Raw genomic sequence first — 63,513 nt, 5'->3', positions numbered from 1 at the left:
AGTTTAGCATGGGGTGGCAGGCGACACCACATTGCCACTCCCTTTTGAGTGACTGGTGTAACAGGAAGATGTCAGAGGCTGAAGTGGCAGCTGGGCAACACACATGCCCACTAGGCTGAGGGGCTTCACGCCATAGCCAAAGAGGGAGACACAACCTAAAATCATTCATGGCAGTCAGCAAAATATCCAAGAGGGTGCTGATTTATTGGGAGACAGGGGAAATAAGCTCATAGAAAGTGTTTTTGGGGGCTCCCTGTTGGCGCAAGGGGTTAAAACAAAGTACTATGAAGCTATCTGCAGCCTCTGCAGCATGAGTTCCATCCCCAGCCAGGGAGCTACCCACATGGCACAGCAGACCTCTCCTGTCTTACCCACTGTTCCCCTCGGCAGTGTATTTCAGACAGTTCTCCTGTTCTGCTCCCCACTCTGTCTATGGTAAATCCTCTTACCCCCTACCTCTGGCCTGTACCCCAGTTCTTATATGCATAAATAAATAAATCTTAAAAAAGAAAACATTTTCCTTCCCCTTAATTCTAATTTGATTAATTCTCTTCTTTGGAGGCAAGATTTCCCATCACCCATTGGTTCATTCATTCATTCACTCACTCACTCTAGTCAACATATTTATGTATCTGGCTCTAATGGGGATACAGGGTGAATAAAGCAACTAGTTCTCATTTTTTTTTTTAAATGTGATTTTTTTTTTTAAGATTTATTTATTTATTTATACAAGCACTGGATACAGTCAGAAGTGCGGGAGGGTGAGAGAATTCACCAGAGCCAGAGCAGGGAGCAGAGCAGGCAGAAGGACTGAAGTACACTGCTGAGGGGAGCAGTGGGCAGCAGGAGAGGTCTGCAGGCCATGCAGGACCCTCCTCTGGTGGCCGGGGAGCAGCCGGGGATCGAACCGGTGCTGCAGAGGCTGCGGGCAGCTTTGCAACCCAGCGCTCAACTGCTGCGCCACTGGGGAGGCCTGAGTCCTCATTTTTAAAGGAAAATTGAAGAATACTTATTTTCATAGACCATGGTTTTATTTATTTATTTATTTATTTATTTATTTAGGTGGGACCCTCACTGGTGGCTGGGGATTGAACTGGCGCTGCAGAGGCTGCGGGCAGCCTCGCAATCCAGTGTTCAACCACTGCGCCACCAGGGGAGGCCCCATAGACCATGGTTTTTAAGGTGTTGAATCAGTCCTCAAAAGGGGAGGTGTGATAGAAAATTAGAAAATTAGATCCAGTTGATGAAGGATAAGAATAGAAAAACTGGAAAGAAGATAAAAGGTCAAGAAACTAACTCACACAAGGAAACAGGGGTAGAGAGGATTAGTGTAAGCCATTAACCCAGTTATAGAAACCAAGACCCTTAAGCATCAATGCCTAGATCAGGAGGTGCAGCACCCAGAAACTATCAGACAGCTATAGGGAGTGTGAGGAGCACAAACCGTCCACTCACAAAGATGAGGCCCTCCCTGAAGATGATAAAACCTAATGCTGCCCCCACAAAGCGGTGACACTCCCACTGCCCATCTGTGACTATGCAGGTGCCGCTTTTCACCAACTCTGTCCCTCTGCAGGGCAGCAGCCTCCTGCCTGCTGGTGACCTGTACCATGTCGGGACTTCTCTTCACTGACCTCCCTCAGCAGAGGCAGCTCTCCTCAAGGCCGCCCGCCTGCAACCATGTAGGCCTCTCACAGCAAACCTGTCCCTTCTGGGGCAGCTTTTCCTGCCCACTTGTGTCTAAGCAAGTGTCTTTTACTCTTCTGACCCTTTCCCTGATAAACCTGCCCTTTAAATATAATTACTGTCTCTGTCTCATGGAGAAACTTGCCTGGGAAACTCACTGTCTATTGCTGAAACGGGAGCTCTGGTGAAACCTTTCCCAGAGTGAACCCAAGGAAACTGCACTCCAAACCCACTGATTCAAAAAAAAAAAAAAAAAAAAAAAAAAAAACCACAACAAAAACTACATCATAGTCACATTTTGTGGACATAAAATCAGAGAATGAAGCCCAGAAGAGTAAGGGACATGCTGAGGAATTAAATGTCTTCACTGCACTCTGTAGAGTAGCAACATCACTTACACACCGCCTGGGGACAGCCACCTTTCCAGCCCTGGCAGCCTGCAGCTCAGAACTGCCTCTGGGGAAGGGAGGGGCACAACTTAGCAGACCCTTCACCACCACTGGCACAGGGGAGGTGACCCTGGAGTGCTTTTTGAATGAATATTTAGCAAACCCCCAATTCACAGGGCCAAGAAGGGGTCAAGAGTAATCAAGAGATTGGTCCAAGTCACTGGTTGTGCATGGCAGAATCCTGACTGGAATCCAGAGGCCTTGAATACGCACATTAAGCCCCATCATTACTTCCACGATTTCTGGAAATGTCGCCAAACCACTGCCTTCCTTTACTAGCAGGAAAATGAGTCTGGAGCCAACTTTCTTGAAGGTTTCAGCGAGTCTTTGGGGAATAATGTCAATGGGTGAGAACAAGCTGACCTCAGATATGGACAGAAAACCTCATGAGGAGAGCCTGCTTCCTTAGAAGATTCTTCCAGGGTTATGTTCATTGGGCTAAGAAACCTGGGCATCAGGTACTGTTCTTTGGGAAAGAATTTCTATGCTGTTCAAAATTGAGTCAGAAATACCTTTCTGAAAATCGATGCACCTCCCAGCTCATTCTGCCTCTGTCAATTTCTATGGATCAGTAAAAACTGGATTCAGTTTTTTCTCATTTGTGTCTCATGAGCCTTATCCTTATGGAAGGGTGTTGTGGGGTGGGGGAAATCCCTGGTGGATTAGAGGCTTCATTGAAGTTATAGGGCCAGCAGCTAAGCTAATCACAGCTGCAGTGTCACTGGGCTTGAAGGGACCTAGAAGGTCATGGAGTCTCTTCCCCTGCCCCCAGGGAAAGAGGATTGAACACATGCCCAGGGGCTGGCACAGATTGTGTTTCTGCCTGGGAAATGCATTGTGGGCTGGGCTGGGTGGAAACTGCAGGAAGCAGGAGTCTGCCTGGATGAGAAGAAAGGGATGGGAAACCCCAGCTTTTTGTCTACTTTCCATTAAGAACATGAGGTGGTACAGAGTGCTGGTGTGCAGGTGAGAGAAGGACCTTCATTCTACTCCTGCTTCTGCTGTAGATGCCTCATGTCCATGTCCCTGAAGATGGGATTTTCGAAGCCTCAGTTTCCACACCTACTGGTTCTCAAGCAATGCCTGGGGAGGAGTTTCCTCCCAGGGAGTGCAGGCTGAGAGCCAGAGGCAGTGCTGAGCAGCACAAGCCCTCCTGTCTTTCTACAGAACCATCTGGCTTTTGCCTGGACACCTTTTGCCTGTCCTCATAAGATTTTGTTCAAAGAAAGCTTTCCATTGACTTTTGTATTTCAGTTTGAAAAGCACCAACTAATATGCTCTCAAAAATCCTCCCAGTTATAAAATCTGGCTCTGGGACTCTGTCTCCTCTGACCGGCGGCACATTGTTCTTTAACCACTTTTATGCCCTGACAGCGGCACATTGTTCTTTAACCACTTTTATGCCTTTGTTCTTCTCTTCCCAAAGGCTCCTTGCAACTCACTTCTGCAAATAATTATAAGCATGTGGGGCCTACTGCAAAGGCTGCATGGGACAAGATATCTGACCCTCAAACAGCTCACACTTCAGTGAGTGGGACGGGGGAAGGCAGAGGCTGGAGACTACTGAACAATGAATTACAAAACTATAGTGCTTATTCCTAATATTCCTTATGCATAATTGGAATTTTGTCTTATCTCTCTTGCTGCCAATGTATATAGTACCGTGGGTGGGTGCTTAGGAAATATTTGCTAAACTGATGAATGAATGGCCTGTTCCCTTCTTTGTGAGGAATCATAGGTGTATCTGTGGTTAAGAGCCTTCCCAGGACCTATGGAGTCATGCAAATATGTGGGCTCTGTGCTTTCCTTTTACCAGCCTCGCTGACTAAGCTGCAGGGGGCTGCCACCTGTTATGGGTTGAAAAACTGTTGGAGTCCTAAACACCCCACACCTACCCCCCAGACCTCTGGATCCAACCTTATTTGGAAATGGGATTGTTGCAGATGTAATTAGTTAAGATGAGGTCACACTGGAGTAGGTTGACCCCCTACTCCAATATGACTGGGATCCATTATAAGAAGAGACACATAGATAGAGAAGTACAGGGAGAAAATGGTCTTGTGAAGAGAGACTGGGGTAGGAGTGGCGGGCGCATTTAGAAGCTAAGTACATTCAGGGTTGCTGGCAGACACTGGAGGCCGGGAGAAGGGAACAAAGATTCTCTCCTGTAGGTTTCTGGGGGAGCATGGCCCTGCTGACTCTTTGCCTTCAGATATCCAGCCTCCAGGCCTCGAAGGCAATAAATGTCTATTGTAAGCCACCCAGTCTGTGCTACTTCATGGTGGCAGTCCTCCAGAAGAATCTAACACCCCACCCCAATATGATGCTTAAATGGAAAACCTGCACCCTGTTTTTCCCTTAACTGCTATGAAATGTTGACAGGAAAGAATATTTCCCTTAAACTTACTTTTTTTAAGCACTAATTAAAAAGATTTCATTCTCTCATTAAAATATTTCATATATTTAAAGCTGTAAAATCTTTGGGGCATGTGAATGGCATATATTGGGTAGTAAAATAAGCAAATCAAAAAGCAAATAACCACCCTTCCTCCCTCCAAACGAATAATCAAAAAGCCCCCTCCCAGTCTTTTTTTTAAAGTAAATTTGTCCTTGACCAGGTGCCTGAACACTTGCTCATTCTAGGGCGTGTCTCACTTCCCCTCTGGAGCAAGCCCAAGGCTGTCTGGACTAAATGCAAGGCAGAACCAGGATTCACCTCTGCAGAAAGGATGCCTCTTGCCTCTGAACATCTTTCTCACCTTCTGTTTCAAAGACCCACCCTTTTGGTAGCAGCTTCTGGCCCAGGCCCCTCCTTGGAGCCTGTGATCAAGGAGCATAGACCCTCCCTGCTCCATCCCCCAGGGGATCCAGGAATCTATAGGACCTACTTCATTTCTGGTTATTGAATAACTGGTGGGCATTGAATGTCTGTTTCTGAGAAAACAGAAGAGCCAATCTGGTGGACCAGACAACCTCATGGCCCAAACTGTCCTTATGGTCTCCCCTCGCAGTGTCTGCCGCTCTCTCACCACCAGCCCCACGGTGGCATGCTGTTCTGAACACCTAACCCGATCACTGTCACTGTGCTTGCCTCAGGTGAATGCCAGCAGCTTGATGTTCTGATAAAGCCTGGCACTGTGGCAGGAGGGGAAGGGGATCTCCCCTTTTCAGCCTTGAGAATGGAAAATGTGATGAGAAAGGAAAGGAGCTTATGGCATTTTAATTCAAAATTCACCTTTAACCTCCCCACCTGGATTTCCAGCCCAAGCCCTCACTCAACGATAGATATGTAGAAGAGCAAACACTCTGTCCCCCCACCCAGCCCTAAATCTGACCTGGCTGACCAGAGTTCTGCAGAAAAGAGGAGTTTCTGGTGCTCTTTCTCTGCTACAAATATTTGAGGTGGAAAACGAGATTTTCCGGCCTTTACTAGGTGTCCAGGTGGCTTCTCTTAGGTTGTATTTGTGAAACTTCTTTCCCACACTGCTGCTGGCTCCCGTGAAGGGAAAATGCTCTTGAATAGCAAGTACTGGGCTCTTCAAGGCAGTGTTGGGAGAATTTGGGGGGCAATACTAAAAGGCAGGTCATTGTTCTGTGGTGATGCTAAATGCATTATTTTCTTATCATTCCTTCACTTATTCATTTGTTAATCCAACCCACCCTTTCTAAAGGCTCAAGATGTGAGATGTGCTGGGAAGTAGCAAAAGTCACAGGTGAGTAATACCAATGTAACTGGCACCTAAGAAGTCTGTCCAGGGGCCTGAGAGAGTTGTTGGGATGAAGAAAGCTCAACTTGGGGCCTGGGAAGCAGGTTTTATCCTGGGAAAGAGTTTCTCTTCCTGGGAAGTGTTCTATCCAGGGACTAGATGGTAATTTTCAAAGTAACAGGCCTTGGGCACGCTATATCACAGTTACCTTGTTAAAAATGCAGATTCTAGGTTCCCACCCCAAACCTACTGAGCCTGTGCCTCAGCAGTGGGTTCAGGGAAGCTGCTTGTTAATTCTTATGTAGCAAATTGGAGACTAGGACTTTAGGATGATTTTGGCTGCCGCATCCAAAGGGGGCTTCCAGAAAGAGCTGTGAATGCCCAGTGAATAAGGACATCTGACCTGGGGGAGCATAGAGGTGGGGGCGGGGGGGGGGTTTGGTGGTGGAAGGGAGAGGCCCAGAGCTCCATGGGTTTATAAATTCACTGAGTTCTTGGCTGACATGGAGCTGAACAAAGGACAATTTGTAAATTTCAAGGATAGAGCTCTATGTCTCATAACTGACTGTCTCAAAACTTTAGGGAATCTCCTTTCTTTTGCTGTTTCCCCCTGTCTTTTCTAAGGAAATTGTTCACATAAAGAGGTTTGAAGACATAGGCACAGTTGTGAGGTGGTCGCTGGGGTTGCTGTTGCTGTTGCTCTGGGAGCAACTCCTCTGGGGCTCCTTTTGTCAGTGATGGGGGCCGCTGTGACTTTTGCCTAAGTCTCCAGGGAATCTGAGGAGAGAAAGGGGCCCCTCCTTCCAGTAAAGAGGCGCCTGCACAGCTTTACAGGTAATGTGCCCTCTGTTCCCTGAGTAATGACAGTTGGAGGAAATCACAACTGAAAACTAGGGGCCCCTGGCTATTCATCTAGTCCTTCATCGGATATTTATGGAGTCCCATGCACTGTGTGAGCTGCTGGAGTTTGGGGGTGAAAAAGACAGACACAGCCCTTGCCTCATGCCATGTGTGTTCTGTAAGAGTAGAGACACAGTAGGCAATAAATGGAATCCTCTTACTAATTCTCTGGCTCCCTTGAATGCCCTTGGGGGCTGCACCTTCCCCAGGACTGAAGGACTCATTGGTACCTGAGAGATCCTTGTCCTGTGCACTTTTCTCTTTATTGGAAAACATTTGCTGATCCCCATCATGTGCCATGAGAATGAATTATATCCCAGACTCTGTGCTAATAGCCTGAGAGGCAGGTAAAAACAAATGAACAGCAAACAGATTAAAAAACAAAACAGCAAAAAAGGGGAAGACTGTGTCCCAAGTTGTTCAGAATCGAGTGAGGAGCCAGACCTGAGAACAGGTTGCATCAGGCCTGGGTCAATGACTCAGGTGTGCAGCCATGGGCTGTGCAAGACCACAGGGGATGGTGGGGGTCAGCAGGGTGGTGTAGGTAGGAAGTTTTCATTCTTTCAGTACTCCCCAGTCAAAAGTTAAATTACATCTCTGTCATCATCTAATCATTTAGTCACCATGAATTGAGAATCTGTGATGTCTTTTGTGATGAACCAGCTAGACAAACCTTTAATCAATCAACCCAACCATTGGTTGATCTCCTGCAAGTGACAAGCTATGCTGTGGTCACATCCTGGTTAGTCCCAGAAGAGGAACTATCTGCCTCTTGCCCTCAGGGAGTCTATGGCTGAATGCAGACAGTCACATGTGTCAAGTCACCACACAAGCTCCTAATTTAGAACAGGTAGTTTCTACACACTATCAAGTTTCCTTTGGGGTGGAGTGAGATGCCCCCTCACCTGGGTGAGGCGTAATACATCTCTCAATTTTTGTAAGAGATTGCCAGCTCTGGTGTCTGCCAGGCTGTATCTAAACAATGAGAATCTATGGACAGTATATACATATACGTACATACACACACACACACACACACACGCATATATACACACACACACACACACACATAGTTGTTTTATATATTTTAATTTCAATTACAATATATGCTCACAAAAAAAAAAATTTTAAATTCAGGAAAGGTGATAGAAGATAACCACTCCATTATTTGATATTTTTCTTCCTTTTCCTTCATGTTTTGAGTATGGTATATACACAATTTTATAATCTGCCTTTGTTATTTAATATTATAATAACATAAACTTCATTTCCAATGATTGTAAAATTTTTCATTATTTATACACTTTGACTTAATATATTTAAACATATGATTTAAAAATATGTCTTTTTCTTAAAATCAATTCCAAGAAGTGGCATTGCTAATGAGAGAAGTATTATTAGGAGCTCAATCTATAGTGCCAGATTGTTTTCCAAAGGGTCACATCAGAGTTATTTCCATAGTAATAGGAATGCATGAGTTTTATTCTATTATTTATCTCTTGCCAAAAAATATGATTGAGACAATGAATTAAGTCCTGTCCTTATATCTGATTGGGTCAATATCAAGAAAAAGTTTTGAATTGCATTGCTTTAATTCCTCTACATTGAACTATAAATTAATAGTGTGCCCTTAACTTTTATTACAGGTTACTATAAAACAAAACAAAAGGGCACTTTGTCATCTTCTGCTCAACTATCATGGAAAAACCCATTCATTGTGTTACTTAGTGTCCCTTATAATCAGGACATAATCCTTTTAACTTCAGTTGTATTACAATTTTTTTTTTTTTAATCCAATGATGATACCAAGGCTGTCAGGAGGCCCAAGTTGTCCTTCATCCTTTCTGGAAGTCAGGGTTCTAATCCATTTCTCTTCCTCTTTTAGGTTGATGGAGAACAGGTTCAAGGAGTATGTGCTAAACACACATTAAATAGCAGCTTAACTAATGATGGGGTAACATCCAGAAATCTGGGTTCTCTTCTCAGTCAAGGAGGAGGAGGGTAGATACTGCTACTCCCTCTCTGAGCTAGACTTTGAAACCTGCATGTTCTGCTAAGCAGATGCTGAGTGCGCTTACTTAATCTAGTGCTTCCAGAAGGCCTGTGGAGTAGCAATAGTGAGAGAAAGGGTGACAGCTTGGTGGTGGTTGTGGGCAGTGAGGGTGATCCCTGTGCAGGAGGCCTATCACCGAAGCTGCTGTACTCTGCTAAGAAGAGTGAGAGCAGGCAGGGAGGGTGTAACCATGCCCCTGATGGGTGACCAGCTCCTGGAACGGATGACCTCACCATCTCATTGCTACTCCTCATCCCCAGGAGGGGAGAGATGGGAAAGTCCCATGCCAAACTTCCCCCCTTACGAGCTGGGGAGTGTACTCTCTATTCTACAGAAAGATGAAAGAAGATGAGGATGACCTGCAAGGGCACCTGCAGTAGCTGGCTGAACTGAGATGTGTAACATCACCGTCTTGTTCCTTCCTCAGTGATGTTTCTCATTTCCCCCTCCATTTGTATCTAGAGCTTTGCTATCATATGTATTTATTTTAAAATGGTAAGCAACCTGGCTTTGCTTATATATTCTATTCTATTCAGTAGCCCCTCTTCTCTGTGGTTGTGCTTTTTTGCATTGCTTGTGGTCAACCGTGGTCTGAAAATATTACCTACAATAAGATACTTTGAGAGAAAGAGAGATCACATTCACATGACTTTTGTTATAGTTGCCCTACTTTATTACTAGTTGTTACTAATTATTGGGCCTAATTTATGAATTTAACTATCATGGATGTGTATGTATAGGAAAAAGCAGAAGATATATACTATTGGAGGTTTCAGGTCTCCACGGGGGTCTTGGAACTTATCCCCCATGGATAAGAGAGGACCGCTGTACAAGTGAAAACCACATGCCTGGAGTTCTAACTTGTGTAAGATGCAGTGAGCAAATCTGGACTCTTAATGGGTGGCCTTAAAAATATGGGTCAGGGAGAGCTCCAGTTCCTCCAGAGGAGGCAGGGATGGACTTGACTGGGTGTGAGAGTGGTGAGATTAAAGGAAGTGCTGGAGGTGAGAATAATCATGATTAGAGAAGCACAAGTGTCATTCTTGTGCTCACTTGGCAGCACATATACTAAAAAAGAAAGAAGTGCTTTAACATCCATTGTACCATGACACCACCAACTTGATGAAGTGGACATTATTTCATCCCCATTTTACCCAGAGGGGGATCTGAGAGGTCAAATGAGCTGAGACTTGCATCCAGGTACCCTGGCTCCAAATTTCATCCTTATTCCCACCCCCTGTCCTGTACCGGGTGAGGAGACCAACTTGACTCAAGGGGAAGAAGTGGTTTAGAAACTGTGGTGGTCAGCTAGGCTGCACCAGAAAGAGGAGGTTCCTGAGAGCCAAGCAGTACAAATTCCATGCAGAAGAAATAGGGAACCATTGAAAGTTGTTGAGTGGAAGTATCACAAGATACTAGCTGTGAGACCTGTCACTCTGATAGCTAGTGTGCACAGAGGGCGGAGGCAGAAAGGAAGCTCTAGAAGATGCCTGGATCTCTGGCTTATATGTCAGAACCCAGGATCTTATTGGCTTCCTTCTTGTGATTCATCACTGTATGAAGGAATTAGAATTAGACATGACTGAAATATTCAATCCCTGTCATTCACTGCGATTTGGTCTCAAAATGAATGAATGAATAAGTATCACTGAGATTTGGTCCTTAATGTTTTCAGCATTTCTGCCCTACCTTACCTTGGGGCTCTCTGTAAAAACAAAGCTGTGATTAAAACAATGCACTAACTTGACTTGTTTATATGTAATGAATATTTACTGAGAACTAACCAGGTGCATGGTACTGAGCAAAGTACCTCTACTGGGGAGACAGAATGGGCAGCTGAGCAGCTAAATCAGGTGCTGCTGGGCAGCTGGACTGTGGGCAGCAAAGGAGGATGGGGGCGGGGTGGGGGGCAGAAAGGGGGAAGAGAAGGAGGTTAGACATGGACTCAAAGAAAGCAAGAGAGGGCTACCAAGAGGCTTCTTTTCATTCCTGGAGGGTGAGGATTAAGTACAGATTCACCCACAGCAGTTAATGTCCCAATGATGTTGCTTTGTCCTTTGATCAAAGGGTGTCTGGGAGACGCCAGCAACCCCAGCCCAGGGCAGGGGAGCCTTGTGCTGTGCTGTGGCAGCCTCTGAAACTGGCTGCTCCAGAAGGGTGAGTTGGGCATCTCCTCCCCCGCCTCTCCATATCTGCTCCCCTGGGGCTGCAGTGGAGCCCCCACCCTCAAGGGGAAGTCTGTGCTGTGAGGTGCAACAGGATACCAGAGTCCAGTGACACTGACTCACAGTGCCCTGGGGCAAGTTATTTCTTCTCTTTCGTTCCTTCCTCTTTCAGAATTGGAGCAGCTGCTGGTAGTTCTGAAGATCTGACAGTGATTGTTGCGGCATTGCAGCGTGTGCACGCACACATGTGCACGCACTCACCACTGGCTGTTTAATAGGGTGCTAAGACAGCAGGGGGGCCATCCTTCCCAGCCCCTCGCCCCACACGTGTGGCTCTCATTACTGTCAGGAGGCCTTAAGTCGGCCCGTGGAGATGAGAACAGACCCCTTAATTAGGCACTGTTCCCAGAGCGACAGGGGGACTGGCCTGGGCCTGGTTGCCCTCGCCAAGCAGGGAGCCCAGTCTGCAGGGCTGGAGGGGGGCGGGCGGGGGAGACTGTGGCCGGGGCATCTGAAGGACTCAGCAGATTTACACTTCGTTGACCCGATGGCTGAATGGGGCCCTGTCCACCCACATGGGGCCTGGAATCTTCAATTATGGCAATTACATCAACAGGTCGGAAGGGCAGCACTTTCCACTGAGGAGGTTCAGGGCTTAAAAGAAAAATCTGAAAGCCACTTTTTTTTTTTTCTTCCTTCTTTCTTTAAAAGGGATTGGGTTGATGGACGAAAACCCCCATCTGCAGTCTAATTGGGCTGTGGGTAGAAAACAAAGATGTGGCACTTTTTGGGGGTGAAATCTGGCTGGCACGTGCTCGCCGACCGCTGACCTGCTGGTTCTTCTCTCAGTGGACATTGCAGTATAGTTGCTGGTGTGTGTGCATCTCCCTCAGCATCTTCCTGAGGAGGGGGTGACAACTTCATCTCTGGATCCTGCCAGCGCACACGGTGCAGTGGGGGGCTGGGAGGCAGCACCAAGCTGGTATGAGAAATCACTTAGTCTCTTTGACCTACACTTTCCATATCTGTGAAGGGGGTGTCATGCTGTCTAGCCTTCCTCCTGTCTTAAGTCTTTAAGGAGGCTCTGTTCCTCCTACATGCTTGCCATACCTGGGTATCTTCCTCCTCAGGAGGGTAAGTGCCCCCACCCCAGCAGCATGAGGGGGCTTATTAAAAAGGCATCCCAGGCCCCACCCCAGATCTACTGAGTCAGAATCTGCATTTACTCAGCTCCCTGAGGTATTTGTGCACATATTACAATTTGAGCAACACTGCTCCAGAGTAGAATTTGCACAAAACAAGCCTCTTTTAAGTGAGAGAATGACAGTGAACCTTGTGGTCTAGCTCTCATCTGTAAAATACAATACTAATGTTTGTTCTTTTCCATGTGAGGGATGCAATAGTTTGTAACTGTAGAAGTATTTTATCCAGACTTTCACTAATTCATTCAATAAACGTTTGCCAAGCAGTTACAATATGGCAGGTTTGGGAATTAGAGAATCTGGAGAATCTATACTCTGCTTAGGAAGAATTTAAAGAATTCTAAAAGTCTGATCTTTGAGACAACTAAATACAGTAGAATGTGGTAAGTGCTGTCAAATAGCTGTGCTCAAAGTAGGGGCGATAAAGTGGTAGAGCAACCAATTCTGATTGAAGGTCAAGACTGGGCAGGTTAGGTGAGGCTTTGCCATAGAGCTTATGTAAGGATGAGCAAGGTGGAGAAGTAAAAATAGTTCTAAGAGATGAAGGCTTTGAGATGTGTGATCGGGTGTGTGTGTTGTGGGGGGGAGGAGGGAGGCATGGAACTGGGGTGGCCATTAGTTCTGGGGGTCTAACAGGGTAACCAGAGTAACAGCTTAGTTGCAGATAGCAACTGACCCCTAAATTGACTGGTAAGGGGCTGTGTGGTCCTGCTGCCCATTTTGTTTCTTCAGGGCCTATGGTCTGGTCTGATTTATTTTGGCTTTCAGTCATGCATTGGGGTCATCAGCCTGACGGTCATTGTCCCTTATAAGAGAAAGATACTTTTTTTCTTTCTTTTCCTCATCTGCTCTAATGGGTGAGATTTATTGCTAACAACCCCACCCTGCAGAAACTTGTGGCCACCACTTCTGTCCAACACCAATTCCTACTTCCTAAGGTTTTAGCATACAAGTGAGTAGTGGGTTTAGTTAAGGGAGAAAAGTCGATTACCAGATATGTCATTTATTTTTGCAACTCCATTGGGAAGGCCAGTTGGCACAATGTAACTGAGAATTGAGATGTCAGCTTGCTTAGGAAATGGCCAGAGCTGCCCTCAATGCCACTACGATCCCTCACTGCTCCCCAGCTGCCTTCCCACTGCATCCATAGCCCTGGCGGTCACAGGCTCAGGTGTCGGGGCTCTCAGGCAGCAGGCAGATGGCAGAGGTAGAGACACCACTAGGGTCCAGAGAGCAGAAACTTTGCATCTGGAAGAGATAGCTTCCATTCAAAGTGACCAAAGGAGTGGGGGCTGCATCTTTGGTTCTGCCTTGTGACAGCCACAAAAGTGGGACCAGGAGTGAGAGTGGGTGACACCGCTTGGGTGCAAGCAGAAGCAAGCACAGAGCAGAGCAGGTACAGCATGTGATCTCAGTTCTGCTGGTTATGACACTTGCAATGTGACCTGAAGGCTGGGCTTCACTTGCTTCTCCAGGCTGTCCCTGTGTGTTTCTGTGCCAAATTGCAACTCCCTGGAGCATAGGGGAGAGCCCCGGTAGTGGGAGAGGGGCCTGTTCTGCAGCTTAGATGCTCGGGTTCCTTTTGCTCAGTTCTGAGATCTGAAGCAAAAGGCAAGAACTTTGTCTTGCTTGCATGGGACAGCGCCCTTGGGTGCTGAGTTAATATTTAAACTTGCAAATAAGGGTTATCTGTTTTTCTCTGGCAAGGACATTGGGGGCAAATGACTTTCCGTACCACTGCCCTCCTATGAGTGTTTATTCTTTTTGGGCAAAAGAAGGAGATAGATCCTTCCCTTATCACTGGTCCTTTGTAGTTCTCTGTTGAGTTAGTGACCAACTTTAAAAAAATAATAACACCATAGGGTTGTTGCTCTAGGCAGATCTTTACTGTGAGCTTGGGGAACAGCACGATGCAGAGAAATAGCCTGAGATTTGCAACCAGGTAGGACTGGCTTCAAATCTGGGTGCCTCCACTTATGAATTGTGGTACTTAGGAAAGCGCCTTCACCATGTCATGCCTCAGTTTCCCCACCAGTACCACAAGAGTGACTTGCCTTCCTTGCCTATTTTTAAGCACTAAAAAACACAGTGCAGCTCTGTTGACAGTGGCTGAGCTTGCTGGTTTGCTGCGAATCTGGATGTGGCCCAGCCCCCATGGTCTAGAGATGAGAAATGAAAGACTTGGATTCACAAAGACTATTTCAATGTCGGAGTTGGGGTAAGCATGGGAACCTGGTGTCAACCCTTCATCTGTTAGAAAAGGAAATGGTAGACAGGAACACCCCGCTCTGCAGGACTGCGGCCACCACGCCTGTCAGCCCCACACAAACACCACAGGAGAGGGTGTGCCAGTGCCCTTGGGTTTCCTGCACCTATTCTGGGCACCTACCCTCCCTCCACCTGACCTGGCATTTGTTCTCCCAGTTCCTTTCACCTTGCCTTTCAGACTTGACCCTTGCTAGTACCCAGTGGTGGCCTTGAATGCACTCAAAAGCGACTGATCCCATGCCAGGGCATGGCTTCTCCTGCCTCTGGTCCATACCTCTCCCTTGTCCACGTGCCAGGAGCCTTGTGCCTCAGGGAATGCTCACACCTCTTGACCTTCTTCTGGATTCTGCCGTACTTTCTGGAGCCACATTTCCTCTCTCTCTTTTTAAATTTCTTTATGTGAGGAGCAGTCTTTGAAGATTTTGGGGTGAACAAGCCATAATATGTGCTTTGTCAAGCAGTAGGAATCTGCAGGGGAAAAAGGATTCTTAAAATGATGTGAAGAAATCAAAAGGGACTCTGAGCCTCCCTTTCAGTGAGCAGAGGGAAAATCCTCAGCTAGCCATCAGTGACTGAACTACCTCCTTGAGGTGTGATGCATTGTCCTGAAATGCTTCTCTCTCTGCTCTGAACCTAAGCTTCCTAGTCTATAAAATATGGACAATAATAATTTCAATCCTGGCAATGTTGCCAAATTGCAACATGGATCACAGCAGATGCTGGATGAAAAAACAATGAGCTACACACCTTGTGCAGTTGACAGAGCTGTCTATGTCTATCTTAGCCAATTTTGGGTTGAGGTCTGTGTATCCTCAACTGCCTCAGTCCTGGTTGTGTTAAGCAGACCCCTGCAAAGTAGCCTCAGTTTCCAGGATTAGAGAAGAACAAATATGAGTCCTATCTGATACCTCTTCTTAGGCTCTTCTCCCAGATGGAGTGTGCCTTGTGGATGGAGAGGAGGCTCAAGGGATTGTCAAGGATCACTTGGTGGGAGTCTGGCTCTCCACATGGGGTCTCACAAGGCAAACATGACTAGACTGAGGACCCCGATCAACCCCTATCACCCTTCAGTTTGAGGTGGCAGAGAGTGTTCAGGGACCTGTGGGGCTTGCCACGGTGACATTGCATCCTCAGGGAGACAAGAAAAAAGGCTATAAAGTGAAGTTATCCCTATTGCCCAGGTAGTAACCTGACCACTGGGGGTAACCTCATAAGGTATTGACACTCACCATAAAGGAGCCAGGACACTCACCTTGCTTGTCACCAGCATTCCTTTGAGACAGCAGAATCAGCCTGAAAGCACTTACTAGTCCATTCATTTGTTCACTTGTTAAAACACTTGTTTGTAGTTTTCTTCAATCATCATGTATTTCACAAGCACTTACCATGTATCAGAGCTGTGCTGAGAGTGTCTTATATTAGTTAGGACAGGTTAGGTGATGCTGTGGTAACAAACAAACCCCAGATCTTAGTAGCTGGAAGCTGTTCTTACTGACACAACATTTTCAATACAGCTCGATGGGGAAGGGGTCATCTACTCATAGTTGCCAACCTGAAGGATGCTCCACCATCTCATGATGCCACATTTTTAGCAAGAGTCCTTAGGTGGAGGGAGCATGGACAGCTGTGCCAACGTCTGTATGATTCTACCTGGAAGTTACAAGGAACATTTCTGTTCACACAGAGCATTAGTCAGAGGATGTCATATTGCCACACCAAACTTTAAGCAAGGTAGAGAAGTATAATCCTTCTCTGGATCTTAAAGAAAGGAAATATAGAAACAATATGACTTCTGTTCATTTCTACACTTTGCTAACCTGATGCAATGAACCTGGACCTAGTTATTGTTCTGGTTTTCCTTGTGAATAGGAGGATAAGAACTGGTAAGTCCCTACTCCATATTTACTTAGCTAGTAAGACAATGACATGGGATTAGAACTGGGGACCATCAGATTACAAAGTCTTTGCTGGTTCCTTTAATTACCCCCATCATGTCCACAGAATAGCTGTATAACAAGACAGAAAACTATACCCTATCTGCCAAAGAAGGACAGGCAATGTGCTGTGTAGTTTTAGAGGAGGGAGAGATCATTTCCTGGTGGAGAAATCCAGGAAGACTTCATTGAGGAGGGGCTTTTGCCTCCAGGTCTGGAGCAACAGCCAGAATGAGCGTTCAGAGCTGTTTATCCTTTCAGTTAGTCAGTTTTTCCTTCTGTATGTGAGATGGGTCTTCTCACATCTGGAGAAACATTTATGAAGTCCACACTATTCCCTAACATGTAATGGAGCGGGAGGGGAGGTAGTTAAACTGGGCTTGACTAGGGAGATTCCAGGAACAGACCCTTGGAAGAGATGCTAGGCAGTGGGTCAATTAAGAAGTGGATTTTATTGCAGATTTATTGCAGCCAGCCTTCCTTCCTTCCTTCCTCTGTCCCTCCCTTCCTTCCTTCCTTCCTCTTTCCCTTCCGCTTCTGCCTCCCTCCCTCCCTCTCTGCCTGCTATCTGCCCAGGGTGTTGCGGCGTGCAGGGGAGGGGAGAGGAGGGAGCCCAGTCAGACACAGTTTTTGGTCCCCTGGAATCTCACTGTTTAATGGTGGGAGGGATCAGGTTGCAGGGTCCCAGGGTTGCAGTGTTTGCCTAGAAACTCAAGAAGAAGCCCCCAGTGTGCTGCAGGGTGACCCCACTAAGGGGTATAGGTAATAGGAGTAAAAGAAAATAAGCAAGTTCTACAGGGCAGGGGGAGAAGCCTGCAGGGCAGCCCCAGGGGGAAGTCTCAGGCAGGCTGCTGAGAGGAGTGAGTGAGTTAGGACCAGCCAGCCTGCTTCCTGACTTGGGTGGCAGCTGGGCCCTCGGGCTCACCCAGAGGATGCGAACTATATGCCCACGGCTGAACTCCTGCGAGAGACCCATTATCATGCCGGTAGCCAAGAGCCCTGAACCAGGCCTGAGCCCTGGTTTCTGACTCATCAGCTTCCCCAGGGGGGAAGAGCTGAACTTCGTGGTTTCATTGATTTTTTTCCTGCCTCTCACCCCTCCAGGGAGAACATGAATTTCCAGGACAGAAGTCAGCTGATAGCAGGGATAGTTGGAGCACACCAAGAATGATGGCAGCTGGAAGACAGCCTTATACTTACTGAGGCCTGGCACGTTTCCCTTTCATGATCTCTGGTTGTTGTAAAGGGCCTGCAGTTGGAGAAACTGTTATCAATTTCATTCCTGGGAGGAAGGGATGAATGAGCACCCTTTAACCGAGACTGCTTATCTCAAGTCCTAGGTCTTTTTCCCACTCACACCATCAAGGGATCTCAGTGCTGGAAGGATCTCAGAAGGTCTCCAGGCCAGTGGTCATGAAACTAATGGATCATCGCCTGGGAAGCTTTTCAAAATACACATTGCAGAGTCTGAGCCCAGAAGTTGAGCCAGTAGGTTTGGGCCTGGTCCCTGTCTAGTTGTTGATTCTGCAGGTCCCACGCTCAGAGGGGGTGGTCCCCTGGGGTCCACCAGGCCCCAAGTGTACTTCCCTTGCTTGTGCCTGGCAACCAGCCTGGCGAATTTATCGTTTTCATTAAGGGAATGACTCTCAAGCCTGCTGAGAGGATGGACACCATTGTGCTCCCGAGTGCAGGGCCAGCAGGCTGGGAGAGGCTTTCTGTGCTGGCTCTGTTCCATTTTATCAGGGAGAGGGAGCCGTCCCCGGGGTGGGGGTCGTTGGTGGTGTCAGCCACTGTTGCCTTGAGATGCCTCTCCTGAGCTGTGGGGGAAGCTGATGAGTCAGAAACCAGGGCTCAGGCCTGTGCTGGCCAAGAGGAGCTGCTGCTGTCCTCCCACCGTCCCTCTCCCTCCACACCCTCCCTCTCACCCCTGACCTGACTGAAGAGCAGGCTGTCTTCTCAAGGAATTGAGACTGGGGCATTTCTCTGGGAAGACATTTGAGTTTTTATTTTTAAATTCCCAGAAATATTTAGTAAAGAGATAATAATGATTTTGCTCCAAGTGCCCAAGGTCTGCTCCGATGTGCTCCTTGTAGCTGACAAAGGGAGACACAGGGGTCATCTTCCCACATCCCAGTGGAACAAACTGAGCTCCAAAAGGACATGGGGTTCTGAGTATGTAGGTGTAAAGGGCCATGATATATGTAGGCTACCTTCAAATTGTTCAGAAGTGTATGTGCCTATGTACATGGGGAGAGAGAACTGATACACACATGGGGTAAATGTGAACCATGCATAGTAAATCATCTTGGTAAAAATATGGTTTTTTGGCATGACTTTATTTTTATCCTTTTTTGAGATTTTGGATTTATTTCCAAAAGAAACTCTTTTAAAAGGGGGAAGTATTTTATTTAAGGACACAGAGCAAAGAAACAATGGGCTCCTCATGCTACATCTGGTCACCTCAGGATTCATGTGTTTCTTAGACTCAGCTGAAATGCCAGCTCCTGAATGAGACTTCCTGGCCCCTCAGACAACCTCTTGTGCCCTGACTTCATGTACTTTTCTTGCCACTTATCGGACCTGGTAGGAGTGAATTCTTTTTAACTTAATGCCTGTTTCTTCTGCTGGGCTGTAAGCTCCATGAGGGCGGGGCTCTCAAAGCTGCTTGCTGTATTCTAGGGTATTGTGGAAGCCCAAGTAGTATTTGCTGAGAGCACGAGAAATGAGTGAGCGGATGCCTGAGTGTGGACCACAGGTGTGCACCCAGGTGGGCACACACAGGTGCAAACATGCTGTGCTTTCTAAGTTCCTTTGCTCTGTGTCAAATGCAGGTTGGAGATGCCAAGCATTAGAGGGCAGCTGGCAGGAAGGCATCGTGTTTGCCTCTGTAAATGACATTGCGGGAATGAGTGATAGCCTTTGGGAAGAGAGGGTGACTGTCCTTCCCGACAGTGCTCCCTTGCATAGCTCTAGCCCAGAGGCTCTTCCTGAGGAGAAATGATTCTCTTGCAACAGGGGCAGTGTGCTATGGGCTGCAGGTCGCACGAGAGGCCAGGTATTCAAAGTGGAAACTGTGGCCTTTCTGGAAACAAAAGAGCCCTTTAAAATCACTTGATGTCATGTCTTCCTCACCAGGGCCTCCGCCAAGCCTCCGTCTTCCTATTGTGAAGCAGCAGGAGTAGTGGACGTCTGCATTTGCTTCTTCTGATGCCCCGTGAGAGGAACAGGGGACAAGTCTGTGCCAGACAGGCCTCATGTACCCAAAATGTGCCCACTAACCACAGTTTTGATTTGCATTTTTGAATAAGTAATACCTCTATAAATTTCAAAATTCAGAAAATGTAAACATACATGGTATGAAAGCCCCCTTCTAGCCCTGCCCTCCATGGAGTTCTCCCTACTGATGGTTTCAGTTTCTACCATGGACTACCACAGATAGTATTCTGTACAGTGGTAGAATTCCATGTGCTGTATCTTGCCTTTTTCACTAAATGATATAGAGGCACGGGTCACTTCCCAATGTTTCAGGCTATGTTGGGCCATGTACACGATGGGTCCGAATAGAATGCATGATATAGACAACGTGTATAGTCAGCTGCCGTGTATGTTTGAAATTACTCTATTTAATGTCCACACATTGATGAAATTGCATAATGATACATTTCTCAGAATGTTTCCCCATCACTAGGTGACTGTATCTTGGCTTTCTTTCCATAGTGTCCATAAAAGGGTATCTGTTTTTTCTTGGCTGTATGATATTCTACAGTGTCAGCGGAGTGGAGGAAAGTCCTCATATAGCTAAGGACTTGTGCCAGCCTTTCCCTGCCAGTAGTGTGCAGTAAATGCTCACAACTGCACCTGGATTGCATTGCGTGTTGAGGAGACAGGGAGAGTTAGAGATGAGGGAACTTACGTGGTGAATCTGGTGCAGCGACTGCTACCTGTGTGTGGGTAGAGGATTGGAAATACAGCTAGACTAATTCTGAAATGTTCCGTACATATCAAATACTTAATTCTGAGGATTTAATTTTAAGGACAAAATATTTTCTTCATTAATAACTATTTACTTTTCTTACAAATTGAAAGTACAATTTTTGAATATGTTGGTTAAATGCAATATACCATTAAAAAACATTTCACCTTTTGTTTAACATTTGAAAATTGTGGCTGCTAGGATATTTTCAATGATAGAGATTGCTCATGTTCACAGTTAGCCTGTTTCTGTTTCTATGCTTCTTTGGAGATGTGGAGCTCAGGGAGAGAGCTAGGGAGGGCAGGAGCTAAACAGAGAAAAGGGGAAAAAAGCACAGGAATGGAAAGGAGATGGACAGCAACCTGTTGAAAGGTTTGCACTGCCATCAGGAGGACTGGTCCCTACCTGGCTAACAGTGACTTTCTGGGGGGAGCCAGGACCAGGCGCCTCCCCTCTAGGACTCAGTTTCCTCCTATGTGCAAATAGGATAAGGATTCAATAACACTGTCTCTAGGGTGTCAGCGATTCCGCTCTGTTTTGTCCACTGCTGAAACAGTGCGAGGACAGAATGCTTGCTGAATGAATGAACGAGTGAATGAGAATAGAGACGAGTGAGATGAAAAATTTGAGTTTTTCTTTCTAGGTTAGTGTCAGACTCAACAAAGAATCAGGTCTTGGAGACCCCTGGATATGATAGGATGTGGCCAACTATGACGCCAAGGCTTAGAATGCCCCAGATCTCTCTTGGATGCTCATGGCAAAACCGGGACCAAGTTTCTTTACGGAGCTACCGACTTTCTTTTCTAAAACAGAACCATGCAAAAAGAAGGCGGTTATAAATTAGTGTCCACACTTGGTCATGGAGGCTGCAAATGCAGCCTAGCTATGGCACCCCATCTCCTTCCCCTCCACCCATTGCAGGGAATGGGTAACATTCCCTGCTCCTGGGAGGTGGAAGCCCTGAGGCAGAGACCTCAAGAGGAACCCACTGAGAGCCAAAGCTGAGAGATTTCCAGTGCCCTGCCATCAGAAGGGCCTCACTGCAATGTGAATCCCCAGGCCAAGGCCTGCATCTTCTCTGGCCTCTCAGACCCAGGCCGCCGCTGGCCGGGAGAAGCTGGAGTCCAGCCCCGAGGCCCTGAGGAGGCAGCAGGCTGCAATCAGCAGAGAGAGAGCTAGGCCTCTAAATCATTCCTGCTCCAGTGGGAGGGGCTGGGGGCAGCAGAGGGGATTTTCATAGATTATATTGAAAGACTTACAATGGTGAGGGAAAGGAGCCGAGTTCCCACAGAGTGTCCGGTCACTCCTGTGGGGGGCTGTGGGAGCTGGGCCCGGCTGCCTCTTTCTCTCTGGGCAGCAGCACACACAGTTTTTAATAATTAAGTAACTTTAATTGTCCTGGGAAAGCTGAGCTCGCCTTGGGGCAGGCTGCACAAACTCATAATTAATGTTACCAAGAGAGATTAGCAAAGGAGAACTGAGAAATGATTCACTTTTTAAAAAGCGCCTCACTGTTAAGCCTTATTATCCTAAGTTTAGAACCTCATTTATCTGCTTTGAGGAAAAAAAAAAAAGACCCGGGACCCAGAAACTAATGCATGTGAAATTAAAACTCCACGCCTTTGTAATCTGGTTTAAGAAACCAGACGGGAAAATGTTGCCATTTATTGATTCCATTCTGGTGACTAGGGACAATTTAAGACAGAAGAGTATAATTAATAAATAATAGTACGTTAATAAAAACTCAAGCTTTTCATGGTTATCCCTATTGCTTAGAAATTATTTCATTTAAGGATTTTTGGGGAATAGTTCTTTTCTCTCTGGCTCTTTTCTGCATAAATTCAACAAATTCCGCATAAATTTCAATGATTTTTCTTATGACATGATATTATCAGAGCGTCTGGCATATCAGTGTTTGGTCAATAACTGATGAATTATTCATGAACATGTGAGCACATTAAGGGAAAAGGGAAGGACCTGGAAAAGAAAAGCTCCATCCTTGGGCAGACATTGCTCGGCAGTGTGAAGGGCCAGCCTGGCCTGGGCTTGGAGTGAGGTTTGCAGTGGTGATGGAGGGAGGGTGGACAGAGTGATGGGGGAAGGCACAGTAGTGATACAGCTGGAGAGGGGAAGGAGGGAAAGAGAGAAGCAGTGCAAGTTAGGAGTGGGTTTAGAGTAAGGACATAGGAAGGAAATGAATACAACTTGGGGCCTCCTGTGGCCCTTGTACATAATTAGTAGTCCCAAATAGTACATGAGTGATTGCCCTAAACTGCTTGTGATTCCCTACAAAGTCCTGGCCAGCAATACCCTGCTTTCTTCTTCCATTCAGACAACAAATAGGGGTATCTTAAATGACGCGTGTCCCAACTGTTCTAAGTGGTGTTGTGGGTAGTCATCTGGCAATGACTGAAACCTGCCATGTACCAGGCCCCAGACTGAATGTGTAGAGATGGAAACAGCTGGAATGCAGGCAGGAGAATTGGGCTCTAAACCTAGAGCTCTGATTCCCTTCTTCCCTTGAGACTCAGTGTCTCATCCACAAGATGGGGAGCTTCGTTCTATGGAGAGATAGGACAGCAGCTCCTCCAGAGTGGAAGATGATGCTGGGGGTTCCTGGAGACCGTTTTCCAGCAATTGTAGAGGAGCATTTTTGAGGGGTGTTTCTTCTGTTTTTTTCCCAGGAGACTGTTCTCCCTGCATGCACACCAGATAGGGTTCAGGTGGCCTCTCTTCCTAGAGTGGGAACTGGGGGACCATTTGTCCCATGCAGAGACCTGCTAGGGCACTTGCCCATCCCAAGAAATTTGCTATTCCTGGATGTCAGTTAATTCCCATTGAGAGGCTGGGGAGTAAACAATGAGGGGGTTCCATTCCACTCAAGGTGCAATTCCTCTCAGGGTCTCTACGTGTGACCTAACAACTTATAAAGAACGGAGAGTTGGGAGACAGGAAGGAACGAAGCCCTTCTCTTCCTGGAACTGTCCCTTTGCGAGCTCAGGCAAATTGTATCTGAACCTTTGTTGCCTGAAGGGGAAGGGCAGGAGGGGCATCAAAGAGACACTCCCAGAGCTTTTCCTGAGCACCAAGAAACTGTGGCAGATACTGGGAATGCATTCAGACTAGGTGGAGAGCTGGGATGGGGGTGGGGGCTGGGACTTGCCAGGCTCAGTATTGAGGAATAGAAGTGACTCTTGGAAACCTGAGGAATGAAGGGCAACAGTTGGAGAAGCGCACTTTGAAAATCACCTGTATTACTATTAAAATTACACCGTCTTCAGCCTGTTTCAACATTAGATCTTAGGAAGTCCTTTCCTGCTCATTATCTCATTTTATCTACTCAAAAATAGGCAGGAGGTATTACTATTTCCATTTTGCTAATCAGGGAACAGGTTGCTGAGATTTCAGTTGAGCCCAGGTTCTCGGACATCTATCCTTCTTCCCGACTGGAGCGTGATCATTATACTTCTTTCAGACGCTTACTTGCTGGTCCAAATGTGAGGCTATATATTTAATTACTTTGGAGCTCAGGAAAAAACAAAACAAAACAAAACAAAGATGTTTTGTTCATTCATCTTCCAATCATCAATCCATTGCTTATTCAGACTTTTATTTCCTGAGCACCTACACTGTGTTGGTAACTAAACAGAAGCCCTGACTCCCAATCTTGAGCTAGGTGAGACATTTGGATTTCAAATCAGTTGCTTAGGTTCATATTAACAATCCAAGTTGTAAGAGAAAGAGTAAAAATCAGTGCCTCTTCTCTTATTCACGTAACTGTTGCTTGGACCTCTGCCAGATACGACTGTTGTTTGTTTCTTGTGTAACCTTCAGAGAATTCTTTGCATATGCAAGTGCACACATACACACACAAACACACAGAGACACATATCCCTTTCCCTCCTTCCAAAATGGTAGCAAACCATATGTACTGATTCCTTACCTTGCTTCTTTCTTTCAAAACCGCGTCATGGAGCCTCCCTGGTGTCACAAGGGGTTAAGTCACAGCACTATGAAGTTATCTGCAGCCACTGCAGAACGATTTTGATCCCCCACCAGGAAGCTGACCCACACGGCACAGCAGACCTCTCCTGTCTCACCCACTGCTCCCCTTCAGCAGTGTATTTCAGTAGATCTGCCTGTTCTGTTCCCCACTCTGTCTCTGGTGAGTCTTCTCACTGCCCCCCGCCCAACTCTGACCTACACCCGAGTTCTTGTATGCATAAATAAATAAAATAAATCTTTGGGGAAAAAACTGTCATGGAAATAGCTCCCTATCAGACATAGAGTGTCACACCAAGCTTTCTAATGGGCAGATTAGCATTTTATTTTATTTTATTTAACGCATATTTCATTTTGTAAACTACTTGCCTATCAATGGACATGGGTGGTTTTTATTATTTTGCCATTCACAAGTTTCCATAATGTTCAAGTCTTAACATGGAGCAACTTGGTGTAATGGAAATTGCTAAGGACAGAGAATTGAGAAATGAGGCTTCTATCCTAAGTCTGTGTTAATGAGTTGTGTGATTTTGGGCAAGTGCCACTGTTTTCCTGGGCCTCAGTTTCACAATCTGTCCAATGGGGACATTGGTCTTAGCCAGTATCTAGCTTCCGTCTTGGCATGCCTGTCTTTGAACCCATGGGTCTTCCCAAGCCCCAGGAGCAGCTGACCATTGCATAGAGGGTGAGCCCCGGCTGGGGCTGTGGGGGTTGTTGGTGGGGCTTGGTGACCACGTGAGCCTCTCACTGTCACTGATCTCAGTGATGCAATATTGAACTCAGGCAAGTTTGGCCTTGCTCTTCCCTGGACCCAGCATGATTCAGGACCTGTAGCGTGGCTTCCCCACCAGCAAATGAGCTGCAAGACACCTTTCTTGGCAATGGGCTTAATGAGGGCTCCGGGAATGTCTGATTACTCATCTGTTTTGCAATGGCAGCAACTCCCGGCGAGAAGAGGAGGCAGCTAGCGTGGCTTCCTTCCTGAATTAATGACTTAAGCGTTATGAATGACTAATTAGTTCAGTGCAGGAGAGGAACTGGGTGGTCGAGCCGGGCCTGGGGGTGACAGGAAGGCAGACAGTGCTGGTGTTGAGTGGGCTTTGAACTCTCTGTCCTCTGCTTGAATGTCTTTAAATCTTCACATTTTCCTTTTAGGCAGGCAGAAGTGGGGCGCGACTTCCTACCTGCACTGTCTCCTAGAGCCTGACTACCTGGGACATCATGGCGACAGTCAAACAGCTGCAGACTTCTCCAGCCTCAGCTTATGTCCTGCAGAGGGAAGGCTGAAGGCTTGCAGAGAAACCTAGGCATGAAATCCAAGGCAGTAACATTGATGGGTCATTTTATATCATAAACTCTACTGCGTACCTACAATGGAATTTTGAAATTAATCTGTGACTGGGAAAAGGAATAAGAAAAGCTTTCATTTTTTTGCCACAGTTTTGAGATAAGAATCACAGATCAAGGGCTTCTTCCCTGGTTGGATTCCTCACCTCTCTCATCTCAGACATTTTTTTGTAGTGTTGGATTAATGAGGACCGGAGAAAATATTTCCCCTTTAAAGCAAGGTTCTGAGGTTTACAGTCACCCCACCCCACCCTCTTTCTTTCCTCAAGGTTACCCCTTCAGACCCACCCTTGTCCAGCAGTGATCCCACCCTTGCAGGGGGTGGCCCCAGGGCATGCCTGGACTGTTGCTGTGCAGTCCAAGTCCTGTGTGGCCTCCGGCCCTGACCTCCCTGGTCCTTGTCCTAGAAGCTTGACAGGAGCCTCATTGTCCAGGCATTGGTCCATCTGGGGGAATCTCTCCTCTTCCTGCAGGACAGGGTGAGCGCTTTCCAGGAGCTCTGACTCTTTGGATGACAGGGGTCCTTTCCTGCTGGTGTCTCCCCTTTGGCTTGATTTTGAAACTGCTCTACTGACTGACACGTAATACCTGCCACCTCAGTCCTATTGCAACAGGGTGGTCCCCAGGAAAGGGGGAGGTTCCCTGCCCCACCCAAGGGAGGGTGGAGCTGAGCAGGAAGAGGAGAAGCTGCAGAAGAGACGGAGGAAGGAAGGAAGCAAGATGGAGCCAGGAGACCTGGAGGAGGCGCATGGAGCCTAGAGACATGTGAAGAAACTGCGCTTGTCTTTTGGTCGTGGGCTGGGTGACACAGATGTGGGTGAGACCCGTGGGGAGGTGACAATGGCAGCTTTTATCTGGATGTTGATTTTGCTCTTTTCCTTCCGGGCTTGTCCGGTTGTTTGTGACCCTTTGCTGTGGGTCCCCACTGGAAGATGCTTTAGACTTGTGGCAGGCTTTGGGGCCTTGCTCTGGGCCGACCCCATATGGATGGAGTTTTACCCACGAGGGGATGGGTAACTTTGGGTGCTTCATTTAGAAACTAGACTCTTTGCCTTACCTGTATTGTTTCCTAGTTTTATTAAAGATCCTTCCCATTACTCTCATGTGTTTTGTGTTGATGCGGCGGATGGCCGAACCCATTTAGAATAGGCAGGTTTGTGGGGGTCTGGGGTGCCCCTCTCCCTGTCCTATAACACTATGCCATTCTGAGCTTGTGCCAAAGAACTCTCTGAGCATCCTGTGAGTGTTGGGCTGTCTATCCCTAGCAGCCACTGGGCCCTGTCTCTGGGGTTTGTGTTGGGATGCTTTCTCAGGCTCTTCCGATGAACCCACTCAGTTAACTAACAATATGCTTGCTTCTTTCCACCATGTCTCCTTTCCAGAGTGTGGTGGGCCAGCCAACATACTCTCTCAAGGCTGAAGGGAATCACCATTTAACAAGGGGCTCTGCCCAATGTAGATGCTCAGCTGTTGAGTGAACAAATAGGTGGATGGTTCTTAACTTAGGCCATGCACATTTCCTTTCCTTCAAAACTTTCTAATTGCCATGTGCTGCACCTGCCTGGACCAGCAGCTCAGTCCTCCATCACTTTCTGGGGCTGAGCTCCACCTTCCCTTGGACAATAGCAATAGATTCCACCATGTCAGAAAGGGCCCTGTCACTTGTAAGCTCACAGCTTCCCAACCTGAATGAGAGGAGGTGCCTTTGTGGTTATGGTCTTAAGCTAAATTCTTAAACAACTTAGAATGAGGCACCTTATTTGATTGTTCAATTTTTTTTAGAAATTTCTCCACAAATTCATTTAAATGTTAGAGTAGACCAAGAGGGGACTTCGCCAAGGGGAAGCAAATCCCTGAGGAGCAGGACTGCCCACACATGAGGTGAATTCATTTTTGCTCCCCCCAATTTAGAGCCTTTTAACAGCTGTGTAGACTAAGTCCCAGTGTAAGACACCCCAGGGAGCGTCCCTCAGCCTCCTTTCTTTGCCGCAGGTCTCTGCTCTTCCCTTAGGCCTAGTGCTGTAGCTGTCTCTTCCTCAGAGAAGAGATAATGGTCAAGGATGAAACACACACCAAGGTGTGCATTTCCTGAGACTAGAGGCGAAAGCTAATGCTTGGCCTACTTTAAGATTAACAAGCTATTTGACTAAAGAGATTTTTTTTTCTTTTCTGTTCTCCACCCCAGCCCCTTCCTTTCGGGTGTTTTTCACACCAAGACACTGAAATCACAGGGTATGGGTGGTATTTTTCTCTTTAGAAATCCTTTTTCAGGCAGCTATGTCAAGAATGTTTTCATACTTGGGGTTAGATGGGGAGGGAGAGAAAAAAAAGCCTTAATCCCCCCAGATGGGTATTTCTCTGAAAACAGACATGCAAATGTTGGGCTTGTCAAACCCTAAAATGTTTTCTTTATTCTTGAGAATTATGGCATAGTGCCTGCGGAGCCTGGGAGATCTGACACTGGAAGGAGGGGGCAAGGGAAGTGGAGCACGCAGAGTGTGAGAAAGGGCTGGGGGTGTAGAGGCACGTGCCAGATGAGCAGGACCGGTGGGGGTGGCTAACCCTTGTCACCTGGGCACTTGGACCGCCCAGCTGCAGCTCAGACCTGCCAGCCCCAGGTAAACAATAGATGAATAGAGAGAAATTGTCATGCAAGGGGACACCACCTGAGGCTTTTCTATCTTTTCCTCCACCAAGAGTCCTTATAATGGGCGAGAGAGCAGATTTAGCAAATACTTCCTGCCAGCTACTAAATAATTGCAAAGCACCTCACTTGTCCTCCCTAGGCGATGAGTTCTCAGCTCTGCGGGAGAGAGAGACAAGGAAGCTTGCATGCTAAAGCAAGGCAGTTGGTGCTGAATGCAAAAAGAGAGGTACAATAATTACCCCACACCCTAATTTGGTTAAAATATTTACACCAGGTGACCATGGCTTTAAAAGATTGCACGGAATCTGTAGCTCTAGAGAAGAGCCATTCTAATTTTTTCAGACTTTGGTTTCTCCCTCCCTAACCCTTGCCTAATGAAAGCCTGGAAACAGGGCAGGAGGCAGTTTGCTCTGCAGCTGGGGGTGCTTGGGTTGGACATAGATCTCACCAGGGCAGCAGGAAGAGCCATGGGGTGGGCCCCTACCTGACCTATCTCTCTGAGTTATTGTTTTGAACATTGAATGAGGTCCTAACTGTGATCACATCTGGCATATCATGAATCAGTAAAAGACTAAGATGTGGTAGTATTTCCTTGAGAATGCCTTCAATTTATTGAGCATCTGTTGTCACAACCCACAAGAACATAAGCTTCACGAGGGTTGGAACTTGGCCTGGTTCCCTGCTGTATTCGCAGGTCTAGAGGAGTGCTGGTCATACAGTAGGTCTCCGACAGACATTTTTAGAGGTTGCAAAAGTGACTTCTAATCCTGCCAATTCCCTAAGGTACCGACCCTGCTCTATAGCGGGGGACATGGAGGCTTGGAAGGGTCACGTGGCCTGCTCTAGGTCACAAAGCAAGCTTATTAGTGAGTTAAGAGTAGAACTCAGACTATTTGTCCATGAAGTTCAGGGTCTTTTCCATGAAGGACCAGTCCAGTCTGGAGCTCCTGAGTTATCTGTCTCCTGCTGTTATTGGACTTGTCCTTGGCAAAGCAGGCTGCTTTGCCAGGAAGATTAGGATCCTACGGACAGCTTCAGGGGACAACCAGGATCTCTCTTTCTTTCTCTAAGGATCACCTCAACCTCATTGAACCACGTGAATACCGGGGCTCTTCTTTTCAGGGAGGCAGAAGAGTATTTGTAGTAGGTAGAAGAATGGTTCCCCAAAGAGGTCCACAACCTAATCTCTGGAACCTGTGACTGTTATTTTACATGCTAAAGGAGAATAAGGCTTGCTGATAGAATTAATGTGCATGCCACCCCACCTTGAAATGGGGAAATTGTCCTCGCCTATCTAGGTGGGCCCCATATGATGTGGACGAGGCAGGCAGGAGAGCCAGTCAGAATGATGCAGTGCAGGAAAGGCTCTGCTGGCCATTGCTGGCCTTGGAGATGGAAAGGGCCCACAAACCAAGGAATGCAGGCACCCTATGGTAGCTGGAAGGCAAGAAAACAGATTCTTTCCTAGCTCTTCCAGAAAGAAAACAACCTGGCCAACCTCGAGTTTAGCCCAGTGACATGCATTTTGGACTAGAACCTCAGCCCTGTCAGATAATACATCTGTGCTATTTTAAGAAACTAAGTTTATGTTGATTTATCAGAGCAGCCATAGGACCCCAATGTAGCAAATAGTAAGGAACAAGCTTCAAGTGGATTTAGCCTGTGCCTAGGACTTATCTACATGTATCTGGGACAGACATGGTAAAAGCAGATCCAATTCTCCAAGTCTTTCCATAATGTCCTCTTCAGACTGTCTGACGCTAGCGATGGGGTGACACCCAGTTGCTCCCAGGCTCTGGGCAGCTTCATGTAGGTGTCCTCGCGGCACCCACCCTGGATCACCTTGTTGCCTCTCAATTTCCACCCTGGGGGTTGGCAGTGCGGTGCATGGATACTTAATGACATGCATCCTGGAGTTGCACAGGCAGCCTCTGACCGAAAGAGATGGCAATGTGTGGATAAACTCTTCTCCCTTTCATTCTCCAGCAGCAATTCTGAGACACTTTCCACAAAGCTCATTAGCAGTTGCCAAGGGATTGAGACTTGGGCCCAGAAGGAAGTGGCCTCAGTAATGCACCTAGTATTGGCTCCCCCCCTCCTGTTTCCTACTCCACCGTACCTCCCTTGTGTTCCTTAGGACCATCACCTGAATGAACCTCTGTATGGGACTTGTTTCCAGCCCTGCTCTTAGAGGAAACCGCTAAGATAATATCCCTGAACAAAACAGCTGCTCATCTAGTATTTGCTCAAAAGTATATCCCCGCCCAGTCTCACAGAGCTGTGGGGAACTCTGGAGGGTGACGGTAGCTGGTGGCAGCCAGCCCTGGGACGTGCAGAGAGTGGCACAGCTGTGGACCAGCCTGTCTGGGTTCTTGGCTGAGGATACTTCCTGGTCTAGTCAGAGACAGATGAAGTCTGGAGGGGAGTTTCCAGGCTCTTAGGGACATCAAGGGCCCTGCTTGTTTAGCCACCCAAGTCCCCTGCTTGTTTAGCCACCCAAGATCCCTGCCTGGTGAGTTTCCTTCAGAACATACCCACTGTCCCTAGCAATCCAAACAGATGTTTTTCTGATGAACTTAATTGCATCATTAGCAACAAGGCTACAAAATGGGTGATTCGAGCACGGCTGGGAAGCTGGGAGCCTCCTGGCCCCATGACTGGGCAGCTGTTCCCAGGGCTGGCTGAGCATGTCTTTGCAGTAGGTGCCTTCCCCACCCCCCCACCTCCACCCCTTAGGCTGCCTCTGTCATGTTGATGGGCCAAGCTGCCCTCTCAGATCCCAGGCTTTCCCACCAGCCATGCCCAGAACAGATGGAGACAGATCTCTTGGGCTTCTCCAGCTGATACGGATTTCACAGCGGGCGGAAGAGAGTGAGGGGGAGCAGACAAGCCAGCCCCTTCCCACGGCTGCTTGGGAGGCCACACTGGTTGTTCAGCTGTCCATCCTCACTCCTTGTGAAGAGGGTGGGGCTTGAGATTGGGGGATCCATTTCAGTGGAGATGAGACTAGAAATAGGAATACAAAACCCAAGTTTCTTACGGTTTTAAACCTGACTCCAAAGAGGGTGTGGGATGGGGGCCCCTTATCATCATTGCTTCAGCCAGAACACAGTTTCTTTCTAGCCTCATTATATCGCACCTCTGCATAAAATGCAAGGCTATGGTCACTAGTCTCCAAATTCCCCTCACCTCCCCCCACTTCCTGTCTTGCAGTCTCTGGTTTTTGCTTCCCTCCCAATTTCCTTTATGCACAAGTGCTTCCACCATTTCCTCCTAGACCTGGCTCGGATGCCACTTACTGCAGGAAACTGTCCCTTTCTGTCTCTCCCCAGCCCTGCCCCCATTTATACTACAGCCTATCCCTCTTTTTTCTGAAGTCTCCAAGGCCTCTATCTTCGTGGCTCAAACAGGACTAATGGCTTACTTCATGTCTGAGATCGTAATGACTCCTGTACTTGGTCATTTCCCCCACCGGACTGAGTTCTGAGCAGGAAATAGTTCTTTCTTGGTTCCTTAGTCCCCCATGGGAGGTGCTTGGTAAAATGTCTTTTTTGGTTTAGTCGGTTTCATTTTTATTTTTAATAGGTGCATGTGAAAAAGCTGACGTCCAAAACTGCCCCTTCCAAAGACCCTGTCTTAGTCTGCTTGGGTTGCTATAACAAAATACCATAGACCAGGTGGCTTAAACAATAAACATTTATTTCTCAGCATTCTGAAGGATGGGGAAGATAAGGTGCCAGAATATTCCATGTCTGGTGAGGGCCCTTTCCCTGGCTGCAACCTTCCTGATGCTGCCTTCTTGCTGTGTCCTTACACTCTGTAGAGTCAGGAGGCTCTGGTGTCTTCTTCTTCTGAGGGCATTGACCCTATCCTGGGGTCCCCCCTCAAGACTTTGTCTAAACCTAATGATTTCCCAAAGATCCCACCTTCAAATAACATCACACTGGGGATGGGAGTGTGGGGGCCACAAAAATTTAGTCTGTAGTTTATTTTGTAATCATAACAACCATAACGATTTGTAAATTAAATATAGAGAATTCTGTTCCAAACCACCCTCTTCTGAGGACCTGCTGTGTGAAGGCATGGGACTGGGAGCTGGAGGGAGGTATTCAAGGGTGGGTGAGCCCCAGGCCTTGCCCCCTGGGAGTTCACAGTCCAGAGGAGTTGCTGCCACCTGCTCAGACAACCATGCATTTTCATTACTGCTAGGTTGGCTGGGGAAGAGGGGAGGAGCCAGTCAGTGAGTGCCAGGGGCCACGAAGAGAGAAGAGTCATTCTGGTGAGGGCATGCTACTGATGTTGTCTCAGGATGGACTCTGCCACCAACTCTTGCTAGGCCCTAATGGACTTAGAAAATATAGTCCCAGGTAGATGCCATGTGGGCATCAAAACAGCCCATGATGGAGATTCTTCTTGTCTCCATTTTCAAAGCAAACTGTGACCCATAATCTGAGTGGGGCCTCCCAGACATGTGTTGCCAGGAAAGAACACAGGTGTCCCCAAAAGCCACCTGGTCAGAGCTGGTGAAGGGCCTTCATGGTCTTTGCCCAATGGATTGGTAGATTTCCTAGTGTCTGACTGTGGGGCTCCCTGGCTCCGAGTGGTCACCATGGCTGGTGGGGAGGTCCACTCCTGCTCTCCCTGCCTCCCATGTTCCCCTATTTTCTTGGCAGCATGAGAAGACAGAACCCATTTCTCATGCTCTCAGTGAATGTCAGTCATGGATACAGCTCCAAAGAGGACTGAATTCAATTTCCTTCATTTGGAGAAACTGAGGTCCAAAGAAGGGGTGTGGTTACCTGAGGGGTCACATGCAGCCAGCAACCTCTCTGCTGGTCTTGGAGACCTCAGGGTTGCATGATTGCTCTTCAGGTATCTGAGGGGTGCCCTGCTGCCTACCACACATTCACAGAGATACTCTCTCAAGGGAACGAAGGAAAAAAAAAAACAACAGCGAACAAGCCATCTATTCTTTTCTGCGCCATTTTCCCATGTCAGAGGCAGACTGTGCTGAAAAATTTAGGTTTCTCCTTTCATGTTTCTTTGAGTGCGCTCTGGACAAAATGCTTTTCTTTTCCCCCTTTTCTTTGGCAGGATCCTGACCAAGGCTGTAGAAAAAGAATCTTTTAAGAGCATATATATCTGTCTATCGATATACATTCAGCCCCTGACAGTGACACGGAACTGTAGTGCCTCTTAATTACCCAGGAAGTGACAAGGTCAAGAGGTGTCTGAAAGCTGCCTTGTGGTTCTGGGCATTGATTTCTCACCATTGTTGCCGCTTCTCAAGCTGGAGTGGGGGCCGCAGCGCCTGGTTTTTGTCCACTGTTTGGATTTCTTCTTTTCTTCCTCCCTCCCTCTTTCTCTTCTTTTAAATTTCAAAAGAAACTTCTGGCATTTTAGGTATTGATTGGAAATTCATAAAAGCAGGACGCGTTTCGGGTTGGCTGGTCAGTCATAATTGCTGTTTGGTTGCTGGGGAAGGAGGTCAATTTCTTGCAAGGACACCCTCCCGTAGAGTCCCCGTTCTCTGATTGTTGTCTCCCACTTTCTTCCTATTATCTTTGGACTTTCTGAGAGAAAATGACAATTAAAGAAAATTTTTTGATTGAGGATTATGGGAGCTCTGGTGGCGGGTGGGTATGGTAACATACATCTAAAGAGGTATGAACCTATATCTCCAAATCATGTTCAGTGTTGTAAACCATTACTTATAAAAAATACAAAGAAAAAAAAGGAAAGAAAATTTTAATACCCATGATTATAATAGCCACTGGGTTGTATGTATGATATATATAGATAAGTTGTTATTCGAGTAGAGTTTTGAGGCAGATAGTGGGATTGTTAAAGGAAGAGAACTGAGGCTATTAACCATCGTTGTCAAGAAATGATATTAAACAGAACCAAAGGTGTTTCTAGAAATTTTGAGTCAAAACTTTAGAAATCCCTGCCAGGCATGGTTGAGTTGTAGTTTGGAATAAAGAAGCCACAATATTCTTTAGTAAAGTCAGAAAAATTAATAGTGCACAGTTTATCTGAGTAACTTGTTCCTCAGTAAAAATGGTGAGAAGTGATTACCTCACCAGAGCAGACAAATGGTTAACTCTTGGTCTGATAATAGAGGAATTCTAGAGGTTATTAGAAATCTGCTACGAAGAAAAGTCAGAGCCAAGACCGCACAGGTCTTCGATCCTTCATTTTCTATGATGAAAAGTGCTAACTGTGCAAACACAGCTCAGGAATCTTCCAGAGCTTTCAGGAAGTAGTCAAAGGCAGACTACTTTTCTCTTCATTGTATAAGTGGCATCAGCCTAATAACATTAAACATTGAAAGAATGTAGAGAAGAAATTTTAGTTCTCTTCAGAGAAGTCTTGGCTTTTCTTAACAAACCTTACTGCTTCTTCCAGCAAGTCTTGAAATATACCTAGAATGGAAATGTCAGCCCCCTTGCTTTAGGTTTTTTAGTCTAAAGGGCAGAGTAAGAAAGTGGGAGTTGGGAATAAGGCAGAGGTTGTGCCTTACCTGTCTGATCTTGGGCCCATCACCATCCTTCCCCAGGCCTGGGGTTCCTCATCTGAGAAATGAGCACACAGACTGGACTGACTGCCCTTTCAGTTGGGACCTCAAAAGTAGAAACAAGAAATATGTTGACATCTACCTCTGAACACTAGTAAAAACTCAACAGGTTTCGGGTTAGCAGCAAATAAAATACAGCTGGCCCTCTGTCATCCATATATATTGAGCATTTGTGGTCCAGCCTGAATGAAATGTTTCCAATGTCTGTCCTGAGATCAGAAATGAAATGTTTTGTGGATGACTAGAGAAGACACAGAAGCTGTTGAATAAATATTAAATAAATAAATTAACAGGATACAAACACGGAGGTATGAGTGCATCTTATTGCTCTTGAAAATGTTGCCAGCCTGTTATGTATGCACTCAACAATTCATATGTTTTCTATCCATCTATCTGTCCATCCATCTACTCACCTATCTGCCGATCTGTTCATCTCATTCATCCAGACACAGGGGATGATATGAGTGACATAAAAGAGAAGTTTAGAAAAGAAACTTCATCCTGTGGTTCAGATGAAGGGAGAGATTCCTTCTAGCTGGAGACTGAGAGAAAGTTTCACAAAGAAGCTGGCATTTGAGCTGAGTTTTGAAGGATGGGTAGTGTGTGAAGGGAGGTGGGGAAGGAGCATAAGCTACAGCCCAGAGGACAGGAAAGCACTGCGTAGTCCATGCTGAGGTGTCCAAAGAAGGTCCAGTAAGAAGGAGACTGGAGAAACCTTAACTTTGGGAATCAGGTCATTAAGGAGAAGAACCAGCAGGGTTTGGAGGCCCTTGGAACCGGCTATTTTTACAGTAGATGGAATGTCAATGAGAGCAAAGTTAAGGAGTTGAGGGGAGCTGTGGGGAGCAAGTAGACAATGACTGCTAGTACATTGTGTTTATGGGAAAGGGCACGTCAGAAAATATGGAAAAGCAATAGGAAATCCTATGTATTGTGTGCAGTTTTACAAATGCCTCACATTCAGTCTCCAAGAGACCTACAAGAAACTCTTTATAAAAGTTTGAAAAGTCAAGGAGACTTTAGGTTTGTAAAAGACTAATTAAGGAGTGGAAGGTAGGAGGTGTGAAAGGAATGTTGCTGTTTGTGTGACACAAGAGCCTTTCCATCTTCCTGCACCTGGCCCTCTTATGCTGTTTTTCCAGAATTGTAGAAATGGTAGCCTGAGAGGGTGGAGTTCGCTATTGCACCCTGAGCCAGATTGATTTCCAGCCTGGGAAGCACTGTGCACTGAGGACCGGAAGGAATGCTGAGACCAGGGCTGGGGTCCCAGCTTTGCTCTGCACTAGGTGCCTGATGGAAAATTCAAAGCAGTATGATGAAAATATTTATAGTGAAGATTAACTGCAATGAAAATGGGGGGGGGGCGAGGAAACTAGCCCCAAACTAAGTCCCCCAAACATGCTGGGTTTTTTTTCCACAGTTATGTCATTTTATCAGATAGACAGCCCATGGAGGTAGGAATTACTCAGCCTATTTGCAAATAAGAAAATGAAGCCAGAGTTTTTGAATAATGTTCTCACGAATACGTAGCTAATTCTGCAGCAGCAGAACAATGCTCTAAGCGAAATATCTCAGATGGTCTTTGACAGGTTAGTTACAATTTTTGTGCTCCAGTTACTGTAGACCTCTGGGAGACAGGGACTCCTGACCGCTTTGGGGCTATTTAATAATTAGCATATACCTGTGTTTATGTAGAAGAGGGATGGAAGGTTTTGGAAGGGAGGGAATGTTGAAGGAACTTATGAAAGAATGGAGAGAACTGGGAGATAAACTAACTTTTCAAGTTCCTTAAATGTACTCCTCAAAAATGGGGAAGGAGAGAGAAAAAGTGAAGTAGAGTTGAGCCAGCTTTGGGAGGACCAGGCCTGAGGACCTCAGTGCCCCTGGCGCCCAGCCCACACACTGCACTGTGGCTGGGGGACCTCATAGCCACAGCGGGCGGCAAAGCAAATAATGCAGCAGTGCTAAAAGAATAAGAGAAACACAGTTTACTTCCTGAGGTCCAGGTGCCCAGCCGACTGCATTGTAGCCCCCCATGCTGGGCTGTGGTCCTCTGCTCCTAAGATACCCTGAATGTTCAAGAAAAGGGAAATCCAGGCTTTTAAGCTGTGCTGCCTTTTTCTTTTAAAAGTGTAATGTGGACAGTGAAATGCCCAGATCTTAAGTGTTTTGTTTTGTCCAATACCTACCAAGACCCAGAACATTTGTTCGCCCCAGAAGGTTTGCTGGTGGACCTTCCCAGTCAAGCTCGTCTCTCCTCTGCCAGTAACCAAGATCTGATGTCTATCAACTTGGTGAGTTTTGACTATTCTAGAATTTTGCATAAATGCCATCAGAGAAGATGGCCTTCTCACTTCTGACTTCTTTCACATGGCACGGTATTTTCGAGAGTTGTCACGGTGCATGTGTTGGTGGATTCCGTATCTCTGTCTATAGTAGTGCTGCATTGTATGACTGTGGTGCAGTTGATTTATCTGTTCTCTTGTGATGAACTTCTGTCTTGTTTCTGACTTTGGGTGCTAATGAATAAAGCTGCCATCCGCATTCTTTTCTGTGGACATATGTTTTTCATTTCTCTTAGGGAACTACCCCGGAGCAGTGCTAGGTCATGGGGTAGATGCAGAGGTGAGCTGGGCAGAGGTGAGCTGGAGGCAGGAGGCAGCTGTGCTCCTCTCTCCCCGAGTCAACGCTCAGTGATGTCAGGTTGGCAGCGTGAAATGGGCCAAGGTGGGAATATTTACATTTGGGAAACCAGCAAATGCTACAAGTAGAGCTTGTCCTGATTCTGGGAAATCATTAGTTAGACATTTACCAGTACACCCCTGGGTAAATGTTTAACTTTTAAAGAAACTATCAGTTTTCAAAGTGGCCGTACCATTTAATATTCTGACCAGTGACATGAGTTTCGATTGCTCTACATTCTCTCCAAAATCTGGTGGTGTCAGTTGTTAATTTTAACCATTCTGGTAGGTACGTGTGTGGTGTCTCACTGTGGTTTTAATTTTTCTCATGACTGCTGATGTTGAGGGCTTTCCACTTATTCTGGCCACTTGTATATCTTCTTTCATAAAGTGTCTGTGTAGTCTATGATCATTTTTTAAAAATTGGGTTATCTTATTTTTGAGTGGCAGTTCTTTATTCTGCCTGTATAATTACTTTGTCAGATATAAGTTTTGTAAATATTTGCTTCTAATCTGTGGTTTGCCTCTTTGTTTTCTTGTTGGCATGTATTTTTTGTGAATAGACATTTTGAATTTCGGCAACATATAATTTATCAATTTTTCATTATGGTGTATATTCCTTGTGTCCTCTCTAAGATAGTCATGCCATATTTCCTCTGCCTGGAATGGCCTTTCCTATTGTGTCTGTCTGGAGAAACACTCATTCATCACGTTCCACATAAAAGTCAGCACTTTAGGGATTTTCTATAACTCTGGGTCTATAACTAGCAGTATTTTTACCTTTGTACCTCCACTTAGTTCATACTTCTCTTATGCTATGATATAATTATCCCTTTACAGTTCTCTTGTCAATCTACCTGATTGAGAATCCCAAATGGTCATGGTGGGTCTTCTGGATTGTGATCTTAGTGCCTTATCTTGTTCCCCCTCTTCTGCTCCTAGACCCGTCTCCTGTTCCCATGAGCACCCTGCTAGGTGTTTGGCAGACAGTAGGTTCACAAAAAATGCTAACTGAGTGAATGAACTTGATGAGTCTCCATGGTTGACCTCTTTGTCTTTGGGTTATGTTGTAAGGGTTGAGAACATGTTGATTATGGATCAGAGGATGGGGTAGTTTATTTCAGAGAAAAGGCAAATTTGAAAAATTCTACAGGTCTACCAAGGTAAGAGCCATTGCGGATCCTTAGTAAGAGTCACTGAGGAACAAGTGTGATTCTGCTCTGAGAAGATTAGGGCTGGACAGCTCTGTGTGCAGGTGTGTTCTATGGGGTGGTGGGGAGGAGGGTGTGTCCCGGAATGTAATCTGAATTGCAGCTAAACTTTGAGACCTAGTTGACAAAGCACTGCTGGTTACACAAACCTGGGGCCAGGCACCTTTTAGCTCCATGACCTTAAGCAAGTTGATTTTACCTCTTTAAGTCCAGAAACCAGGGGCAATAATACTACCTTTCTCATTGGTTGTCATTGAAATGAAGGACAATGTATACAAGACAGTTTCCAGAACACTTCCATTCCCCTGGGCAGCTCCTGTGGGGGTTTCTGGGTGGCTTCCTTGCTCTGTGAGCTGTACTGAGTGAAGGCTTTCTGTGACTTCCAGCTTCAGTGCTGTATCTACCCTGTGAAGTCACACACAGTTCCAGGGGTAACAGGGCTGGGGAGTGCTGGGGTGCTCACACAGAAGCTCAAGACTTGCCATCCCATATAAATGAATGCCTACCCCAGAATTGGGAGGGAGCTCATTTTTGACCATTTTTTGCATTTCTCAAATGACTGTGACCTGTGATCAAGGTTTCCATAGCCCATTCTTTTTTTTTTTTTTAAGATTTATTCATTTATGCATACAAGAACTCGGGTACAGGCCAGAGACACCTCTTGGGGTGAGAGGATTCACCAGAGACAGAGTGGGGAACAGAACAGGCCGACCCATTGAAATACACTGCTGAGGGGAGCAGTGGGTGAGACAGGAGAGGTCTGCTGTGCCATTTGGGTCACCTCCCTGGCCAGGGATTGAACTTTGGCAGTGGCTGCCTTGATAGTGCTGTGACTTAACCCCTTGAGCCACCAGGGAGGCCCCCATGGCCCATTCTTAAATAGGGAGGTGTGGGGAGTGGATCTTCCACAGAGATCCCTCATTTCAGATTCCCTCATTTCAGACCTGGGTAGAAGACGAATTTGATGGAGACTAACCCTATCTACATCCTTTGCTGTCCTCTCTGAATCCACAGACAAGAGGGCCAAACAAGACACTTCTAGATGAGCCACACACTGGGCTTGACAAAAGCTCCGCTCAGAAGTTGTGTCTGGACGCCTAGGGGTTAAGCATGTCCTGCCCTGGACGCCTCGCCCAGCCCGCCCCCGGGCGTGGGGACGGCGGGAAGGCAGCGTGGCGGGTGCCAAAATCGGAACCTGCTCGTCTGCAGCTCCGGCCCTGCCTTGACTCGCGGCCAGGCCTGGCGCGGCCGCCGGCTGTGGAATGTGTGAGCGCCATGTGTCACCGCCCCAGACTGTGGGAAAACGCTGCTCCGCTCACCTCCCAGCAGCTGCCCTGCGCCCGCCTGCGCCGCGCCGGCAAACAGGAGCCGCCCGCCCCCAGGCGCCCCGGGGCACTTCCGAGCGCGCGCCACCCACTCCTAGTCTACCCCAGGGACCCAGAGCGCCTGCACCCAGCCGGGGCGTCGCCCACGCCCGGCAAGGGCAAGCCGCGAGGGACCTCACTCAGAGATGGGCCTGGGGAATGGAAGTTCCGGAGGGACTGTGGTTGAGAGGCAGGAGGGGAGGCCCTCCCATTGGGGGTGTCTGCTGTGAGCATTCTCCAGCCCCCCCATGAGGCGCCGTGAGTCAGGTTCAGCGATCAGAGCACTCTGGGCAGGCAGCTCCACAAAGAGAGCCTGATTTCCCCAAACGAGAAACAGCTTCCTGGGGGCTGGGCAGGGCATTGCCTCACTCCATGGGTCACCTGGGTCACGGAGCACTGTACTGATGAGCCAGCACTCTAGGCTAGCTCCTGGTGACAGTGGGGATCAAGAAAACCCCAGAAATCTTCCAGGTCACAAGATCTTCTAAGTCCAGCTGACTTATCCAAGGTCACCCTGCTGGGTGTCAGCAGAGCTACTTCTAGAATCCATGTCCAGTGAATCACAGCCCAAATCTCCCCTCCTAAGCAATGGTCCTTGTCCCATCTTAGCAGCCTACCACCCCCAATGGCATTTTGCACTTTAACTAGGAAGTTGCAAGTTGGAAAGGCGGGTAAACCATGTGTCCTGGGACCCCCACTGCTTTGCCCGAAGTCAGCCTCATATTGCCAGAGGTCTTACCCCTGTTACCTAGACCTGTCTTCCTGGGGTGCCCCACCCTTACAAGTCTTCAGTCCTCACCAGTGAAACCTCCAGTGCATCCCAGCACTCTGCTAGCATTTTCCATTTCTGGACCTGGCTCCTGCTTGTCCTTCAGTGACCATCCCGAGGTCACCTCCTCTTGGAAACCTTCCCAGGTATCCCCTATCAGGCTGCAACCCAATCCTCTCCTGAACTCCTGAAACAATTCCTGTCCCTTCTTCCTGAAACACTTAATTCCTATTGCTTTTTCCTGACTTTGTGGCCAACTACGACTTAACAATCTGCATATCCTTTCCTTCTACAGTTTCTTAGGGACAGAGACTGTCTTCTCCTTTCTATATCCCTCACAAATGATAGTTTGGGGATTTTGTTTTGGGGGGCTGCCCTGTTTGTCGGCTGAATGAGCTGGCAAATAGATGCTTTTCAAATGAAATCTATCACTGGCTCAGTCTCACCGGTTATGTGACCTTGGGCAAGTTACTTCACCTTTCAAATATCACTTTTCTTAGTTGTAAAGTGGAGATAATTTCTATTGGTAGTGGGTCTCAAATGGCTTGATGACTTGGGTAGTGGCTGGCATAAACAGGTGCTCAATAAACTATATATACACACACAATTGCTACAATGTTCAGTATAGGATGCTTTTGCGAATGTACATAAACATGCAAATAAATGACATTTTCAATGATTTTCAATTTGGCAATTCTCTGTTGGCTGGGCTGGTAGTTGGGGAAACTCCTTGTTATATCTGTGTGCATCATCTTTTGTGTATTTGCCCCTTTCTGGTGTCTTGCTGTGGTGACAGAGATAAGATGTACACAGAGAAACAGGTGTGTGGGTGAGAGCAAGTGCGTGCCTTCCAGGCACCCCATGACACACCAGAGAGACCCCTGTCCTCTCAGGACCTCTGTCTTCTTCCATCAGTGCCCACCTTTACCTGGCTAAGCATTTCTTGAGCATCCGCTACTTGCAATGCTTTGTGCTGGGCTGGTGCGTAAGACAGACCTTCAAGCTCCTAACTGCCAAGACCTCCTCTCTATCGGAGATGCAAAATGGCACACAGGGGAATGTGCTGAGTCAGAAAGATAGAGTGTTACTAATTTAGTGCTGTCTTGTGAGGAGCAGATGACAAGTGACACAGGGTTCTGAGGAAGGGGAGAGCAGTGCTGGTGGGCATAGTAGTCTGCTTGGACTGTCAAAACAAAATACCATAGACCAGCTGTCTTAAGAACAGAAATTACTTTTTTTTCACAGTTCTGGAGGCTAGGAAGTCCAAGATCAAGATGTTTCCCAATTCAGCTTTTGTTGAGAGGCCTCTTCATGGCTCGCAGAGGGGTTTGGGGAGAAGAGAAAGAGGCTCAGTTATCTCTTCTCATTAGAACACTGATGCTATCAGATTAGGGCCCCACCCACATAGCCTCATGTAACCTTTACCCCACTTTAAATACAGTTCACTTTAGGGAAGTCAGACTGTAAACATATGAATGGGGGGGGGCAGTGAATTCAATACACAGCAATGGGGAAATGGTGTGACTCAGACTGGAGAGACCTTAGGAGGGTAGAGGGCCTCACAGTGAAGGGAACTGCTTAGGCAGATGTGCAGAGGCAGGGGCAAGTGAGCAGAGCAGAGCCTGGCATGGCTGGTACCAGAAGCTGGCATGTGCTGGTGGAAATAAACTTGAGAAACTTAGGCTATGGTGGGATTGTGGAGGATTTTGAATGCTGAGTTTTCACTTGATGTGCCTGGAAACAGTAGCTGAGGTTTTGGGAATGGGAATGGGAATGAGATGGCAGCAACAAGTCTTTGAAAATGCTTTTCATGGACAGAAGAGACAGGAAACCTAATTCTAGTGTTCAGATGAGGGCACTGAGACTGACAAAGGTCCAGTGACCAGCCCAAGGATCTGGGGCACCAGGAATCAGATATGACTCTTGGCGGACTCCATGGTGGACTCGCCTTCCACTGTCTGCCTTGGCCCCTGAGAACCAGGTGGGGAGGGGACCTCAAGGAGAGTCATAAGCTGGGCATGTTACCAGTGGGTTAGAGGCAGGTGATATAGTAGTGGTCCAAATGAGCTCCAGATCTAACTGTGGCAGGCTTGGTCAACGTGAAACAGGTCAGGGAGCAGTGGAGAGTGGATTTGAATTGAGTCGTGAGAAATGGGACTCAATGGCCCAATTGGAAAGGCCGGGCAGGGAGAAGGAAGGGCATTTTATATCTGTTTGGCTATTTGGTTGCTCTTATCGTGGCTATTTAAGATGGCATCCTGAACCATGCCTTAAGTTAATGCTTTAAATTATAACACACAAGATTTGACTAAAATCTAAACAATATGACAATACAGGCGGAATGTCAGAAACATCTGGAAGACATAAAGTGCCTAGGAGCAGTGGTTTTTCTAAGTCACAATCCACTGGCTGACTGACAGGGAAATGAACCATTGTCTAGATAAAAAAAAACAAAAAAAAACTGAGGCTCAGGAAGAATAAAAGCTGCCACAGCCCTAAAGATTCTAAGTGGCAGAGCTGATTGACTCCACATCCATTGGTTCCATGACTGTCCTCTTTTCAGACCAGTGACGCTGACATTGGGCCTGTTTGACACTTGGCTATCGGGTAACCATGTGGTGACTCTATTTTCCAAACTCCAAATAGGGACACATGTTCTGACAAGTGTGGAGGCACTTATGGGGACAAGAGGTTAGAATGTTTTAAATTAGGACCATCCAAGCAAATCCAAGACATCTGGTCATCAGAGCTATCTAGGGGCTGCCCACACCCTTGGCACGAGGCTGGCTTTTGCCATTTAATACTCTTTCTCATCCTGAATGCCCAAGGTCTATTTTTTGGATGGAGCATATGCCACAGACAAGTGAGAGACATTTAAAAAGATCAAACAGCTGGAGAGAGATTACAACGGACATTCTTTTGGGGGCAGCTTAAGAAGGGGAGAGGGCAAGAGAGGGCAGGGCAGTGGCAGAGGGTCAGGAAGGTGACCCACAGGTTCTAAATCCCAAGAGGTGTCAAGCCAGGTTACATTAAGACTGGAGCACTCTCCACCAGTATGGGGGCTCTAGGTACCCCTTCTTCTCTCCCTTCCTCTGCCCCCATCTCTTCCCTTTGCCCTTCTTTCGTTTTGAACTCCAACTGCTCCCTTCCTGCCTCCCACTTGGCAAAGACTCTGCAGCTGTGCCTGTGGCACCTCAGGGAGGAGGTGGCTAGCCTCTGTGGAGTGGAGACGACTTACTAGCCAGCTATGTGACTGCATGGAACCCTCTTCTGGAAGGGTGAAACTGTCCTGTAACCTGTAAAGAACTGGACACACTCAATGCTCAGTTTTGTGTTCAGTGGGCATTGGGAGTCAGTGGCATGTTGATATTGTTAGGACAAAATGCCAGTCTTAGGAATATTCATCTGGGGAGAGGACTAATACCAATAGTTTGAGGTTTGTTTGATTCTTTTAAGAGTGAGGGAGAGATGAGGGAGAGATGAGGGAGAGAGGAAAAGGAGATTTTTTTTTTTTGGCATTTGCTGGAAATCACATAATTGCAGAGTACTAGAAATAGGCTTCAAAGAATATATAATCCATCCTCTTCACTTTGTAGATGGGGACAATAAAGTCCGAATAGAAGCAGTTAATTTTCCAAGGTCAATAGCTAGTTAGTAGTCACACTGGGCATGGTCCAGGTCTTTCAGTCCAAGTCCAAGGCTTCCACTGACAGGCAATGTTCAGCCCATAGTCCATAAACAGCTTTATACTTTGGAGCAGTGGGGAGGCACAGAGGAAAGGAGATGTGAGCGCAAGTGTCCTAAAAACTAGCTGGGAAGGCTATGACCCAACCCGAGAACTGTCCCAAACACTACTGGCTAGGGTGTGAGAACTGTAAGAATAACCATCCAGGCTGGATCGCTTGGAAACACCTTTTAGAATAGCTGCAAGAGTGACATGGATGATTGGAAGGATGTGGCATTTCCTTCAATGATACCTTTTGTTCCAACTCTTGCTTAGAGGTGGTTAGTTAGGCTCTTAGGTGAATCTCTATTTTGAAATGTACCAGTACTTTGCTTTCCTGAAAAGCCAGTTAAATTACAAATTGATGACTCCTAAAACTTCTCCAGGGAGGGTTAAATGTCTGTGTCACAGAGAGGTTCCTCAGTTAATAACAACTTCTTAATCAGCCCAATGTGCTGAAGGAAGGCCATTCACTAAGTGGTTGGCAAAGCTCATTTGTCCTTCGCTGTTTTAACTATTGGGCTTTTAAAGCATTATTGTTCTAAAACTTTTCAAAAGTCTATGTGATTTCTCTTGGGGAGAACCAATTAGTTAGCGATCTTTACTTGCCATGTGCAATGAGTTACCCCAAAAGTTCTTCATCTAACAAAAACAAAGAGAAACCCCACCGACTGGGAGAACATTTTCGCACACAACACTAATGATAAAGGACTGATCACAAAAATCTGCAAAGAGCTGATGAGACTCAACAACAAAGAAAATAATCCTTTCAAAAAATGGGCAGAGGAGCTAAAAAGAAACTTCTCTGAAGAGGAAATGCAAATGGCCAATAGGCATATGAAAAAATGTCCAACATCACTTGTAATCAGGGAAATGCAAATCAAAACTACCATGAGATACCATCTTACACCAGTGAGAATGGCACATATTAAAAAAACTAGCAACAACAAATGTTGGCGAGGATGTGGAGAAAAAGGAACTCTCCTGCACTGTTGGTGGGAGTGCAAACTGGTCCAACCACTATGGAGAGCTGTGTGGAGATTTCTGGACCTACTAAACATAGAGCTTCCATATGATCCAGCAATTCCACTCCTAGGTATTTACCCAAAGGACACAGAAACATCCATTCCAAAGAGCACTTGCACCCCTATGTTTATAGCAGCACTGTTTACAATAGCTAAGCTTTGGAAACAACCCAAATGCCCAAAAATAGATGACTGGATCAAGAAGATGTGGTACATATATACCATGGAATATTACTCAGCATTCAAAAAAGATAAACACATGCAATTTGCAGCAACATGGATGGCGCTGGAAGGGATCATGCTCAGCAAAATAAGCCAGAAAGAAAAAGAAAAATACCGGATGGTCTCACTCATAGCAGAAATCTAGAAAACTTAAATAAGGGACCAGGAAAATGAACAACTATAAGAAAGTGAAAATCAAAATCAACAAAAAACTATGAACCAGAGACACTCTATGGGGGGTGGGGGGCAGGGAGGGGAGGGATTGGGGTCAAAATAAGGGGGTTGCAATTGTATGGGGAATATAAAAATAAAATTTATTTAAAAAAAAAAGTTCTTCATCTAGTTTTCTTTTTTATCTGGAAAGTTGTCTGGGAACCTCTAGAAAATGGGGATCGTGGTTTATTCATTGTCATGCCCTCCGGAGCACCTCCCGTGCGTTCTTGCCCAGGGCTGGCTCTAAGGGAAATTTTTTGGACCTGAACTGATGATCAGAACTGGCCACAGGTCTGAGTTACCGCCAACCCTTTTTCACCCTTAGCTTAAGTTGTGAGCAATTAGACTTATCAGTTGTGAAACTGGTTGTGTTAGCACCTTACATGAGTCTACACATAAGCCTCGTAACCGGATGGCAAGTGAAAGAGGACTGAATCTTACTATCTCATTGTCTTTATGTGTATAAGTGCAGGGTACATATTAAGTGCTCAATAAATGTTTATTAGGTCAGACAGAAATGAAATACATTGTCATCAGGCTACTTCTGTCCCCAAACTCAGACTACATGTCATTAAAGGTAACAGAGATTTAAAAAAGTCATTTCCTGTATTGGAAACTATACTATTAGCCTTTTCCCCAAGGTCAGCATTTCTGATCCAACGCCTGTGTTCCACACAAGAAGTGACAACAACCCTCTTATTTCAAAGTTCCTTTCTTTTACCTAGACTGATTTTTTTTTTTAAGTTTGATTTTTTTAAAGCACAGACCCATCTTTGATCTATTTCAGGACAATCTATCTAGGTTGACAAGATGTTTTCCCCAGTTTCCTCTTTTGAGTAAGCTTTAATCAGTTCATACCTGTCTTGTTCTAATACTGAAATGATTTCTTTCTTCCTTTTTTTTTTTTTGACCAGAGTCACAGAAATTTACACTTATGAATATTTCTGCATCTTTCGGGTATTTTAGAATCTTTAGATTATTAGGTTAAGTCTTCTCCCACATTCTTTGGCTGATAACTTCATTTAAGGACATGATTTTGGGCTGCATATTCATTCATGTGAATATTAACTGATCCAGATGAACTTTACTGGAATGTAAATACTGCAGCTGGAAGAGTAAGATCAAAACCGTTCTCTGTACAGAAGTGTTAATCTTGTTGTTGCCAAAGGGAAACACAGCAGTTTAAGATGTAAGGGGATTTCACACATTTTTATACTAAATGGAATTTTGGTCAGTTTTATATGGTAGAGATTGTTTGCAAGTAACAGGTAAAGAGAAAGGTCCATAGAATCACTTGATGCTCCTGTCTCAATATCAGTCCACCAAAGATGTTTGGGGAAATCACTGTTCTGACCACAGCATCAACTAATGCCACCTACTAGGTTTCATACAACTGAACTGTGTCACCAGAGGTTGAGTGAAAAAATTATGTTTCCATTGATAAGTATCTGTAATACCAAAGACCTCAGTGAAGTATATATATATTTGATAATGGTGGTATAGGGGGTTTTGTAGTTTCATTCAAAATAGTGAGGAACATAGTTGTTTCCCTATGAAACAAACTCCCTACATTTCTTCTAGGGGAATAGGTCCTTTCTTTTTTTTTTTTTTAAGTTTATTTTTTATTTTTTATTTTTAAGATTTATTTATTTATTTATACAAGCACTGGGCACAGTCAGAAGCACAGGAGGGTGAGAGAATTCACCAGAGCCAGAGCAGGGAGCAGAGCAGGCAGAAGGATCGAAGTACACTGCTGAGGGGAGCAGCGGGCGGCAAGAGGTCTGTGCGCCATGTGGGACCCTCCTTCGGTGGCCGGGGAGCAGCCGGGGATCGAACCGGCGCTGCAGAGGCTGCAGGCAGCTTCGCAGCCCAGTGCTCAACCGCTGCGCCACCGGGGAGGCCCAAGAATAGGTCCTTTCTTAAAGAAGAAGTAAATCTTTTTTGACTTATAGGAATGTTTAGGCTTGGCCTGGGTACTTATATTATTGGGTCACATTCAGATGAAGTACTTTGGAAGAGTTGCCCCCTCTAATCGACGCCATAACCACAGACTAATAGTATGTAAAATAGTCTGGAGCCTACTGGGATTCAAATTGTTCCAAGATGACCTCTTATTTGCACTTAGAAACTTCTATCACCTCCAGCTCATGCCAATTAGTCTCTTAGGCCAAGTCTAAAACAGGCTATTTCCAAAGAATGGGTATTACCCTTGGGTTAAATAAATATTTTGTGTGATTTCTTTCACCTGGTCAATCAATTATTGGATCAGATTGGCGTAGAACCTTCTGGTTATTGTAAAACTCTTCTTTCTCTACCCTTGAAGAAGGAATCATCTACTATCTCAACAACAACAACATCCACACACACACACACACACACACACACAGTCTTACAGCATTTGAAGCCTTAACTTGTTTAAGCAAATCACACAATTAAAGTAAAAAGCTCACATCTGTTTTGAGATCAACTCTAGTAGCACTAGTGTTAATGGATTTTATAAAAAGGAATTCCAGCTATAGTAACCACATCTACAAAAGCACAACTGGGGTGGATGAAATTGGAGTAGTTCATTGGGTTAGATCAATATTCAATCCTGGCTATGTATTCACTTGGGGAGCTTTTGAAAAATACCAATGCTTAGGTCACATGTCAAACCAATTAAATCCTAATCTGTGGAGGTGTGGCCTGAGCATCTGTATTTACAACTCTTCTGCAGATTCTAATGTACAGCTATTGATAGTGTTGAGAATCACAGACAAGTGGCACCAGAGAGTAAGGAAAGTTGTGATTTGCATTATGCCACAACCAACAACAGGCTGAAGACTCTGGCTCTTCAGAGGCTAAATCTTCAGCTGTCAGAGCCAGCAGGACTTCACCTGTCTCATTTAGGACAAGGGTTGCAGGGCAAACAAGCCATCCACGAGCTATAGAAACCAGTGCCTGTCACTGGATGCTTCTCTCCCTAAAAATTATTGAAAATTAAGAGAAAAGAACAACTACACCTCTATGCTCCTATTTACTTAGAAATATTTAAATAACGAAAATGGTTTACCGTGTGAGAAGAGCAATTTTGCAGCTTTCAAACCTGAGTGCCACAGACACAAAAGCTGCCTGATATTAGCTACTGTTCACTCTTCCTGAGCTTGTCTTCTCCTCTGTAAAATAGGAATTAAGAAAAACCAATTTCCAATATGATCACAAATAAGATGACCAGTAAAACAGGTAGTGCATGTCATAGTAGGTGTGCAGTAAATTAAATGGTAGTTATTAATGGCATAAGAAAAGTCTTGGACCAAATAGCTGCAAAGGGGATTTAAAAGAAATCTTGGAGCTTCTTTGCATGAAATATCTTAATCTTGCAAAGGTTGTTTTTGACTCTCATTGATTGAAAACACAAATAAACCCCAAATGAAACAGTTCTTATGAAGGAATGAATGGATTTTCAATCTGTGTTTTCTTGTTTACGATGGAAAGTATGCAATCCAAGGAAAACACAGGTGGTTAAACTGTTCAGTACTTCTATTTTTAGCATATGCAGAGGGCTCTAAGCATACAAATGCAAATATTTTAAGTAACAGAAAATGAAGACTAACTTCTCAAGGTTAAAAGACTTCAGCTTTCCTGTAGCAAATTTAGGTTTTTCTCCTTTTATCATTATTGAAAAAGAACTTCAGATCTGATACAGACTGAACCCCAAAACAGCTTAAGAAAAAACTCACAGCATTCTAAAAGAAGCATTATTCCCCCACGAGGGTATTTTTGTTTTGTTTTGCAAAAATTCTATCTTCGTTGGGCGAGGAAAGCCAGCCCCCCTGGCTTGTTAGTGAAATGCAGATGGGCCCAGACACTGGGCAGGTCCCGGGAGAAGGCGGCGCGTCCCTCGCCCTTGCGCCCTCGGCCCGGGCTTGTGCGGACGCGTCTCGGGCGTGACCTCCCAGCAGCTGCGCCACCGGCTCAGCCTCGCGGCGGGAGAAACCCGAGCTCCCAACAAAACAGTTCCATCTTTGGCAAGTTCTCTGGTATTTCAGGCGCTGCCGGTGGGGAGAGATGCCGCGTGCCTGGGAGACTCTGGGAACCCGCAATCTCTCGCTCCCCCGGTGTTACATTTCTGAAGATTCTGACCATCTGCAGAGGAAGCGCAGTTGCGGCAGCGGGTGGGCCAGGGTGAAAACAGCAGAGGGATTTTTCTGGGAGGCCCCACGGAACCTGGTTTATCATTCTCCCGGGGGGTGGGGGTGGGGTGGGGGTGGTTCCCGGGCCTTGATTTTTCTGCTTTTCTTTTTTGTCTTTCTGCAGATATTATGAAGTCAACCGGAACGGAGAATATTGAACTACTTCAGGACAAAATCTCCTTTTTAGAGTCAGTCTCTCTTCCCCAAAGGGACACGGCTTTCCTGTTACTGAGCTGTCTCTACCTGCCTGAAATACTGGGGAGCAAAGTCGAAGTTGACCAAAAATGGTTCTTTCTAGAGAAGAAATTTTGAAGCCATGTAAGAGTAGTTAACATTGAGTGCTTACTTTGTGCTAAGCACTTTAATGCAATAACCCACTTTATCCTTGCAACAGTCGTGCGAAGTAGGAATTCTTATTATCCCCACTTTACAGGCTACAGGAAAGGCACAGGGAGGTCCAGCAGCTTGCTCAGGGTCACACTTTGAAATGGTAGAGCTTTGGTTTCGATGTAGACAGTCTTGCTGCAGATACTGAGTGTGTAACTTGTCTTCCAGAATCCTCTCGTAGCACATGAGATCTCAACAAGGTGGAGAAATGTTCACTGGAAAAGTTTTGAAGTCAGACATGGCAAGCCCGGACCTTCTTAAAAATCCTGATTTGATTGATAAAAGCTGGTCCTGGTGGGGGCAGTGTGTCCAGGTCTCCTAGGAGTTGTGAAAGCCATGTTGATTTTGATCATGTTGGTGGTTTGGTAATGTTCACCCTGCTATCTCAGGAAGGGCTCCCTGGCAGTTTGACCTATTGGAAGGGGAGGGGAGGAGAGGGGACAGGGTTGTAGTCAGTATGCTACTAGTGTTGATCTGAAAAGAGAAGAGAGTGGCGTGAGAAGGACAGGCCTCCTGGCCCCCAGCCAGCGCCTTCCCTGCAGGCCACAGAGGGGCTGGATCTCACCTTCACTGTCCCAGGAAGTGTGCCAGGCACGTGGAGGCCTCCTATTCTGAAGCCCGAGTCTGGCAGGCTGGTTTATTGATGGACAGGTTGGCTAGGTGCTGTGGGAATTAGAAATTGTGTCCCTGTCTAGGGGACACCCTTCTTGGGATGGAAGTAGGTAGGAGGAGTGGGGTGAGTCTGGAGAGAGGATGCTTTCAGGGAGAGAGCATGAAAGAACAGAGGTTCTAGGTTGGTTTGGGGGCTCATTTCTCTGGAGTGGAAGAGTTAGGTGCTTTGCTTCCTCCAGACACTGCAGCAAATTCATGTCCCACTGGTCTGATTGTCTCTCTAGGCTAATCCTTACTTGTGGATTCTGCTACCTTTGTGCTAGTAGTCCCCCATAGTGCCATTTTATACTACTAAAAGTACCCAGACATTTGCCTTCAGTGAACAGGGCGAGCCTTCCTCCATGATCCCCTCTCTCCTATCTGCCCACAAAGCGATAGGATCTGCAGGAGCAGAGAAAGTGTACCCCACTCACCTCCACAGGACAGTGACAAGCACAGAGTAGACCTGGGGCAATACCTGGGTCATATGGACTGTTCCTGGGTCATATGGACTGTTCCTGGACTGTCCCAGGGCCAACCCTAATGGACAGTATTCCTTTAGATGGGTAAACTGGGGTGGTGGGGCATGTGCAGTTTGTGAGGGTTCCCACATGGCTCTGCCACTTGCTGTGCAGCCTTAGGCAAATCACTTTACTCCCCTGTGCTTAGGTCCTGTCATCAGCAAAATAGTGATAATACTAATAAGCACTTCAGAGGGGGTGTTGTAAGGATTGAAATGAGTTAATAAATGTCAAATGCCTGGCACAGGCTAAGTGCTTAATAAATATTACTTTCTGCTTTTACTGGTACTACAACTATTATTATTCTGCAACTCCAGGCAACTTAGCTTACCTCTCTGAATCTCATTGTTCTCGTGTGTGAGATGGGTGTACTACTATCTGCTTTATGGCGTGGTTGTGAGAATTAAATAGTGTTAATTACTATTGTAAAATCTGCAGTAAATGACTAGTCTATTCGGGCTGCTTTATCTGACTTTATCTCCCAGGGGGCGACTTTATTTTCAAATATGAGGAGGTTTCTTACAAGAGCTTCAACATACTGACCACAGCCAGTGAGGGTGTTTGGGCACTTTGCTTTACTTCGGCCACCTCCCTTTTCCCAGCTGTAAAATGGTATGATAATAACCACCCCTAGGAATCTCAAGGAAATTACGAGGGAAAAGTGTATACAATAATACACAAAGCACTTTGAGTTCCTCTGAAGAGAGACGCACATAAATGGAAGGTGGTATTATAAGGTAGAATAATCACTGGTTTCTCTCCCCCCCCTTTTTATTTAATTAGGAGAAAACTAGTCATTAGGAAGCATGGTCTCGTTAAAGCTGTGGCCTGGGAAATGGTTCTCTTGGCACCTAATCAGAACTGTGACAAGGCAAGTTTCTGCAAAATGTGGGGCAGCAGGGGACCTTCCCCCAGGCTCAGGGACAGGTCTGCAGATAGTGAGGAAAAATTGGCTGTTTGAGGGCCATGGCCTGAGGTGGCTGATGCGGAGCAGTCACCCATGTCTCCTACTCCCAGGAGGTCTCCTCCCTCAGGGGGTCCCCAGCCAGGCCGGCAAGAAGACTCCACCCAGCACAGTAGCCTTCACCCCTGGGGGTCCGAGTCACCCTCAGCTGCAGGTTTCAGCTTACTGCAGTCCTACATCCAAACTTTTTCCACTCCTGGGCCCTCTGGGCAGCCAGGGGCCACTGTAAGAGTCTGAAAGCACCTCCCACCTGGTCTTTTCTCTCTAATTCAGTCCCTGGGACAAAGAAATCCGTCTGCTCTCCTGAATATAGGCCAAAGTAGAGTTGATGCTTGCCCCTCCCCCCTTCATCTCTGCAGGAAGCAGCCTCCCTCCTCCTGCCAGTGCCAGGCTGCTGCTGAAAGGCTGCCCCCTGCCAGGAAGCCTCGTTCCCCTGGGTAACCAGTCTTCCCAGTTGCCATTACTCCTAGGCCCTGCTAGAGAGTGGTTTGTGTGAATCCTTGACTTATCTCACCTTTGACTCTGAGCTGGGGGTGGGGAGGGAGGGGGAGGAGGGAAAGCAAGTCAGAGGAGTAAAGTCCTTCCAGGCAGATGTCACAGTCAGAATTACTAGCAGAATTGATGGTGATTTCTCCTCTTGGCATCGACAGGCAACAAGGAGGCCATCTGAAAAACCCCAGAGATGAGCCGTTCTTTTTCAATTGATGAATTCATTTAAATATACAGAAGATATAATAGATACCCACATATCCACTACTCTTATTTACTAGACCTTAATATTTTATCATGTTTGCTTTAAATATCCTTTATTATTATTATTATTTTAGATGACACTTTTGATCTAGCTTAGATTCTCCTTCTCTACAGGGTTTCATTTTCCCCTCCCTCCTTGGGGTTCCCGCTTCCCTTTATCATTTGATCATTTTACCTGGACCTGTGGATGGAATTTAGGGGATTGGTAAATGGCTAGATTTTATGTGAAATTATATGTGCACATCTTTCTCACATGAGCTGCATCTATTCAGGAAATCTTATCTTCTCGTGGTCTCCACTGCAGCCACAGGTCCAAGCCACCATTATCTCACACTTGGACCATTTGCTTCCTTTGGCGGCCTTTTAACAGGAGCCAGCTCATGTTATTGCTTTGCGGAAATCCCACTAATGGCTTCTGATTTAACTCAGAGTAAAAGCTGAAGTCCTTGCCATCTGCAAGGCCCTCTGTGAGATGCGTCTCTCCATCCCCCTGCTTCTCTGACCTTGGGTCCCTCTGCGCTCAACTTCCTCTCCTTTCTAGTGCAGCCTACTACTCAGTAAGCTTAAATCTCTTAAAGCTTCAACTCCTCCTGGGCTCTCCCCTCTGGCTGCTAGTCTCTCCCTCCAGGTACCCACGTGGTGAAACGCCTGACATTGTTCAATTCTTGGCTCATATTTCAATTGTCAACGTGGATGAACTGAACTCCCTACTTAAAAATAAACACTTCGTCTCAAGCAATCTCTCTTTTCCTGCTCAAAGATTTCTTTTTCCATATGTTTATTTTCTAGCAAATTGTATATTTACTTATTACCTTTATTATTTTTTCCCTGTCTCTTCCTGCTAGTATGTAAACTCCATGAGAGCAGGACTTTTTGTCTATTTTTGTCAACGATGTTTCTTGAGTTCCTGTAATAGTGCCGGGCACATGCATGCTTCATAGATAATTGCTGAATGATTAAATAAATAACTAGGACCATGAATATGAGCATTTTTTGCTGAAGAGGGTCTAGAAGTTTCATCAGATTTTCAAGGTGTTTGTGACACAAAAAAGGATAAGGGCCATCGACTTGTAAATCATCAAAAAGTTTATTGGAAATTTTTTGCTTGATAGGTAGCCTGCTAGTGAAGCACAAGGTCACCAGAGTTTTTTCTTCTTTTCCAACTTGTCTTTCTGGATACTGGAGAGCTAATTCTGGAAGCTACTGGGACCCTTCTCCAGAAATGCCAGTGAATCTCCCCGGCCTGATGGAGGAAGTAGAGCATGGGAGGCCCTGATGGAGATTGTGGCAGGAGCACTGGCAGTGGGCCGGCTTCAGAGAAGCTGTAATTTTCCTTACTCCTTCTCTGTCTGGGGGCAGAGGCCGAATGTGGCCACAGCCTTATGAGCTTCCTTGGGGGAGCTAGGCAGGATGCCCAGACCAACAGAAGCTGCTTCCTGCCTTATAGGCTCCAAGCCTAGGCAAAGAGCAAGACGAGGAAATTTCATAGGGGCCCCAACAGGTAGAACCAGACATTGACCTGTGATGCAGAGAGAGATAATAGGTGAGTGGGGGGAACCTGGAAAGCAAAAAAGATACCAAAGGCCATCTGGAGGTGATAGTGGGAGTGAATTGGAGGTGAGTCAGCCAGCTCTCAGGGCAGTTAAAAGACAAGCGGGTAATTGTGGGTGCAGTTGGCGGGTCACACACAGAAAATGAGGAACAAGTGGTTAATTGGGCCCACAAGCCCAGGATCCCGCCTGTAATTAGCAAATTGCAGGGCTTTGATATTTGCTTTGGTAACAACTTGTGTAGTAAATGGTAGGGAGAAAAACTGCACCCCCAGCCTGGGAGGTGACCCCATGTCTATGTATCCTAAACCATTTTCTCACAAATAATTGAAGGCAGCACACAATGCATGTACCCCCTACATTAGGGGGAGGGCAGGACATGCACCTAGGCTGGACTGTAGCCTGTGACACTTTATGTTCCCCTTTTACGTCTTGCTTAGCTTTTTGCCAACTCATTGTTTCTTGGTGTGTTTTCCTACTGTCCACTCACTTTCCTGTGTCCTTAAGCCACAAACTCTGGGACAGAGCTCCACTGGTCAGAGAAATCACCTAGGAGTGACATTGGCAATTCTCATGCAAGTGCCATAGTGGGTGAGGGTGAGAGAAAAGGAGGTTCTGTTGCAGTATTGTTGACTCTTTGTCCATGAGGATGGCTTGTGCTGCTTCTTGATAAGAGACTGGTCTTCACAGGTTTCAGATCTGTATTTATCCCTGGAGAATTTTGAGAAGTTCTAAACAAAGTGCAGGCCAGGAACATAGAAAAAGCACTGGAATTGTCATGGTAAAAATTACAGATTGCCACAGATGCAGAAAGCCTGGTAACGACAAGGTGATGGAAAGAGCACTGTATGAATTTGTCAGGAGACCTGGGTTTGAATTTGGACTCTCTAATGACACTTTGTTGGATCTTGTCAAGTTACTTAAATATTTGTACATCAACTCTGTCATGTATTGATCTGTTTTTATTGACTGATTTTTCTCTTGGTTATGGGAGGACATTTTCCTGTTTCTTCATAAGCCTAGTAATTTTTTATTAGATGGAAGACATTGTGACGCTATATTGTTAGGTATTTGGATTTTGTTGTCTTCTTTTAAAGAGTGTTAGACTTTATTTTGGCAGGTATTTAAGGTATTCATGAGGTAATTTGATTCCTTTGAGTTCAGCCTTTGCTAAGGAAGATCCAGAGTACCTTACTCTAGGAAGGGTTTAACCATTTTACTCAAACGTGACCCTTCTGGACTCCCCCATTGAATGCCCCAGGGGAGCACTTTCCACTTAGCCTGGTTGGTGTACAACTATTTCCCCACCTTGTGAGAATGCTGGGTTGTTTAGTTTACTACTCTCTGGTCATTTCTTTTGCTCGTGTTGTGAAGTTTCACTTTATGGATGCATAGGCTACTACTTAGCAAAGACTCAAGAGGACATGTTTGTAGACTTATGGTGCTCATTTTCTGTGTTTCTCCCCTATTCTCTGGAGTTGTGATCCTGAATGACTAGCCACTTTTGCTTCTTCAATATCTGATATCTGTATCTTCTTCTTGACCAGACTGTGTGTATGTGTGTTTTTTTTACCCCCAGATAGGGATTACCTCCAAGCATAAACTCAGGATTTAAATCAAGGCATACCTCACTAATCCTTTCTCTTGGGGAATCACACTTTTGCATTGTCTATTTCCCAATGTCTTAAAGCAATTGTAATTCTATCAAGAACACAAGTTGGAGTCTCCTGCACTTAATAAACTTACAGCTACTGCAAGTGTAGAAATAGCACACATTTTCTTCAAAAGTGAGTTATAAGAGTTAAAATACATAATAAATCTGAAAACATGTACAGTGAGGCATAAAGTAATGAGCTTAAAATCAGATCAGTTAGTAAATACTAGTCCTATCTTTTCCCCCGACGTAATAGTATAAATAGATTTAGAATTTTCATAAAAGCGTAGAATTTTAGAGTTGTAAGGGATTTATTTCTGAGCAGATGGGTTGACTTAGATGGTCATTTTATTAGATGACAGTCTATGGCTCAGTGAGAGGAAGTGATTTTCCCAAGACCTCATGGCCAGTCAGGTGTTTTAGCTTCTAGCCTCTGGGGAATCCATTCTCTCAGTCCACATTTATTGAACATCTACAAAGTTCAGAGCAGTGAACTAACAGTAATCTTGTCTCTATATAATCTCCTGGTTTGCAGAAATGTTTAAAAATTGATTTTGGAACATTAGTAAGTTCAATAAATCAGCATGTGATGTTGGGCTTCTCAGGAGTGGGTGTATCTAACTGGCATTAATTGGAGTAGCCTCCATTGTCCAATGCAGAAATGCAAAATGCTTCCAGCATTCAGTTCCCAGGGGGTATTCCATTACAGTGCTTCAGACATATGAACATGTCAGGTAATTACTGTGGTTTTATGGTTCTGTCAGTCATGATTGTAGGAAAACTAAGGATTTACTCTGTATGTAGCCATTCTACAACTCAATGCAAAAATGGATGATAAGCTTCAAAGGAAGCAGTCAGTCTATGAAGAGTATGAAGATCACCATATGAAGTGTTAGGAGGCCTGGGTTCTAGACCTGGTTTGTTCCTTCTCTTTTTCAGGCCTAGATTTTCTTAAATGTAAAGTGAATGCAATAGCCTGACATATGCCCATTGTACCTTGGAGAATCTTTTTATATCTGGGACACAGTGGTTGAGCTATCCCTGGTGATATGCACTAGGAAACTTGGGGTGGTAGTGGCTAGAAACTGAAAGTGGAGGATGTGGGAAAGGATTCTATACCAAAGGGGTATCACAAGTCAAGATAATGAAACAGGAATAGGGCTAGAATGGAACCTGTGATATGACCTACTGCTGGAATGTAGAGAAGAACTTGAAGAGCCATCAACAAACATCCTTGCACCCCAGAGGTTCTGTGGTCCAGTATGAGAAACCTTGCATTGAAAGTTAAAAACCATCACTTGAGTTGTTCATTAACATCACGCATTATAAACACAAGTGTAAAACATAGATTAAAATAGTGAGACAGGAATGAGGCGAACATGGACTATATATATATATAAAATACATGGATTATATATATACATATAATGCATATATGAAATGTATATAATATGTATTTTTCTTTAGATTACCACTGAAACAAAGACAGAAAAATTTAAAATATTATGTAGAATTTTTCTCTCAGAACAATGCTCAGAGTTTTGCAATGTGTGATGTTAAATGAAATTACCACTGCTGATAAAATGGTGACAAAAGGGAATAGTGGCAGATAAGATGGAAATTTTGATCAAGTGAATATCATAGAAAGTCTAGAATTCCAGGTTTAAGCATTGGTAATTTACTTTGTAGGTTTCAGGGAGTGATTGAAACTTTATAGGGAAAAGATTTACATGATCAGGTCTGTGTTTCAGCTTTCTCTAGTTATAGCATGGCAGAGGGCTGGAGGGGGCTGAGACAGAAGGGCTGGCCAGGCTGGCACAATAGCCCAGGTGACAGGCAATGAGGATGACAGAATGAGGTCCCTGGTGTGAAGTAAATGATGGGAGAATGCGGAGGATGAAGAAAACTGGGACCTCTCGGCTGACTGACATGGAGCTAGCCCACCAAATGGAGGGGCTGTGATTGCAGAATCCCCTCGGAGCCTGAGCAATAGTCTAGAAGGGTGGGAAATTGAAAAAGCTGAGTTTTTACTAGATTCCTTTTGTGTTTCTTCCATGCTAATACAGGATAAGTGAACCTATTCCTTGGAATCTTTGTAAGTACTGATGAATTAGTATACATGAAAGTACCTAGAACTTTGGTAAGTTCTCCTCAGATGCTGACTTCATTTACTCACCCATTTATTCATTCTATACACATTGGAGGGAAAAAGTTAGTTCAACTAGGACCATATCAAACATTTCAAATTAATTTTGAGTAACAAGATCCTGGCTGAGGGTGTCTGTGGGGTGGGGCCACTCCCCCCACTATGCTGGGTCACAGCTCAAGGCCAGGGAGTTGTTTCCCACAGCAGCCACTTTCTTTTCTCCCTTTCTTTCACTACCAGCCCCTCACTGTAGTCCATGTCTAGGTCTCTAATGTAGTAAGTGACCACCCCCAAAAAAGGAAAAGAGAAAGAAAGAGCACAGATATGACATAGAAGTCATCATCAATTGAATTGGTCAGTTTATTTCTTGTTGGCCTCTTCTGAGGTCACACTGTGTAAGGCATTGATGGGCATTGTGCTGCCCCTCTTCTCTGTCCCATCAGGAATGGAGCCCACAGGGTGGCCTTGCCTTGGGAGAGGCAGCCTTTCATGATAGGGTACTTCAGGAGTACCCATCAGGAAAGCCTCACCTGGGCTGCAGATCTTCAATGAGATAAGTAGCAGCAGGCACTAATATGTCAGGCTCCTCAGTCCTGCTTGATTAGCAAATTCCACAAATCAGTCAAACCCTTTCAATTATGGCCTCCTTCTATTCTCAGTTCCTAGGAACCAGCAGCTCAGCGCAGTCTTCGTCATGACTGCAGGGCTCAGTACAGAGCTGTTTGCCAGCTGAGCAAAGCCAGAAGCAGAGAGCACTGTGAGGAGAGCAAGGGTTTTAACAGCACCAGGTTCCTTCTTGCGCACACCCATGCCCTCCACCAAAAGTCCCCCGATGAAGAAGTCGCAGTTACAGTCTCATATTTAGAGAAAGCCACAGGCTCTGACTTCCCTCCTTTGCTTTTCACCTTAACACTGTTTTGGGTGAGAAAGGGTTGAGCCCAAGTCCCTTCCTTTTGAGTCTGGGTGGACTTAGGACTGCTTTAACAAGTGGGATGACTCTATGTAACTCCAGAGCTAGGACATCAAAAGACACCTGGCATCTACTTTGTTCACTGAAGACATGTTCTGATCAACAGTCTTCCAGCCCTGTCCACCCATGAACCTGACGTCAGTGAAGTCATCCCAGGCCCTTTGGACCAGCTGAATACCTTTGAGTAACTAACTGTACTGGTGCCATGTGGAGCAGAATCACTCAGCCACACCCTACCTGGATTCTTGACACACAAAAATCACAAGACACAATGAAATGGTTGTGGCTAATCCACTAAGTTTGATATGGTGGACTATGCAACAAGAGGTAACTAGAACACCAGACATAAATCGAACCTTGCTGATGGCTTTTGATAAATTTAGGCTAGTTTCATATGATCTGTTTCTGCCCATGATAATCCCATTTTGCTTACAACTTGGGTCAAGTTACCTCTTAACTGTACCTAAACTTCACCTGAATCCATAGGCAGCTTTGTGAGCTGCAGTAAACCTTTTATATTTCCCAGGTCTAGTTTGGTTGTCAGTAACTTTCCACTTCCAGCCACATCCTCCACTTATTCCAACACAAAAGTGACTTGCCACTTAAGGCCAGATGATTTACACAAATTGCCACAAGTTGGAACTGTGGCTGTGAAAGTCTGGATAAGAATGTAGAGGCAACACTTTCTTGGCATCTGCATGCACAGAATGGGTCTCTTCCCATTTCCTGGCTCGCACCCCCCTGGCGGGCAGAGTACAGCATTTCCACGTGGCTGTTCTCACTTCTGTTACCATCATTCCTGTCGTTAGTCCACAGGGAGAGCTGGGATTGAGATATTTTAGAATGAACAGGACATCAGTGAGAACAGAACGAGGCCAAGTCATTAGCTTCTTTTTCAGCCGTGATTAGGGACAAGTCAACAGTTTCCTGAGTGAGGTGAGTGGTAGGGGAGGGTGGGAGGATGGGAGAAGGGGCTGGGTCCTGGTCATCTGTCCTCTCAGCAGGATAGAACAGGTGGATGTGGGTTCAGACCTGAGCTCTATCCCATGCACCTCATGGAATCATGGACAAGTTCTTTAATCTCTGAGTCTTAGTTTTCTCATTAGTCAAATGGGTACAGTTTGAATGAATTTCGCAGGAAATATGAGATGGTGTTTTGGTTTGGCCAGAAGCAGATCCTGAGAGGAGGACTCGAGTGCAAATGGTCTACTTGGGAGCGGGAGAGAGCACAGGCAGCGGCTCAGGCAGTGATGTTGGGGAGGGCAGACAGCCAGCTTCCATTGTGGGTGCCTGCAGCTTAGTCCCAGGGGAGGGTCTGGGAATGAAATAAAATGCATGCCTCAAAAATTCCCCCTGAGGGACAAGGGAGCTGGGGTATTTAAACACCAATTCCCCTCAAACATTGACTGAAGGCTGCTCCCAAAGGGGAATAATTTCCCAGAGAGTGCTAATTTCCTAGCTCATCTGGACTCTTCTGGTCTGGAAAAAGCCCTCAGGACCAGAAAGCCAGATGCTGGGGGTGGGAAGCTCTCTGGAGCCTAGTGAGAGGATAAGGTTGGAGGGCTGCAGGCCACACTCTGATAGCCATCTGTTAGAGAGGACTCATAAAATATGTGCAGATTGCTGGCATACCCAGCAAATTGCAATTCATTCTTTCTTCCCTTTCTCAGTCGCCTCAGCTCACAGTGACCTCTGCCTCCTCTTGTCCTTACTGAGTCCCCAGGTTACTTGGCACTTGATTTGTCCTGTTTCATGCACTGATAGCTTGTCCCCCAGATAAAGAGTAGAAGTGTGAAGGGTCAGCTTCTCCCATTTCTTATACTTTGTTGCACCGCCTGCAGTACCCAGATTAGCAAGCACTCTTTGGTGGATGCTCAGTAGTAAAAACTAGTCAGAAAACATGAGCCAAACACACTTCACTTACAATGGGAAAGGTCTATACACAGGGCTGGTGGGTGACACGTAAAAGTGGGTGACATATATGAAGTTGTAGACTAATGTGAGGGGCAATTAATGATTAAGTAGTTTCTCCCTCTTTTATTTGTGGCAGCCTAGATCCTGAGGATAAAGGCAATGATAGTGCTTTCAGGGTACAATGACTCTCAAAGTGAAGAATAAAGAATGTATTTTGGGGAAGCAGCTTTTTAATCTTTTGTTCCCTAATTATCAGGGAATATGAATGAATTAAAAAACATGAATCCCTGTTGCCCTCTGCTTGGTCTGGGTGGTATTTGATAGTTACACATGATGATTGGCTGTGCCATGTGTACCCAGTGGGGGCACAAATCACAGCAGGCATTATGTATGAGGCACCCTCAAGTGATTCACATGTATTGATTCTCATAATAATGCTACCAAAGAGATTCTGTTCTTTCCATCACACACATGAGAAGATTAGGTACAGAGAAATTTCTGACAGCTTGCCCAAGCTTACACAGCTGTAGCGACAGGGCCAGGATTTTGCCAGATGTTCTTCCACTGTGGCATGTGATAAATGCCACAGCACTTTTTTTTTTTTAATTTTCTAGAGGCATGTCTTATTTATCTATTTGTTTGTTTGTTTGGTTTATACATGCACTGGGTACAGTCAGAAGGGAGGGTGAGAGAATTCACCAGAGCCAGAGCGGGGAGCAGAGCAGGCAGAAGGACCGAAGTACACTGCTGAGGGGAGCAGCGGGCGGCAGGAGAGGTCTGCACGCCATGTGGGACCCTCCTCCGGTGGCCGGGGAGCAGCCGGGGATCGAACCGGCGCCGCAGAGGCCGCGAGCAGCTTCGCAACCCAGCGCTCAACCGCTGCGCCACCTAGGAGGCCCAACAGCACTTCTTTCTACATTAACCATCGAGCAGTGTAGTGGTTGTGTCCTGAATCATTTCCCCTTCTGGCATTAGTGTTCAATGAGCCAAATTCTTGAATAGGGTCATTTGGAAATTGGTACAGTTGACCTTGGGCAAATAAGCAGTCAGTTATTTCACCGGTAAAATGGGTTTATTGGGAAATACCAAAAAGGAATCCAAAGGGTCTCATGGTGAAACAGGCCCATACTTTCCAGAACAAAGAAAGAAACATTCTTTCCTAGCATTGAGAGGGGCTATTAAAAACCAAGAGTGCATGGGAGGGAGCTGGACGTCGGAAGAGTAGTGGCTTTTCATTTGGGCTAGGGTATCTTCTCACTGGCCAGGAGCTGTCACCATGCAGGGTGGGGTCTCCCCCTCCTTCTGACTTGGGCAGCAAAGCAGCATGACTTCCTGTGGGAGAATTTCCTTCTGGTTGATTTGTGTCCTCTGTGCTGGTTGCCTGTGTGTGAGAGCTCTTTTCTCGCCTCCCGAACTCATCTAAAGGAGTGTCTAGTATGTTAACTTCCATGGTATGAAAGCATCAGTATTATTGGCTTTCCATACACTTTCTCCTGCAAGCCCATTGTGATCAGAAATCACCAGAGAATTCAACTGGATGGAAATTGATTCCTTAGTGATGTTTGCTCTGAAGAGTCGCAGTCTTGGGCAGCACAGGATATGGGTGAGAGAATCAGAGTCTGCATGTATAGACAGGAACAAGAATAGGGAGCGCACTGGGGAGTGAGGAAGTCTGATCTTGCAGTAAGGTGATTGAGTGTTGTGTTTTATCC

General features: G+C 46.0%; 1 long non-coding RNA gene across 1 annotated transcript; it reads right to left on the bottom strand.

The window, feature by feature from the left end:
* Positions 1–33,310: 33,310 nt before the first annotated feature.
* Positions 33,311–49,875, bottom strand: LOC119256796 (uncharacterized). The gene is made up of 4 exons (XR_005127890.2): positions 49,839–49,875; positions 49,172–49,274; positions 34,857–34,956; positions 33,311–33,906 (listed from the first exon to the last, which is right to left on the bottom strand). It is a non-coding gene; the product is annotated as an uncharacterized LOC119256796 (long non-coding RNA).
* Between the last annotated feature and the right edge of the window lie 13,638 nt (positions 49,876–63,513).

The sequence above is a fragment of the Talpa occidentalis genome, unplaced genomic scaffold (assembly GCF_014898055.3).
Source record: "Talpa occidentalis isolate TD23 unplaced genomic scaffold, MPIMG_talOcc4v2.1 talOcc4.4, whole genome shotgun sequence".
Classification (NCBI taxonomy): domain Eukaryota; kingdom Metazoa; phylum Chordata; class Mammalia; order Eulipotyphla; family Talpidae; genus Talpa; species Talpa occidentalis.
The sequence above is the reverse complement of the archived record's forward strand: the minus strand, read 5'-3'. Positions and strand labels throughout refer to the sequence as shown.